The 61,118-nt window shown below is 40.0% G+C and overlaps 1 protein-coding gene and 1 long non-coding RNA gene across 4 annotated transcripts; one reads left to right on the top strand and one right to left on the bottom strand.

The window, feature by feature from the left end:
- Window positions 1-3,901: 3,901 nt before the first annotated feature.
- epb41l2 (erythrocyte membrane protein band 4.1 like 2) lies at window positions 3,902-55,333 on the top strand. Of its 3 annotated transcripts, XM_062437605.1 has the most exons (24): window positions 3,902-4,031; window positions 22,041-22,270; window positions 22,392-22,599; window positions 23,861-24,105; window positions 27,115-27,219; window positions 27,362-27,404; window positions 31,316-31,391; window positions 32,573-32,669; window positions 32,780-32,904; window positions 33,083-33,170; window positions 35,110-35,262; window positions 35,572-35,669; window positions 36,182-36,354; window positions 37,519-37,604; window positions 41,357-41,402; window positions 41,561-41,604; window positions 44,489-44,656; window positions 46,554-46,622; window positions 47,023-47,697; window positions 48,973-49,101; window positions 49,404-49,502; window positions 49,760-49,840; window positions 51,495-51,609; window positions 51,894-55,333. In XM_062437605.1, exons 2-23 carry the CDS (start codon window positions 22,055-22,057, stop codon window positions 51,597-51,599), a joined length of 3,129 nt encoding a protein of 1,042 aa, XP_062293589.1. In that variant the 5' UTR covers window positions 3,902-4,031; window positions 22,041-22,054; the 3' UTR covers window positions 51,600-51,609; window positions 51,894-55,333. The 3 variants fall into 3 exon arrangements, with proteins under 3 accessions (XP_062293589.1, XP_062293587.1, XP_062293588.1); XM_062437603.1 differs by lacking the exons at window positions 3,902-4,031; window positions 22,041-22,270; window positions 22,392-22,599; window positions 41,357-41,402; window positions 41,561-41,604 and having other exon boundaries at window positions 23,906-24,105; XM_062437604.1 differs by lacking the exons at window positions 3,902-4,031; window positions 22,041-22,270; window positions 22,392-22,599; ... (1 more) ...; window positions 41,561-41,604; window positions 46,554-46,622 and adding an exon at window positions 42,321-42,380 and having other exon boundaries at window positions 23,906-24,105.
- LOC133997884 (uncharacterized) lies at window positions 53,996-60,046 on the bottom strand. Its single transcript, XR_009927316.1, has 3 exons — window positions 59,630-60,046; window positions 58,468-58,655; window positions 53,996-55,997 (listed from the first exon to the last, which is right to left on the bottom strand). It is a non-coding gene; the product is annotated as an uncharacterized LOC133997884 (long non-coding RNA).
- Between the last annotated feature and the right edge of the window lie 1,072 nt (window positions 60,047-61,118).

Raw genomic sequence — 61,118 nt, 5'->3', positions numbered from 1 at the left:
AGACAGAGAGTCGAACAAGGAAATACTCAGTCCAGTCAAGCCGCTTATTCCAGCTGATTATCAACTGGTTCACTGCTTGTCAGGTAAAAAATACACTTTGATGTGTGTGCGCATGTGCTTAATTAATGTGTATTATACTGTTTTATCATGCTTTTAGCACAAGGGTTAAAAGCTTGTGCATGTCTTCTGGCTGGGTGTGTACATTTGGGTACAAGTGTTTTAAGAGTACCACAAGCAACCGTTAAATATTATATAATACACTATTATATTATTTCTGAAGATATGTCAGATTATGATTCAAACATTGGCCGCTTGTGCCATATTTTAAGGTTCACTGGCATAAAACCGAGTGATGCGTATACCCACAAATAGTGGTTTGCATTATGAGCTCTGAGGTATGTGGTGAGATTTGTATTTCTGCTGAACACCAGATTAACCATACACTTGTTTCCTCCAGCATACCAGGTGTATCTCTGCACTAACAGACTGCACACTATCTAGCTGAATTTCATTGGTAGTGTATTGCATGTCTGGCTTCTGCATATTAATGTGTATTTTCACCAAACTCAAAGTTATAATTGAATAGGTTGTTACAACTTATTTTTTAAATCCATCACCTTCATTATATCATGTTTGTGCATTACTGAACAGGATGTTCTCAAACAGATGTTGGTAGCGTGCAATTAAAAAAAGGACACAGGGTTTTGGAAGACGCAGTTGTTTGCAGAAGATCCACACAGTAGGAGACACACCTACCACACCCTCACAATGTTGCCTCTTGAATCTTTAAAACTTTTAGGACTTTGACTCATTTGATGATAATGATATTGACCTCTCGACACTAAATTTGGTGAACCTCTGACCTTTCCTCTTGTACCACCAGCAGCTCAAACCTTTGTGTAACTGGTTTATGACTTGATACTTGCAAAACTAATGACATTAGTCTCAGCTGTACTTTGTGCTAATAAGCACATTTGAGCTTGCTAGAGATCATTTGTGAAGATGGTAAACATGGTAAACATTATACCTGCTATACATCAGCAAGTTAGTGTTGCCACTGTGAGCATGTTAGCAGATAACGCAAAGCACCACTGTGCCTAAATACAGTCTCATAGAGCTGCTAGTGTAGCTGTACACTCTTGGAGTGTTTGTTTGATGTTTTGGTGAGATGAGGTGTCTTTTAAACCTACTACAAGGTTGCCTGAGTACAGGTTGAATGATTGTTCTCAGGTTAGGGTAGAGGAGTGTTTACTTCAGATCAGGATATAGAGTTATCTGGGCTGTAGTTTGGCTAGTGGGCAATATTTTTTCTGTCCAGATGGCTGTGTCAGGATAATTCCCCTCAGAAGGGCTCGCTACTAATCCTCCAGAGAATCTGCACTGCCTTGATCTCATGCCTTCATGGGAAACCGAAAAGCTAACCTACTACTGTTCCCTGGCTCTAGGACACTGTGTTTCTCACAGTCAAGCCTGTTAGATTATCAACACTGGCGCAATCTGTTGGTTGACAGTGAGGACACTGCTAGCGCGGTGGATCAGCTCCACACTGCGAGCCTCGCCAGTCAGCATAATGGAAAAGGGCCTTTTGCAACAAGTGTACTGAGAGGTTTCTGTCGGGCAACATAGGAGACGAGAAAGGTGGAGAGGCAGATAGAGGAGAGAGAGACAGGAAAGACAGAGATAGAGACACCGTAGATCAGATCAAACTGATTACGCGTAGAGTCAAGAGTTGCGATTGTGTTAATCTCGGTGTGGGAACTGTTTTTGCAATATGGAACCTTTGGAAATCAGGTATAATTTTCTGACTTCATTTATTTGTTTCATGTGTTATTAGTGATCTAGAAAAGCACTGCATATAAGTTTGATTTAGTGCTGTTTTTATTGTGATCTTATTGGTGTCCTGAATGTAAAATCTGAGGAATGTATGCTATAATACAGCCTGTGTACCAAGATAAACTTTCATTGTACAGTTGCTACCTCAGAGATCATAATAACACTGAAAATGAAATGGCACATCCCTTAAACAACCTTTATTAGTTGTATTAAAATCTTAATTCAAACTGAGAAAGATGATGTTTTGTGTACATCCTCCTCAGTACGTTGCAATCAGGTTTTAATTTAAGGCCTGGAAAGAAAAGGGTCTAGGACTCCAGGGACAGAGGGAGATGACTCTAATTCAATAGCTCTGTATTATTTGTGACATGAATGTTCCTGTGTGGGTGTGTTTCCTCTCACTCTGCTAACCTGTGGACATTATGTCAATAAAATGAAATTAATACAAGACTGTTTGCTGTCACACCAGGGAAGAGATCTGCTGTGTGTTGACTTTTTTTCCCTCATGGCGCTCAGAGTGTCAACAGGAATTAGTGTCAGTGTCATTTCTACAGATGAGCAGATGAGGTGAAAACAGTCACTGGTTAAATTCTCTTTGTGTGTTGTTCAATAAGTATCTCAGATTTGAAGGACCTGTTTGTTGGTGGTTTTTAATGTTTTTTCTTCATAATGTAAGCATCATGAACTATAAACGTGACCAAGGGCTTTTCAAAAAACACTTGGCAAAATGATTAGTCACGAAAATTAATCGAATGTATGCAACATAATTGGATGAAATTATATTATAATCCCTCATTTCTTGACCTGGATTTTCTAAGTATGCTGAATACTGAAGTATGCAGCTGTCGCAGATGCAGCTCATAAAATATTAACGTCATGTGAAATACCTTACAGTGTTCAAAGCAATGTCTGATTATTTATTACTCTGCTCTCCATCCCTATGTGTGTGTGTGTGTGCATACTATACTGGCTTGCTGGGTTTTCTCTGCTGGATCCATGCTGCTCCTGCCAATGGTGAGTCCACTGAAAAACACCCTAAATACACCTTTATGTTACTTAAATATAGTTTTGGACCCACACGAAGCTGTAAAATGTGATGACTGACTGCCATGTCCCCTCTGCTTACTAACAAACTGTTTATGTCGCTTTCTATTCTCTATAATTTTCCTACATTAGTCGTTCTTATGTGGTTGTTTACTCCTCCTCTTTTGTAGATGTCGAATCTCCACGCTGCCTTACTCTATAAGCCAATTACTTGAGCTTCTGTAATCTGGGTGTGGGTGTGTACATATAAGAAGTGTGTGTGTGTGTGTGTGTGTGTGTATGTGTGTGTGTGTGTGTGAGTGTGTGAGCGAACAGAAGAGATAGAGACAGTGTACACTGGCAGTAGCCGTGCTTTTTGTTATGCAATGACCAGTGTGTCCTTTGTGTGTTTGTGTGTGCAAACTAATGGCTCACTAATGAGCCATTAGTGAAGAAAAAATGATGAATCAAAACACTCAAATATTTACAGTCCATGGCATGCACAGTACAGATTTATGGGAGTATCTTGTTTCTTCAAGTATTCAAATATGTTTTCTTATGGTTTATTAAGGTGCCACAACCCAAGATGATTGCACTGCAGTGTTTCTCTAAGCTTGGGTTCGGTTTACAATGTAAATAATACAAATAAAATTAGAGTAGTTTCAAAGTCACTGACGCTGCTAAGAAAAAGCCAGTACACACAGCAAGGCAATGCATTCAACAATAACAAAATAACATAGGAGAGATGTGTGAAATAAAATACAAACACTAAAGTGAAAAATGTGGGGAGGGGAATAAACATAAAGTCAACATATTGCAGTGACTAATTTGATCCTCTAGAGGGTGCTGCTTTGCCACACTAGCACTGCCACATCTGCATCGACCGTCCCACTAACGCGGATAGACAACGCGTGCGACCAATCACAGCTTAGAATCTAATACAGTAACTCCTCTCAGCCAATGGCAGAGCGCTAAAAGATGTTTTTCACTGTATGGGGCGGGTCTCGGGGATGATGGACACGTCTACTCTGAGCCATAGCCAGATTTTTCAGTGTGGACTGTAGTGAAGATTTTTGGAGGCTGATATCGTGGGACGTACGTTATTTTTTGGAGGAGAACAGACGGAGAGGCCACGTTTGGAAGTTCCCCTAACGCATCGTCGGATTTTACTACAGGTAACGCTTCATTTTAGCCCATTTTTGAATCACGTGATTTATGCATCATCGACTGCGACTGGTACAATGCTGTTTGAACGCATTTCATTGCATATATAGCACATTTTGTTGGGGTATATATATAGGCGCTACAACTGCACTAAATCCACATTAACTCACATTTTTAAAATGGTCAAGCAAACAGCAGCTTCACACGAAATCCATTATATTGCGCCTTGGTCGTTAAGGGGCTTCATGGCGCCTATCTTCATTATCCCAGTTATCATCACCTAAACTACTTTCATGTCCCGCCGTATCTCCCTCGGATGTGTTGCTCGCCGTGAGCGTCGAGGATATACGCTCGGTTTAAGGCAAAAGCAGCCAATACTAACTCACATGTTTAAAAGTCATTTTTCTGAACGAATAAACCTCGTTGTGGTTGCATTTCCTGGTGTAGGTGAAGTGTACCGCTACGTTAACGGCGTGATATTACCGTAGGAGGTTGGCTCTTCTCATCACCGTAAACGTAAAAGTCTGTTTAAAAGCACGTCTCTCTCAGCATCCATCCACTAAGTTAGTAAATAGTCAGTAGAGTTGTTTTAAATCGACCACTAATCGTTTGAAGGCGTTTTATCTGTGTAGTTGTGTAACGATGTTGTCCTCCTGTTGTGTCTGCATGGTCACTGCCTGCTGCAGGAGTGAACTGAGCAGCACTAGCACATGTTTTAGTGCTTTTTAAATGAGTGATGTTTGTTTCATTTGGTTTCATGCTCGGGACGTGGTTTTTACAAAAGTGTCTGGGAAATGAAGGCCTGTTGTAGGTTGTTAAACTAACTGTTGGATCCAAAGGTTTCGACTGGTGATGAAATACTTTTTTTTTTTTTAAAGATGATGAAAAAAAAGATGGGGAGATAGTATTTCATATTAGCAATTAGTTTATGTGTCAAGATTAGAACAAGAAAAACAAGTTAGCAGTGCCCAAAGTAATGTGGTTAGATTGCTTATTTAATTAGTTTGACAAGAGTTTCAGTTTATTTATAAAGATATAAAACAGAGAAAAGGAAGAGACTATTTCAATATTGAATCTGCTATCAGTCATTTTTGCTTCATAAATGGCTCAGATGATCATTTGAGCTGTGATTTGACCACATTAATGTATGCAATTAGAGGTTTCTTTGAGCTGTGTCTTAATGGCTTATTAAAAAAGGGTCACAAACTCAGATTTGGTTCCAGTTTAAATGGTTTTACTCTTAACTGCATCCCACTTCTTATCTAAATGTGCCTACTCTTTCCATAATACTCATTCTCTTTCCAGCAAAGCACATACTGTTCTTTCCATGTGTTTCGCAGACATACCCATAGTCATATTTGTTTGACAGATGGTAAAGGCTCAGCTAGTTCACAGACAGATAGACAGGCCGGCCTGTCAAATTGAGGGACAGACTGCATTGATCTGAGATTATGCTGACATGTAAAACGTAACTAGCGAACATATCCATTTCATTAATGTTATCAAATTCCAATGCACTAAATCAGTGTAGGAATACACATTCACAATTAACAAAGTTTGCCATTTTTCAAGTAACTTCTGTTATATTTGTTCTATTTCTATGCTTATCTGGCTTTATCAGTAACCTTTTGTCAGGGGTCTTTTGCAATTCAGTCTCTGATGTGTGCCGCAACATGACTGGGAACTACACAGGCAGACTCATAGAGTAATATGAGGGCAGTTGATAACACAGTTGCTATTAACAATCATCCTTAAATCTAGCTCTAACTAATTATGTGTGTGTGTGTTTGTGTGTGTGTGGCCATCTATTCATCACTTTAATCAGCACAGCTCAGCTTTTGGTCAGTACTCTCTGGAGATCATGTTTGACTTCCCATTTTGATTTATTTTAATGTGATGGGCATCAAATCATCAGACATCAGGTATTTCTCAATGCCTAAGCAGCAGATCATAACAGTTGTTATATCACTTGGCTTTGCACAGCAGAAATTGAACATCACACGCTTCACAAAGGTGTTACTTTCTGCAGGGCTATTGTGTTGTAGTAGGTTACATGTAGAGCTAAAATGATTGGGTTAGGGTTAGGCTTGACCCATTGAGTTTAGTATCTTAAATGTAAATGTTCTGGTTTTTATTTGTCTTCTATGCTAGTAAATCGAACATAATTTGTGTTTTACACTGTTGGTTGCCATGGAAGCGAGCTTTGAGTTTTAAAAATCACTCAAAACTATGAATCGATGATCAAAATAGTTGGTGATTAACTTTCTGTCGATCAACTACTCAGTTAATCAAGTTGCATGTTTTTTGTTTCCAATTCTTACTGTTAAATGTTTGTTTTATGTAAAGCACATTGAGTTGCCATTGTGTATGAAATGCACTATATAAATAAAGCTGTCTTGCCTTGCCTTGCCTTAATCGACTGATCGTTGGAGCTTTCCAGTATTTCATGTCATTTTATAGCTTAAATGATGAATTGTGAAAAATATGATGAATTGATAATGAAGATAATCATTAGCTGCAGGTGTGCAGGTTATTTTGTGCAGCAGGTGTCGGTCCGCTGTAGGAAAACGGTGTTGCTGACACAATAACTTTCTTATAGCTACAACACGGTAAAGAATTTGTCTTCTTTTGACCAAATTTGTCCTCGAAATATGTGTAAACAGACAGGAAGGCTTTCTGTAAGCAGTGAGCACGTCGGTCTTCTTGCTCTGGTGTGTTTTTCCTGCGTACCCCCACCCCCCCTCTCTCTGTGTATAGTTTATCTATAATCATCGGTGTCATGTTGGTTCTCAGACTCTCAGGATGTGTAGAACAGTGGCAGCTCTGTCAAACCCACTAATGAGAAGGCCTTAATTGGTTGTTCTGGTGGGAGAATCTGCTCATTAAAGGTAGCTGGAACTAACTCTGGGACATGCCAGAACAAGTGCATGATTTTCTTTTTTTGTTCTTCTCAATATTGCTGTTGTCAAGGACAAACCTTACGTTTCCATTCATTTGAGCTCTGTGTCTTTTATGAAATAATATCTCTGTGGTTTGGTTCTTCCTAATGCCAAAACCCTGTGTATACATTAAAATTAAAAGGAATTAGCCTAATGAATCAGATGCAAAACATAATTGGACACTTAATTTCTTTAACAGTACCCCCTCCCTTAGAGGGTCAGTTTTTATTTTCATCTTTCGCATTTTATGGCTTCTTAATATTTTGATTTAATTGAGCGAAGAAAACAGTACACGTGAACTTCATTTGTATGTTTTTCTCACCCTCCCCTTGTGACAGACAGCAGGGAAAGTCGAGAGACACAGGGAGACAAAGATAGGAAGTAGAGATGGAGCGGCAGAAGTAGAAAGGGAGGGAGTAGAAAGGAGAAAAAAAAAAGCTGAGCAGAGAGGAAGTGGGTAAGAGTCAGACAGAAAGAGGAAAAAGAGAGACTGAGCGGGAGCGACAGAGAGAGTGAGAGATATTGCTTAACCATTCGGAAAGGCTATGGGAACATCCCCGTGTGTGCGTGTGTTGGTGTGAGTATGTGTGTTTTCACCCTGACCTTGTCGGTTCAACAGGAGCAAAGCACGTCACATCAACTCAGACACACACAGATTGCCCCGCTGTCACACACACCGCTTTGCATGACTAACGATGGCTGTGTTTTTTTATGTGCATGCAGGTACCAAAAAAAATACTGACTTCTCATCTTCTTTCTGATTTTTTTTTTTACAAACTGAAAATCTAAATGTCAAGGTTTTGATTCGGCTTCAATGTCCAGTCTGTGAAAGTGATCCAAATTCAAGACTTTAATCTCGACAATTTCAGTGACTCCAGGACAAAATTCAATAAAAACAATTAGTCAAAATTAGTAGAAAGGTGGACATTCAACAGTTTTGGCAGCCAGCAGTGAGCGAGCGGTCGAGTATTAGCCTCTAGCTTTTAGGCCTGCTTGGCCAGCGGTCACCACAGTACACGGATTCACACAGAGAAGATCAGAGAGCCATGAATGAATGGAAACTGTAATGCAATGTTCAGCTTATTAGCGCTACAGAGAGACAGTGAGAGGAGAGGAGAGGGGAGGAGGGCGGGTGAGAGAGTGAGATTGGGGAGGGGGGAAAAAGAGTGATAGAGATGTGGAGGACGTGCATGATGGAGTGTAGTTACTCTGGAGAAGAGGGTCAGCTAAATGCCAAAAAATGGAAACAAGAATATATATATTTTTTTTTATTTAGCTAGTGTAATAGCCATGGGTTAGAGTACAGTAGCAGTCAAAAGTTTGGACACATTTGACTGCCATTCACTTCAATGAGAGAGCGTGTCCAAACTTTTGACTGGTGCTGGAGATCCATTAGGAGGAGAATAGAAACCCCTTGTGTTGAAGAGTAATGTTTTATGTCAGGGAGAGAAAGAAAGAGAAGGAAAGAGAGGGCAAACTGCCTTCCCCAGCAAGTGTTCAGCTCTGAAAGAAACGATAGAATAAAATCCAGAGAGAGAAAGAGAGAGCGTTGGCCTGTGGCTTTGGCAGGGGGCCAAACATAGTTAAAAACAGATTAATCAGCATAGGGTCACATTCTCACAGAGAGAGGCTGAGCAGGGCGGGGCAGAGCCTTCATCTTTTTCAAAGGCCAATTCTTGGGCAGCAATGCAAGGAAATCTTGGCGCAGATTTTTATATCGGCAGAAAATTTGATAATATTACACTTTAATATTAAGCTTGTAGTGTTGTGACCTGTCTTTGACACTAGTAGGACCGCAGCTAGCAATTATTTTCATTATCTGTTAATCTGCATGTGACAAAATAATAAAAACACCCTTTATAATCTGCTACAGCTGGAGCTGCCGTGCTAGTGATTTTACTTAACCGCACAAATTAGCGAAGCCATTCAAACTGTCACGGTGATCACCATTAAAACAAAAATAAAAAGTCAGATGTTAAATGATTGATCCCTAAATACTGGTAAAATTTTTAGAGTCTATTCTTTATAAAACCTGAGAGAATAACTAACGTCCCATCACTTTAGCTGCAGCAGTGAAGCGGTGATCAGCTTAACTCTGTATTATTTTGTCCAACTAGCAGTCCAGAGCTAAAAGACATTCAGTTTATCACATTTTATCACTAAATCTTAACGTTTGTGAAGCTGGAACCACCAAAATTGGGTAACCCTAACCCGAATCCTAGCGTTCATTTTTGTCATTAGCCATTTATTCTTTCGTTTAGGGATTAATTCATCCATCATTTACTATATTCATCATATCATGTGTAGGCTGTTCATTCATTCATATGTTCATTCAACGGGATGTCAAAAAAAAAAAGCCAGGAAGAGGGTTTGTGTAGGGCAGAGGAGAGGAGGAGAGGTAGCACCAGGGGAGGTGGGATATCAGGGCAGAGCAATTTTTTTTCTTTTTTTTTTCTTAAAGAGGAAGGGATGAGGGGTGGAAAAGGAAGCGAGAGGAGAGGAGTATCTGGAGCAAGAAGGTCGAGAGGGAGCACAGACTAGAAAACTTGTTCTCATTAGTTGCCTTTGAGGAAACTCAGAAGTTTGCAAAGCATTTTGGAAAAGAGCGTAAAGAACTCAGTGAACTGTGTGTTTGTGTCGGGGGGGGATTCAGTCGTTCCCACAGGTCAAAAATACACATTGGCGGGGGCTTAGGGGCGCTTGGGGGAGCAGGGGCTGTGGGGGTGATTTAGACATCTGTGTAGATATTTTTACCGACATTATAGATGGATTTAATAGATATGTTGTTCAGACTTTTGTTAGGAAATGTAATTCTTCGGAGAAATGAGGAATAATGTGACTGTACGGATGTTTTGTTCTCAGTCATTTCCTGTTTTTATGTTGACAGATTCCTAATGACAGACAAACGCAGATACTGACACACACAGTTTGTGCTATAAAAAAAAAGAGAATTGAAGATAAAGATGGTGGATGAGAGCTTGACTGAGGAGTGAAAACAGGAGGAGGGTCCCGAGTTGCCTTATTGCCACACTTCCTGTTTCCTGATTAGGGGTCGGAGGTCGCTGGTCTGGGATTAACTGATACTAGGCGGCTAAACAGCCTGTCTGGTCATGTCGTTGACCTCACCACTGCTGCCTGAGAAGAGCCGCTCGCCGCAACATATTGTAATGATGTGCGAGCTTGCGTCCGGACTTTAAAGGCAACTTGTCCTCGCAGTAATTGAGAAAACAGGAGGATGTTCTAAAAATGAGGACATCTCGTAGTGTTCACAAGGGGAATGTCTAATTTTAGAGTTAAGGGTTAAGGTTAGTAGTTAGGAAATTAAAGGCAGGCAGCTATGAGTTGAATGCTTTACATTCTCACTGTTACATATTGTCACACACATAATTGGAGATCCAGAGCTACTAACCAATCTTGATTACAGCTGAAACTAATCATTATTGATTCATCTTGAAGTTTTTTTCTCAATAAATTGACTAATTGTTTCAGGAAACAGTGACTAATGCCGGTCACTCTGTCCTAATGCTCGAAGTCATAAAAGTTTGTTGTTTTTTTTCCACACCTAAAGTCCAAAAAATCAAGGACATTCAGTTTACTGTCACAGAAGCAGCAAAATTGCACAATTCAGAAGCTGGAGCTGGGAAATATTTGGCTTCTTTTAAAGTATTTCAGGAGAGATAGACACTGGGAAAGACATGCAGTAACAGTCACTGACAAGACTCAAACTGGGGTTATTGTGGTTCATGGTCAGCACCTTGAACCCCAAGACCACCGGGTGAAACAGTACTTGCCATTTCTTGAGAATAAACTTAAACAATTAACCAGATATTAAAAAAGTTGCCAATGAATAGTCTCTGTATCAATGGACTGACGAATGACACATTGGTTCTACTTTAAACTATTAGTGAATATTTTATGTAGAATATTATGTTGTAGCTGCATCAAGCCTTTGCATCAAATAGCTCATATAAAGAATAACACACCTATGCTTTCTTGTTGACATCATGTAAAAACAAGAATTAGTTATCCAACATTGGACTTTAAGGTGTACATTGTGTGGGCCAGTAAATGGTGATGACTGTAGGGGTGTTGAACACATTGTCACTGTGAAATCAGTAGGTTTTTAGTAGTGCTGTGATATAGTATTTACTAGCATAGCACTAGCGTATTAAAAGACCATTATACATCATAATCTGGCTACTGAGCTCTTGACCTTATGTGCAGCGTTTAGTTTTGCACTGAAGGGAATGTGGCAGCTTGGACTAGCAACAGACTATTATCCAAATATTTGTATTGGCTTTTTATATGCAAAAACATACAGTACGTACAAACGACTTCCACAAGATAAAGAGACATTAAAAACAATAAATAAACAAACAAAAAAATATTAAAAAATTCCAGTTAATACATATATTTCAGAGATTGTTAATTGGGCAAGTCGTAGTTAAATATTTCAGCATCTCTATCAGGAAATTCCAAGACAAATAGTCCAAAAAACGCTGCCAGACCCTATAAAATCCCCGGGTTGATGCCCCGGTCGAGTGTTTGAACTCACCAGACTTTGATTGCATTATCACATCCCCAACACGGTGCCTGTGTGTAGGAGGGGTAGCTGACTCCCTGTTAAATAAAATAAGGCGTTGGGCCAATAGAAATGAAAAGGCTCAGGCGTCTTACGGACCAGAAACAGACTAAACATGCTACTGACCTGAAGAATCAGGGTCAACTTCAGGCTGCATGAATGTGATGAGTTCAGTTACTGATGTACAACTAAAAGTGCATTTTAACCTATAAAATCGTCCGTTGAAAAAAGTGACTACAAAGCTTTAAACTGAGAGCGGCCACTTTGGATGGAAAGGTATCATATTACATTTTTCTTACAATGGAGAACTGCCATGTTTACACAGTTCAAAGCTTTCACATCTCTGCTTTCAGCTACTTTCATCTGCATCTCGTTGCCACGCTATCCAGCTGTACTAATGAGTCCAGTTGATACCCATGAAGTCATTTGTTTTGCATAGGCACCTGTTGTTACCCACCCTCTATGGGATGTGCGTTACCGTAGCAACGCCACACCCACTGCTTGTCAGTGAGAGGCTCGTGTTAGCATGTGCGGTGGGTTCTTTATCTTTCACATTAATTTCATTCTCTCCTCCCAGCCTAACAGCCTAATGCGTTCTTCTTCTTTCTCTCTTCGTTTTTCCCTCTATTTCACCACTGTCACTCTCACACGCACAATAAACTGTATCTGTATATGTCCTGTGCACCCATGTGACCCACCCACACTCCCACTATGTCTTACACACACACACACACACACACACACACACACACACACACACACACACACACACACACACACACACACACACACACACACACACACAGAGGCAGAGCACTCGCGCCTGACTGCTCTAATCGTTGAATAGGGGAGTTTTAGCAGTTAACAATAGTAGTTATGAGCTGACCCATTATCAGTCCCTCCAGGATTTCACAGAGTTTCTTTTGTGATAATTGTAGCTATAAAAAAAATCCGATTTTTGCAGCAGTTTTCTCAAAAATTGCAATTTGATTTTGCAATGTGTTATGTGCTCTTCTTATGGTAAAATAGCAGGAATTCAGGGAAGAAATGCAAACAAAGGAAAATAATGCATTTTTTAAAAACCTCTACCAACGAAGAATCATATGTAATAAATAATTTATTACCATGTGAACGATGAGTTCAAATTTGGAAAAGAAAATAGTGGACTTGAGTTCCATTTATAAGACTTTATTGAATAAACTTTCACCTCAACATTAGCACCCAATAAAATCAGTCAATAATGCCATTAAAATATAACTATTACATAAAAATATAGTTTCATTTCCATGTTTGCTGTCTGGAAAACACATCAGCTTGTATTCTTCTGACTAACTGAATGTAAACCTCATTTGCAGGTGAGTCTTGTCCAGATTTGTCTGTTGATTTGGCCAATTTATACGGAAAATATGCAGTAATGTTGCAAAATTTCAAGCTCTCACAAATATTGCACGGTTTCTTGAACGTGCTTTAATTATTGCGATTTCAAAATTGCAATTTCCTGGAGGGACTGAATTATTCTCAGACACACAAAAAAGAGAGTGATTTAATGACATTAAAAGACAGGGCACAAAAAGGACATTTTCTTGTCTTGCATCAACAGATTGTATTGTAATCACCATTATTTTTTCAGTCATCTACAGTTTTCCTGGCATCAGACGTGTATTTAAGACCATGTGCCAAAGACTGGCCAAAATGGAAATTAAAGAAACTATTTGAGAAAGTGAGAGAAGAATGAATGGAATACTGTCAACACTGTGTGTGAAAAGTGTTAACTAAATGCCAAAAATGCTAAATAAGTATGGTCCATTGCCACCAATATTTTAGTCAGTATTTGACCTGATATCTGATAGCGATATCTCTAATGAGTATGCGTAACCAGGGTAACCAGGCTAAGCTGGTGAGCCCATGAACATGTATTTTAAGGTTACTATAAGAATAGAATAAGCATGCTTTTATTTGTTATTGCACAGCTGTACAATGAAATTTAGTGCAAATCCTCAGTGGTACAAATAAGATTACTAGTTAAAATAGACACACATTTGCAGCACAATCAACATATAAGTTGACCTAAATTTAAAAACAGGTGTAATATACAATGTGAGTAATTAATAGTCTGTCATTGTATTGCACTAACCGTAGTCAGCGATATATTATGTAATTTTGCCTGAAATTGTCCAGCTGTTGAAGCATGATACAGCTAAATGCTACACTGCCAAAGCATTGAGGGTGGAACCCGAGCTCTAAAATGACTGCTCTGCACGTCGGAGTATGTGGATTATTAAACTATTTTGACAGTAATTGTTTGGGTCGGAGTCAGAGAGCAAACTGAACCAAGGATATTCACATACTGAACTGAACATCCTGTACCAAACAGTTCAAGATGAATACACAAACCATTACACTCTTATTATTATCAATTATAATCTGTGGATTATTTCTTGATGAATCGGTTTGTCATTTGGTGTGTAAAACGTCAGAAAACAGTGAAGAACATGCAAATGCAGTCACATTATTAGTTTTGTAAAGTTCTGAATATTATTAGTATATAGCGTCCTTGTGGGGTTGGAAAAGTGAAACAGTGTTACTGCCATCCTGTAGAATTGTGCAGCAGACAATAGCTGTTATGAGCCAACAGTAATAACACACTAGGGAGAAGTAATGACACACTTTTGGTCGTTTTAAGCATCACTTATAAACTGATCTGGTCACAAAAAGACACCGGGGGGGGAGCGCCTTTTGTGTCGATGCACCTGCTATGTCAGGACGGGGAAGTAGTGATGAAATCAGGTGATCAGGTGACCAGGTGTAGCTGGGAGCAGAAGAGGAGACGGAGCAGTGACGGAGAGTAAAATGAAGGGATGAATGGACAGACAGACAGGCAGGCAGGCAGGCAGACACACAAACATACACAGGGATTATCCTTTGTGTAATCCTCAGTGTGAGGATCAGAGTGCAGCGTAAAGGGAAGGACATGTTCAGAGTTTTCACACCACCACTGCAGTCTGTGTGTGTGTGTGTGTGTGACTGAGTGTGTGTGTGATTAAGAGTACAAATCCATAGCTGGTGTGTTTATCAGTCATTCTGTGAGTTTGCATTCACACGTTTTAGAATCTGTTTAAATGTGTGTGTCCATGTTTCTGTGTTGCATTGCGTGACAGATGGACATTTCATACAAGAGAACAGCACAGATTAGGACTCTGCACCCTGTGTGTGTGTGTGTGTGTGTGTGTGTGTGTGTGTGTGTGTGTGTGTGTGTGTGTGTGTGTGTGTGTGTGTGTGTGTGTGTGTGTGTGTGTGTGTGTGTGTGTGTTATGGTCATTTCCAAACCAAAGCAGGGCTCAGTGACGGTCAGCTGCTGGACTCCGGTGGGACAGTTTGAGAAGCTGGTAGCTTGTTGCATCAGCATTTGGGACGTCCCAGTGCGATATGCAGATTGGATTTTTAATTCGTTAGTCTCAGCTGCTCGAAGGCCCGATCGACGTCTGATGCTTTGTTGTATCGGGACCGTTGCGCTCGGTGTACAGCAGCTGTCAGAAACGACCTCTGTAGCACAATTGAAACATTGTCGCTGTTTCATGAGGAAGTGAAGCGGGGAGCGACACAAACAGCAATTAAGATGAGACATCTACACAGGCGGCAAGCAAAGCAGCGTCAGGGTTAAAATGGATGTTTTGTGTCTATTTCCGGAACATTTTACAGGTCAAACACACCCGAGTGTATACAAGTACTGCTGTTGTTTGAAGTTTCGTACAGTTTGCAGTAAATGGGCTCCTCTTGTGGCTAGCGCGCCTCAAAATATGAGTAAGAGACCATAAGATGAATAAAACCCTATGATGCAGGTTATGAATGCAGAACTATTAAGATGTCTTTAAAACCAGATCTTAATTTTCTTGTGTCTAAATTGTAAGTGTTCTGAATTTGCAATTTATAGCTTAATCCTGAAAAAAACCCAAAACAATCACAACTCAATTTTGGGAGCGGACGTATATTAACCTGATCAGAACATTTATCAGTACTTGAATTGAAAACTGAGTATGTTTAGTTTAGTTAGGTTATCTTTATTTGTTCAAGATTGTAAGTAATTGATTCATCTGTAGATCATTTTTTAATTAATCTCACTTATTGTGTGTGTGTGTATGTGTGTGTAGGTGAGGTAGAAACCAGCTGGTTCTGACAGCTAATAGACACACACACACACACCCACACACACACACACACACACACACACACACACACACACACACACACACACACACACACACACACACACACACACACACAGACATGTAAGATTTATAATGTTATGACATAATAACACCTGTTAGTACTTTCCAAAGGCTGGTTTCTGATTCGCTGCCCACATCTAATTTTTTGACTCTCATTGTTCAGAAAAGCAGCCAAACCAATCAAAGCTTTTCTAGGTGGGGCTAGTTTGGAAATGACACTTAACTGGAATAGAGCCTAAAAAAACAAAAAACAAAAATATTTTTTTTCAAAAGACGACCATCATTTTTTCCCTTTCCTGAGTATTTATGTGTTTTGGGAAAAGTTTAGTTAATCATCTGGACTGGTCTGGTATTTCAGGAGTTTTTTTTTAAGGGGGATGCATGTTATTTAATTTACTTTTTCGAAGATAACAGCTTCCACTTAATGATAGAAAATAACATTGAGAGGGAAGATATTGGAAAAATTGTGATCTGCTGTGAGTTGAGTAGCCTTTCGTGTGGGTGTGGCACATGAGTGGGATGTTAGCAGAGGATGAGAGGAGGGAGGGAAGAGTAGTGCTTCCTGTAGGTCTGCATAATATCAGCTGTAAATTTAACGTGGTTTGAAACGGGTTTAGGCACGGTCATAATCTCTATTGTCACTTCTATGCTAGCTCACTAATCTGTATTTTTTTGCCGTGGTAATCTCTTGTTTCCATGGGGATTTATTGTTGTAGTCCATGAATGTCATTGCCATGGAAACCTGTTCCTCCCTGCTCTGCCCCATACAATTGGGTGGGTGGGTATGTTTTTTTTCTTCCTTTTTTATCACTTTTATCAGATAATTAAAAAAAAAAACAACACAAATGTGAAACCTTTTAAGACACAAGTTACATCTGTCTTTTCTTTCTTTCTTTCTTTCTTTCTTTCTTTCATTCTTTCTTTCTGCACTCACCCCCGTGAGTCTCTCTCGTAAAATTTTATCTCCCGGCCACAGGCCAGATCAGGAAGTTTTTGTTGCTATGACGACGACCCCTAAAACCCAGACAGGCAGCAATAAAGTTGTAAGTAGGGGAGCTGCAGTGTTTGCATTTCTGTGACCTGTGTGGCTGCAATATGGTGTTTGTGAAGATGTGAGAGGCAAAAACGGCAACACTCTTTAATGTACTCTAAAAACAGCGCGTATAAAAGTTAAAAGTATTCTTTTCCAACAGGATTTTTAGCCAGAATTAAAAAAAAAAAGAAGATGAAAAAAAGGTGGGTGTAACATCTGCCCTGGTGTTATTGTCTGAGCAATAGTGTGCTTATTTAATTCATTTTCTTTCCTGTACAATGTGAAATGCTGTTTCAAAGCTTTGCAAGCCAAAGACATGAAGTAATGGCTCAGTGTTCTCTGAGGGATCATGAATGAGAAAACAAGAATGATGTGTTTCAAAGAGAGGTGGGAGAAAAGGAGGTGCTTTCATTACTGACTGTTTCTGATGTTTTTAATACACAAAATTGTGCACATACAGGAATGGTGTAAAAGATTATGCGCTGAAAGATTGAAGATGAGAGGATGAAAAAGGAGTGATTCCCATGCGAGCTCTCCTTGGATGAAATGAAGAAGGACTTGGCATTAAGAGGAAGTGTAATTCGCCGTGTCCATTAGTAATCTGGCACAGTCAGCTTGCGCAGTAGGTGGGGTCTCGCTCCTTCTCTTTCATCCATCCATCTTTCACCTCCCTCCATCTCTCTGTCCTCCCTCGCTCTGCTCCTACTCTCTCTAACACACTCCTTCTCCACCTCCTCTCGCTCTCTCTCTCATTTTCTGCCCTCGTTTCTCAGAGCAATAGTCCCGGGGGAAGCAAGCGCAGAGCTCTGAGGGAGAGAGAGAGGAGAGGATGGAGGAGTGAAAATGACAATGACAGTTTGTAGGGCAGGCGTTTGCTAAGAGGTGGGAAGCGAAAGTGAAGGAAGAAAGAAGAGCAGGGAGCAGAGAGAACTAAAGCTAAAGGGCAAAATAAAAGTGAAAACAAAGAATAAGGAAACAGGAGGTGAGAAGAAGTGAAGGGAAGGAGTTACAAGAGGAAAAGAAAGCAACAGAACCAACAGTAGGTAAGGGTACAAGTTCCATCCATTCATTTCCCCATTCATTTAATCCTTCATTGTGAAAACTTAACAGGAGCAACACGTGATTGTTTGAGAAAAGATGTAAGGAGGTATTTACTGTCTCGCGCCGCACAACAGTAAAGCCCGAGGGTAGCTGTTTACAGAGGTTAAAGTGTCAAGTCGGTGTCGTTAAAATAATTGTTCATGTTGCCGATGTGACGGTCATGTGCAGCAACCATTCGTTGAACATGCTGTACGGAATGTGTTTGCGGTAGAGTCAAGCATGTAAGATTAAAAAGCTAAAATCAAGATAAATCCAGATAAAGCGAGTAGTAAATATTTACTGATGAGAGATGAGGAAATGAGCTCAGATATAGAGCCTCTTTAAGTGTGCATTAGAGAGAGATATGGAGTCAAGTTGAATCAGAAAATCACATGCATGTGTACAAACATAGAAATGCCTCACCAACTATAATTGGCAGGACTAGCTGCATGTGTGTTCGTGTGTATTGTAAATCTGCAGGCTTTTAAACTTGCCTATTTTGGACAAGTGGGTTAGTTGATCACTACTAATTGACTGTGAAATACTCTGATAAGATGAGCCACAGCCAGTAATACAGTACTCGCCTCTGGACAGATTCTAAGAATAAAGAGATACTTAATGCTTAAATGGAAACAAACAAACAAAGCACATAACATCCATAGATACTTTTGGATTTTATATGTTAGGTGATGACGCAGGTCTACTTAATGCACACTCAACCCATGTTTGACCCCATTCATGTCATAGCTCAGCCATGGACAAGATTACTGTACTGTGATGGCTGCCAGCTTCCTAAAACTGACGCAAGTTAAATGCTACATAGGTTGGTATTATGGTTTTACTGCTATAAACCAGTCAGTGAGTGTATATATGTGTGTATATATGAAAAGAGGCCATAATAATGTCACGCTATTGTTTATATGGACTGTGGGAAGAAGAGAGAAAGAGGAGGGGTTTCAGGGGGGAGATAATGCGAACGGGCGATTGGAGGGGATTGAAAGGGGGCCCGGAAGAAAGGGATTGAGAGAAGAGAGATGAATGCAAAGATTTAATGAAAACGAGAAAGAGGCGCCCAGGGGCTGGAGAGTGGAAGAGAAAGATGGAAAGAGATGGAGGGTGGTAGAAGAAGAAAGAAGTAAAGAGTTGAAGGTGGAGTTAGAAAGCTATGAGAGCAGTAGGACAAGGTTCTCGGTGTTGGGCCAGCGTAGAGCAGGACTAAGTGTCCGTGACGAAGCTGCAGGTCTGATGCCAGCTCACATACATGCTGTGAGCTTGTTCATTGAGAAGCACAGTGTCAGAGCACAGGGAGCTGCAGCAAGTAGGTAGGAACTCTATGGTAGAGTTGGGTGAATGGACCAAATCTAGTACATTATACATGTAAAAAAATAAATAAATTCAAAGCTCAGGTAGCAGTCTTAACACACCAACTTATTCAGTCTTAACGCACCAACTTATTCACAAACTGTTGCACATTTAAAGCCTGTGTAACTACAGAATTATGATAGATTATTGGTCAGAGTATCTGGATCACCTGTTCAGGTACATTCAAGTTGCTTAGACCCACGTCAGTCTCTACACACTTTGCTCATAGAGACTGAGGACAGTCTCCCAGGTTTCATTGCTAAAACTGAGTGGATATAATAAGTATGGCTGGAGGACAATGAGGCTAGAGCATCATTTCCAGTAAGATCTTAACAAAATGTAAAGGGCGTAGTTTGTTGGCGTCTGTTCTTGCGGCTGTTCATGCAACTAGCGTGCATTTAGAACTTCCCAGACCTCGGTAAGTGGAGATCTCTGATTGTCTTGTATTGAGAATACAAGTTGCCAAACAGGACATCCCAAATGACATCCCATTAGATGTTTTGATAAAATGTTACTGCTATATTTAACCACCCGCAGTATCTTGAGATGCAGTGTTTTGTTTTTTTTCCTAAGTAGCTGCCACAGCTTGAGGCTGAACTAACGGCTGCTTGGATGCTGACTGTAAAAAAGTCCCTGATCCCAATTTACTCCCAAAAAGCGTCATCTTCTCTCCAGAGAGTCTTTTATTTCAGTTATAAGCTGCAGCTCTGAGCCTTAAACCTGCTCCAATGCAAACAAAATGGGTCGCATCACACCTGGCTCTCTCCATCTTTGTACAGTCTACAGTTGGTCTTCTGGTTTTATGTTTGTCGAGCTACATCACTGGGATTCCCTCTTTATTTGTCTTTCTCCTTATCTGTAAAAGAGCAAACAGTCTATTGCCCCTCTGACATTTGCAAATACCTGCATACACACCTCTTTCTGCCCAACCCCCCCCCCCCCCCCCCCCCCCCCCCCCACACACACACACACACACACACACACCTCATTAGTCGATCATGCGTAAGGAGTCCTGTTCTATTTTTATTCCCAGCCCCTCCCTACACACCACTGCTGCAACTGTGGCTGTGTGCATGTTATGTGTGTGTCCGCTCTTATTGAAGGTGGCAGGGCAGAAAAGAGAAAGTAGGAGAGTCAGAGATGGTCAGAAAGGAAAATGCAGACGACGTGATGAATAATAGAACCAGAGTGAGAAGGCTTGGGAGACATAGTGTGGGTGATGGAGGAAAAGGAGGAAGGGGGAAAGATTCAGAGCAAGTGAGAGGACAGGAGTTGAAGATGACGATGACGAATAGTGAATAAATCACGCCGAACCTTCTGCCTAAAGCTTCTTGTATACACACAGTCGCACACATACACACACCACACCGAAGCAGGCTGTGTATGCAGGTAGACACCCGTCATGTGCGACTTCTGACCTCATCTTCCCCTCAAGACCAATGTCACAGCCATCCAGCGTTACCAACAAATTAGTGTCACGCTGAATGAATGTATTTGTTTCCGTGATAAGGCGTGTGTGGACAGCGCTGCCAAAGATATTTGGGTTGAGGAGTGTGTGTGTGTGTGTTGGGCACAGCTGCAGGGTAAAAGCAACGACTCAGATTATAAGTAATTCTCCTCCTTTCAGTGTTCTCTACGTGCGTGACGGCTGGTAACCAGCTCTTAAGCTGCTGACCCAGATGAAACCCATAGTGTGACATAATGACATCCTAAACTCTTGTGTTTTTGTGTAATTGTGTAAAACAGACATGCGTCCAAGTCGAGAGCTAATGTTTCAAACAGCTATGAGCTCATGTGTTCACAGCTGTGAGCCAACATTTATATATTGAATTTTTTCTACTAAACTAATTTTGCAGCTTGTACACCTTTAACTCCTTAAATGACATGACTAAACTACATCACACTATATATTGATTAGCGTTTATATTTTCAGACATATTTTCTTAAGTTGCCAGTTTGTTTTGCTCAATGGAAAGGAAACATTCATCTCTAGAAGATGTGAAGAAGATAGAAACCATGTGGCTCATTTATAAAAGATACTGCAGACTAAAATCCAAGTTTATATTGGTGCCAAAAATTTGTGGGACAGCCTTATTTCTCTCCACCTGTCCGTGATATCCCAACAGCCATAACAAACTGTTATTTAAAGTATGTTTTGGCATATCCTCTTAAAATTATAATCTAATGGAATGAACAATAGTAAATCAGTAAATGTAACCCTAAATGACATTTAGTCATAATTAGGGTTCGTCCATCGGCGATGGCTGTCAGGCATCGCCGATGCAGTTGAGCTGGTTGAGTTGATATACAATGTGCTTGTAACTTGTGTTAAATATCATAAATATGTCCGTGCCATTAAAGTAGTTATGTTTATATGTTATGTTTTTCAGTTGATTACCTGTTTAAGTACTAAAAGAAAAGCATGTGTGGAGTTGCTAATGAAGAGAAATAAACACGTGAAAAAGACAGAGATTGAGTGTCGGAGCTGAGTGTGACACTGTTTCGCCGGTCAAACACACCCCGTGCGGTGGGATTTGTTAGTTTAACACAGTTAGGTTAATAAAAACCGTACAGTGACTATAAATGCAGCGCGTGCGAGAGCAAAGCTCTGTGTTGCCGCTTATTAGATCGACCCCCCCCCCGCCGATGCCATCGGCCATCACGATGTTTTGCTTTGAAGATCGTCCAAATCCTGGACATCGCCCAACCCTAGTCATAATATACTTATATATAAAAACGTGTCAATATGTGATACTTGTTAAAAATCAAATCTGTTGCTCTCCTTTCTCACTCTGCAGGTTGACGGGTCACAATGACAACAGAAGTAGGCTCTGAGACCGAGGTGAAGGAGAAAGCGGAAGAGTCAGCTGCTCAGTCGGACCAGTCGGAGAAGACCACAGAAGAGAACCAGGAAGTTGCCAACGCTGAGGGAGAGGAGAAAGATAAAGAGAAGGAAAAGGAGAAAGACGGCAAAGGAATCTCTCGATATCTGCCAACATGGCTTAAGAAGCAGAAGTCTCAAAGCCAGGTTTGTGTGTGTGCAGGAATAATGTTTCATCAAATTCACATGAATAATAAGAAGTAGTAAATATTGACTTTAAACTGTTCCGATCATATCAAAACACTTTTTTCCCCCCTGACCCATGAAGACCTCGCCGACCAAGGAGGTCCCATCCACAGAGGAGGCATTAAGCAAGGTGACAAAGGACGAGGAGGTGCCTGCCCCAGAAGTGAACGGTCACGCAGAGGAAGTGGAAGAGAAGGAGGAGGTCAAGTCGGAGCAAGTGAAGGAAAAAGAAGTAGAATCTCATTCCAACGCTAGTGCTGACACTGAGGTACTGTCCTTATTATCTCCTCGTCTCGCTGTTAGTTGGTCTGCTGTTCATCAGTTCAGTCAACACAAGGAGAAAACCTGGCAGCCCAATAAATTAGTGTGCAGGCCTTCTAAAGGAACCCAGTACTCTCTGGTATTGTGTATGATGTACAAGGAATGATAGGACCAGTCAGGTTCTGTGGAGAATAGCACTGTACTTTGTAACATTATACATGGGTCTAATGGTTTTCTTGTGTTTAAAGGAATGGTTTGACATTTTGGGAAATAAATCAATTTGCCCACTTGTTGAGAGTTACAGGAAAAGAGCTTCATATGTAAAACATTAGAGTGGTATCACAATGTTTTTACATATGAAACTCTTTTCCTGTAACTCTCAATAAAAGGGGGGAGTTAGTTAGCTTAGCGTAGCATGAAAACTGGAAGCAAGTGAAAAAAGCCAGCACTGGCTCTGTTCAAAGGTAAACATCTGAAGCACAAACTGACACATGTTATCTTGGTTTAATAAATACAAAAAAGTGTAAAAATTACAAGCTGTGGCTCTACAGGAGGCTATGTGCTGGAACCATTTCTTGGCCGGGTGCAGTGACCTGCTGGAGTCTTTGAAATGTACAGAAAAATCCAGTTACATCTACTGTTGACATTGCAGAGTCTGAAGTTGCTATGCAGAGGTTTTCATTTCATGTGAATGTTACGCAGTGCAGCTAGTCATTTACAGTAGTACACACAGCGGTTAAACCACTGCCAAACCCAACAGTGAACATATGAAAAGTAGTTTGCCAAAACAGCTTTCTACCTTTGTTAGTCAGCCACACACAGTATTGTTCTGTACCCACACTTGATTAAGCTTTTCTTTTTTCTTTTTTTTTACAAAAACAAGAAACAGAGATGATGAGATGTTGTTACATAATTTAAGTCTTTTTCACAATACTCAAACAATGTAAAATGCTCAGCCAAGAAAGAAACACACACACACATGCGCGCGCGCACACACGCACACACACAAACTGTTCCTCCCAGTGATCACATTAAGCTACCCAGGCCCACCCAGTGACATCAACATTTCAGTAATCAGGCCAAAAGAAACGCCTGCACTGTATAAGAACAAATTCAGACTAGAAGGGGAAACACTAAGAGTGATAGAGAGAAAAGTGTTTTCCACGCTCTTTTCATGACTTTGATCGTGACTTTTGTTTGACAAGCACTGAAGTTTTTACTTGTGAGCCACAATAGGGAAATTTGCTTTGACTTTTTTGTTTTATGGGTTTTTCTTCTTTCCTCCCTCAGCCTGCAAGGAAGAGAAGGTGGAAGAGAGCACTGAGAAAAGTCTCGAAGGGACCAAGTCAACAGCTGTGGGTGAAGGAGCAGAGGAGGAGAAGGAGCAGGGAGGAGAGGCTGCGGAGGAAGCAGAGGGAGAAGGCCAAACCTCCATTTTCCAGTCTCCCCTCCGTTTGGTGAGGAAGACCAAGATGAAGCTGGTGGTGTGTCACGTGACCCTCCTGGACGGGACAGATTTCACCTGTGAGGTGGAGGTGAGACTTAAGCCATGCACAATGCAGGTTCTGCAGATTCTGATGGTTTTTAATATGTAACATAAAGGTCTTACAAGGATTTCGATGACACTCCAACACCAATGAAGGACGGGCGTGTTCTGACACTTTAGAAGTAACCATCCTACAATTTCTTCACATGTTTTTAGATAAGAAATAAATACTCTTAAGAGGACAGAGGTTAGTTCTGTTCTGATCACATGAAATCAAACCAATGTGTTATGGATAATGTGTACAAAATTGCAGAAATGCGATAGAACATGGAGAATGTATTCATGGTGCAAGATAAAATAGCCTCTATAACCATCTGCATTTCTGTATTTGACATGACAGCTTTCATTTCCCGAAAAAGAGTTTGCTAAGTGTACAAAATTCATGCATGTTAATGGGAAAATCGGCAAGTTCATGTCTGTTGAATTTTCAACTGACACACAGTCCGTTTTATGTTCCTTTGCTATTCATGTAGGCCACACGTGAGTGCCAGGTTGTCAATGATGTAATCGCTAATATGATCAGATCTGGTGCGTGTCCGTGTGCATGAATGTGGGGCTATTTAACTTTCTGACTCAAAGTGCAGTTATGGCAGAAGCACCCGCTCACATTGTTTTGGGCGTGGCTTAGGGGATCAATGTAGAGCAAAGCAGAGCACGCTGCAGGGGCTTGTCTGGTGACCATGACACACACACACACACACAGAAACATGGCAGATTATGGGGGTCGCACCAGATTAGTTTTCAGCATCTGCTACTTCCTAAACAAGCACGTGCCCAAGACACCCCCCCCCCCCCCCCCCCCCCTCACCTACACACAATAAAACATATAGATACTTACAACATCACATGTCCTCCACATGTACTACACAGGCTCTACTGTAACAATTAATTATGAATGTCATTGCAAAAATCGGTTGTAATGGAAACTATTCTAATAAAAAAACAAGTATTTTGTTTTTTGATTAGAAGAATTAATAATTGAATGAAAATGGTCTCTTGACTGCTATTTTATTTATTAGTTTAATCTTATAGTTTATTTCCATGTGTGTTTTTCTCATTATCAACATGGTTCGTGCTTAAAAAAAGCGTTTTCCCAAGTAGCATGCACATTTTAGCAATACCCTTCTTCACATTCCCATACTCGCTTGCATTCAATGGAAAGCTGCCCAGAATAACCACTGTGCCTGGATCAAGAGCTCCTCGACAGAATAGCGAGCATTTTCTAGAGATTTGAACCGGCAACTTCACCGCCACAGACCTGAATCCCCCTAATCTAAAGTGTGCCAACGCCCCACAGCATGCCTATGCGTGTCTCCCGTGGTTTGAACACAGTGGCAGCTTTGTCTCGCAAAAGATAACGCTGATACTGCAGCAAACTGCTATTGTCCTGAACTCACACACACACTCACATCCATCCATCCATCCCTCCCTCCACACACTGGCATAGTTAGGTCGGGAGAGGGAGAGATGCACAATGCATTCCAGAGATTACATTTTTTGTTTTGCCCAACAGGCCTCCAACACACGCAATACCCCACACACACACACACACACACACACACACACACACACACACACACACACACACACACACACACACACAGCTTATTCTTCAATCATCCATCTATCCTGTTTATTAATTAATTATTAATTCCAATGTAATACACATTTTTAGTACATATTTTATTAGTATTTAGAGCCTTGGCCAGACATTTTCTGGCTCTCTTTAATGGTAGTTTCAAAGGAGAGTCTTAGTGTCACATGGTCTTAATGCTGTTTCTAAGAATTTCATTAGTATCGGTTTCAGCAGGATTTGAGTGTCACACGGTTTAAGCGCGGTTTCATAGAATTTCCTTCGGTTTCAATCAGACATGAGTTAAGTAGTATTTGCAAATATTAGGCTCAACTTCGACACACAGAGCTGCATATCCCGCCTATTTATACACAGAAGAGCAAGATTCAGATAAACATTTTATCTGTAGAGCTCCTGTGTGGGGTTTTATTTCTCTTCAGTGTGCAGTTTGGATTTGAGGCTCATTCAGCTTTATAAGTAATTTATGTCCAGAAATTTGTGGATGAAAGTTTTCCTTTTGTCAGTTGATCATCCAGAAATCTGGAACTGTCTGCAGACAATTGTCTTTAGGGTAATGCCTTGCTTGGAGGCACTCTGGCACAGGCACAAACACACTGAAAGGTCACATTCTTACATTCTTTGGGCGTTCAGAAAGCAACTAAACTGTGAGTGCGTGTATGCGGCGCATGCGTTTTGACCAAGTATAGGAAAATACCGCAAATGTTTTCAGCTGTCTCAGGACAAGAAGAAAAATGCGGTCTTTCATCCTCTTTGCTTCCACTTTGACCACGCTCCCTGTCCCTGTCTGCAAGTCTGTCTGCGTAACACACTCTCAGTTGCTGTGGGTGTATGTGTGTGTGCGTGTCTATGTCTGCAAGCCACTTAGACTGAGACAGTGCTGACTAACTGAAAAGAAATGAATATTATTTCATTATTTCTCATCTTTTTTCCCCCCTTATTTTCCATCCTCTCACGTCTGACCTTCTGCCCGTTTAAAGGCCGCCGTTGTATGTGCGTGTGTACATGCGCTCTCTCGTGCACGCATCCATGGATGTGTGCTAAATGTCATTGTCATAGTTCACTGTGGAGGATTTTATGACCATTGCTCCCATTGGACTTATGGAGGAATGTGTCGCCCAGAGACTGATGGAGAGAGGGAAAGAAAGAAAGCAAGATAATTATTAAGCAAATGTGGAAGAAACAGAGATGTGTTGATAAAGTCGATCAGATAGGAAGTGAAGCCCACCTTTATATGTCTCACTAGACCTTTAAAAAAACAGGAAGCCATATTCATCATATTTATGTTTCTGTACATTGCATCGTAGCTTTTGATATTGTTTTTCCAGTAAATGAATGAATTGAACATATTAATTTTAAAGTTTGTGACTGAATCTTTCTTCTTTTTCTTACTGTGTCTCCCAATAGAAACGTGCAAAGGGCCAGTACTTATTCTTTAAGATATGTGAGCATCTTAATCTAATGGAAAAAGACTACTTTGGTCTATCATACATTGACAACCATGAACAGAAGGTATGTACAGTATACACACATACACACGATGTCAAACAAATCACTAATGTACACATTTAGAAACTGCAGATGTGGACATCTGCATCGTGTCTCACACTGTTAACTGACTTTTTGCTATGTGCCTCTCTTCCTCTTGCTCCAGTGTTGGTTGGATCCCACTAAGGAAATCAAAAGACAGATACGCAGTAAGTTTTACTCTTCAGATCACAATCTTGCTTTCTCTGGAATCTGACTCAAAGATATGCACAATCCATCCATCTTTCTCCTTTAGTCTGCCTCCACAGTTAAACATAAGGTGTTTCACATGATACAGGGACGAAAGGCAATGAATAAAATATAGATATTGAATTAATAACAGGGTGCAAGTGTTCCCTAGGTTAAATGAAAACAGACCGCATCACAATTAAGTCAAACAAAGCCAGAGACATTTGAAACCAAACAACAGCAGTCAGACAGAGAGGAAGAGGTTACCAAGGTGTAATCACTCTCCTTCATTATTTATCAATCTCTTTTACTAACTATTCTTCATCTATAAATTACCCTTTCTTTCTTTAATTTATTGAGGATTCAGTTAGAATTCTGTTTGTGTTTTGTTATTAGGATGTCTTGCATCATCATCTTTTGAGGATTTTCTTTAGGATTTCTGAGCAATATACTTTTTACTGGCTTACTGTTGTGATGTTAAAATCTGTTACTGTACATAAACATCTCTTCTCTTGCTGTTTATTTCCCGCCTCTCACTTTTTTTTTTCTCTTTTTTTTCAAACATGTTCTTTAAAAGGCAGCCTAAAAGTTGCAATTTTAAGAGGCGGGCTTAGTAAAAACATATCATTTTGGCTCGTGAAGTGTTATTTTAGAATTAGTGTATGTAAGGTTGGGTGTGTGTGGATGTGTGGCGAGCGTGCATGCCTGTGTTTTAGTGGCTGTGTCTTTGTGTGTGCCTGTGGTTCACGGCTGAGGGGTGTGCATCTGTCACTGTGTACATGCTTGTGTGTGTGTAAATGTTTATAGTGAGAGAGACGGACTGTGTTACCATGTAGGTCTCCGTTCGTGTGAGCTGGATACCTCTGTGTGTGTTTATGTGTACAGACATAGTACCCCACAAATGACAGGTTGGACACCATCTAAGCCACCATCAGTCTACACGCGGCCATCACGACTCTACATCACTACATGCTAGGTGGGAGCACAACATGAACCTTTTATGGGTCTTTGAATCATTTTGGAAAGAGCTGCTACATTTATTTTTAAAGTCTTACTGGAGCGGCCTGTAATATAAAGTAGACATCAAAAATAGAGTTGTCGTAAAGGTCAGCTGTAAGAAATAATGTAATTGACTCAATCAACATCTGAAAAGGTTACTGTGAACAAAGCTGTGTGGGGAAAGCTGTGTCCGTGGCATCGTGGTTTGAGAGTAGAACACGCAAGTAAACTACATTTAAGGTAGCAAAATGAGGCAAATCTGCTCAGAAAAGAAGTTAATACAAAAAACTGATCGAGTATTCATCCCAGACGATGCTAATGAGCTGCAGAACTTATAGTTCAGTTGCTAGAAAGTCAGGAAAATGTATCAGCCCAAGAGGAGATATCAGAAGAATAAAGTGGAAAAAGCTGGGACAGAAAATTTACTTCAAGTAGCTGCAGTATGTGATATCAGAATTGGACCGAGAGCCAATGACAATGAAACTTAATCCCCCAAAAAAGCAGTTTTCTGGACTCAAATCCACAGTAAAAATTAAGCATGAATAAAAATTCAGCCTTGCAATGAAACTGCCAGTCTTCGAGACCAAAGTAAGCACCGCTTAAAGTAAAACCTTTATCTAAGCAAGTGAGCATCTTCTTAGATTTCACTTTGGCAGATAACAAGAACAAGATTTCGTCTCGCTCTCAAAGCCAGACTAAATGTCAGCGGAGGCCAAACAGATAAGCCGAGTCTGGTTTTTAGTAGAATCAGTCAAGCCTGCATACTGCCTTTTATTTAATGTTAAACAGCGGCACTTATGTGTTTACATAATCAAACTAACCTGTATAGTGTCACTGTCTAACAGTGCTGATACCGTTAATGCTCTATCATTGTACATTTGCAGCCAATTCAATCTCTATGATGAAAAGTAACAGCATCTGCCTTTGCTAAACAATAGGATTACAAGGTTGAGTTTTATGATTTATGGCCAAACCAAACAAATCACTACTTCATGTAAATGTACCCCCGCCCCCCAATACTTTTAAAGGAATAAGTCACTTATTAAATTCAATTTAACTTTATTTATACCTTTTTTAAGGGTTGCCACTCAGATCAACAGATACACACACATTTGATAAGAAAAAAGAAAAAACGTTAATCACAAAGCTTAAAAAATAAAAGCGTAACTAAAAAGATATGTATAAATGTGGATTTGTTAATAAACACAAGGAAAGGCTACAAGCTTTAGGTACCATAGGTGGAAAAATACAGGGAAGTTAAGAGAAAGTGATAATATGGAGGTGGAGGGAGGGGAAGAGTTGGGTGAAGCTGGGGAAGTGAGGGGATAGAGTGTGTGTGTGTGTGTGTGTGTGTGTGTGTGTGTGTGTGTGTGTGTGTGTGTGTGTGTGTGTGTGTGTGTGTGTGTGTGTGTGTGTGTGTGTGTGTGTGTGTGTGTGTGTGTGTGTGTGTGTGTGTGTGTGTGTGTGTGTGTGTGTGTGTGTGTGTGTGTGTGTACATTCTATGCGTTGGAGAGAGGATTGATGGGCGGCACGTGGTTGTGCAGAAATATCGAGCGGTCACAAGAGACTCCTAAAGCACTTAGAGTTCCCACATGCAAACACAATCTCACTCTCAGACACTCATATATGTATACCCACTCATACAATTCTCACACTTGCGCGCACACACACACTCGTTTGTCTATATGTCCTAGTGAGGACACTTTTTGACATAATGCATTCCCTAGCCCCTTACCCTGACTTTAACCATCACAACTAAATGCTTAAATCCCAAAGCCTCACCCTAAACGGAACCCAATTCTAATCTTAACCTTAAAACCAAGTCCCTCAAAAATGTCGTCACAACACAAAAATGTCCTCACAACGCTGGTTTTCAATTGAAATTGGTTCTCTCAAAGATAGAAAGACATGCAGACACACACACACACACACACACACACACACACACACACACACACACACACACACACACACACACACACACACACACACACACAGAGGCATGCACTGAAGAAGTGACAAAAATGGAATCAGTGAAGAGATATGTCAGCATGAAATGATGAATTAATGCTTGACTTGTTTTTCACTTCATGTGTTGCATCTTTTCCATCATGTTTCTTTTTTTCTTTTTTTTCAGTTAGTTGCAGTGAGAGAGTGTCATTGTTGAGTTACAGCACAGGATTTCACAGCGTCCGCCAAGGCTCTGTGTCAGTGTGTGCATGTATGTGGGGATTTATCGTTGTGTGTGTGTGTGTGTTTGTGTGTGCATACGTGGATGTCTGTATGACCTTAGCGTAGGAAATGGTCTCGATGTGATGTCAGCTTTTCCCGGATGGAATTTTCCAGATGAAATGATCTCTCCATCTTATATTGAGCATGTGAGTGTGTTGTCGGGTGGAGCCACGGCAACACAGAATATAGAGAAGATGGCAGGCATGGCAAAATGGCCTGCATGGGGAATGAGAAAAGGAAATTGGAGCCAAATTGTGATTGATATTAAATTAATGGCCAGCAGTGATACAATGATGAGGTTAGTTGATATTGCTGGTGGTGACTGTGACTTTGTTTCTGACCACGATAAAGATTATAGTTTGGTATTTGGTGAAGCTAGAATGAGATTACGCAATACCAGATATGCGGTGTATTTGTGTGTGTATGCCTGCGTGCAAAATGTATCAGGCTTAGTGCCGTCTAAAAGCCTGTTCTGCCTTAGTTGCCCCCTCTCATACCCGCTTTTCTTGCTCTCTGTCTCTCAAAAACACACCCAGATGAAGGAGATGGGCAGAGGGATGGATGGAATTGGACAATCAGATAGATAGATGGATAAAAATGCAAACGTTAAACTGCTGATACACGTTTGATTTTGCTGTATTGTAAATCTTTCTTTCTGTAGGTAACAACTGGCAGTTTGCATTCAACGTGAAGTTCTACCCTCCTGACCCCTCACTGCTCACTGAAGACATAACTAGGTACAAAAAACACACACACACATGTGCACACGTGCACACACACACGTATCATGCTAAAAATGTATCAATGTTTACTTAAAATAAAAAGTTGCATGTTGATTTGCATCTTTTCTGTCTAAATAAGATACCAGTACTTCCCGGTGAGTCCTACAATACACAGCGAAAGTTACAAACATTTATGCATTTGTATTTATACATATGCACACACACACACACACACACACACACACACACACACACACACACACACACACACACACACACACACACACACACACACACACACACACACATAATGGGCATGCTCCAAGAACAGGCATTTAAGGTGAAGTGTATGTCTAATGGAGCGGACAGCTTCTGTGATTGTTGCGGCTAAAGGCTAATCTAGGACATACAAGCGCACTCATTAACAAGCATACACTCACTCAGACATGTACCAACTGACCTGCATTGACAGGCTGCATTACTGCTATTTCTAGTCCAACTGCAGGTGTGCACTTGTTAAGTTTCAATAGACAGGTTAAATGCTTCAATAGACAGGTTAAATGCTTCAATAGTAAATTTTTGTTTTCCAAAAGCTTGTATATTTATATAAATGTATAACTAATCATATTGAAAGATACATTACAATATTATTCTGGTGCCCACTGATGAGATGTCTCGAACAGGATGAGTGAGGCTTAAGCCTCCATGTCTACGTGACTTAGACAATTTATAGTAGCCAGGATGATACAATGCATGTAGCAGCACCCTGAGGCTACACTCTGAGGTGAACTCGCCATTCACACAGGAGCCCCATTCAGATAATGAATTCATCCGCAAAGGTGTACTGAAGAGGGAAGCTTACTTCACTAACTGCTTGTGTTGTTATGCAGCTCGGTACATCATGTTGAGGATTAGATATAAGGTTGTCCCAACTAACAAACAGTGTACCAGCATACTAAGCAAATTCTATGACAAACACAGCATCAACAAAGACATTTAATCCCCACCAGCTCACCCTGTGCTCGGGCCTCCTAGGTGGAGAGGCAAAGTGACTCTACGGATCGCTTTATTATTATCATGAACAATGAAACCGGTTCCAGTTAAAAGAAAGGCTGAGAGTGAGTGTTTTTCTTGTTGTGGTTAGATTTGAACTTTAACACAGTCCTCTTTTTTCTGTTTCACTCTCTTTTCTATAGGTATCTGTTGTGTCTTCAGCTCCGCGAAGATGTGGCATCCGGCCGTCTGCCTTGCTCATTTGTCACTCACGCTCTGCTGGGGTCATACACATTGCAGGTACAGTGTGTGTGGATACGAGCTGTCATGTCTGTGTGACTGTGTCTCTTTCTCCGCTCATGTGTCATGTGTATATATGTATGAATTGGCTGTCTCCTGTTGGTCCACAGGCAGAATTTGGTGACTATGAACCTGACCAGCCCCGGCCTCTGGACTACATCAGTCAGGTGACCTTTGCGCCCAATCAGAACAAAGAGATGGAAGAGAAGATTCTCGAACTCCACAAGTCTCACAGGTTAGTGAGTGCAGGGTCATGTAGTCAAAAGTAGTCAGAGAGTTCTCAGTGCACCATTTGAGAGGTATTTTTTTAGTTATATTTGTATCACCCTGAACATTATTGTAATGTGATTTACTCCTATTCGTTGTTTTTATCTGAAGGTTTTTGCATTCATTTTGGCTTTCTTTGGTTTTAGGGGATTGACACCAGCACAGGCTGATACCCAGTTTCTAGAAAATGCCAAGAAATTGTCCATGTATGGGGTTGACCTGCACCATGCTAAGGTATGAATGAAATCTCATATCCTCTCTTCTCCATTGTTGTTTACATCTGGGGAATTAGCACAGTTTCTTTGATGTGGGAAGAGCATGCCTGCATGTTGTGTCATTGTATATGTGTGTATGTGTGTGTGTGTGTCAGCTGTACAAACACTAAGGGAGGCCGTTACCATGGGAACAGCCAGCCTCTCTCACTGGGATAACAGGTCATCTGCAGAATGCAGTGCATGTTTCCATGTTCGTCTGACTATGTTTGTGTGTCTTCGTGCAAAACAGGCAGAAAAAATGGAGTAAATATGCATGAGAGAAAGGGATAGAGGCAGTCTTTAAATAGAAAGAGGACATAAAGAAGACAAAGAAACGCGGTATAGACGTTAGGTAAGAGTGAGATGGGGACATATCTTTCAAAGAGAGAACGAAGCAAGTCCCCTTTAAGGGCACGCTCCACTTGCTTGCAACAGAGAGAACCAGGGGAAAAGATGAGGGCAACAGAGAGAGCGTTTTCAAACATTGAAAGTCTTTTTATAGAATACCAAACTTGTGGGAATTCAAGGAGCAGAGTTATTTCAGTCCCTGCACAGATCATTTGTTGTACAAGTTTCATAACCCCTTTGACCACAAAGAAACCCAAATACTCATATTCAAATACTTTATGTCAAATTTTAAGATCTCACATCATTTATCATTTACCCTGTGAGGCAGCTGGTTTCGCAAGATCACTCAAGAATCCATCTTGTCAGGCTTTAAGTTAAATCCTATGAGGAACTAGTGGCAGCTACACGCGTGGTTTTAAGAGCTGAGTTGAGAATTGACTGCTGGTTCGATAACAACAATGGCGACTGCTAAAGAGGTTATTGTAGATGCTGCAGTTATATAGTACATTGCATCAGTTATATCAGAAATGGAGTGTATTTAACTACATAGTTTGTGACACTCTATTGCTTGCTAGCTTTCAAAGGTCCTCACATGGTGGTTTGGTGTTATGTTTCTTCTTTGGCGCTCTCATCATTTATCTTTTTTTTAATGAAAGTTTTGCATCATTTTCATCATTTTTGCCAAATGTAAAGAACATTTTGTGTTGGTAATTAATGCCATTTTTTGATGTCAATGACTCAGAATTCAAAAAATCAACATCTTATTTCTGGATTCACCTTGTGGCAATACATTCAACAATACTACATGGAGAAATGTGTTTTCCAGTGGCATGATAGCAAGAAAGCAGACAGATCGTGTAAAAAAAAAAAAGAGAAAAAAAAGATGAACCATTCCTGCAATCTTTGTATAATAATATTCAGTATATGAAGAGCCTGGAACAGACTTATTAAAATCATTAGCATTACTTTCACAACTAAGACACACATTTCCAGAGCGACTGACTCTGTGATAGTGATTGCAAATAATCTCAACATCAAACACCAAATGCTTCTTGCTGGAGTCACTGAAGAGTCTTTGTTCACTCACTGAAACCACAGAAAGGAAATGGGAATACGTTTTCCCGCTCCATCCATTCAGTCAGTGTGCACACAGCCAAAGTGCTAAAAATGTATCTGTAGCAGCAGCACAGAGATCGATGGCCGGTTAATAGCACAGCAAGGCCATGTGACGCATGTCCCATTATCAACATATTGCATCGTCCATTAGTCCAACAGATTTTCCTGTGTTGATTCACCACTGTAATCAATATCCCCCCCTCTCTCACCATTACCAGATGGCCTTGGACTTAAAAGCTTTGTTAGTGAGTTAGTCTGTCAACTAACTATGTTACAGTTGTATTGAATGAGAGTGTTTGTTTGTTTGTGTGTGTGGTAATTGAGTTTCTGTCAACCATAAGCAGACTTCTTTAGAGATCAATCATTGATTTAGACAAACAGTCGTCACATACAAATGTTTTAAATAGGTTAAAGAACTATTTCATAATGAAACCGATTTTATTTGACTGTCATAGGATTCTGAAGGTGTGGACATCATGCTCGGTGTGTGTGCCAACGGCCTCTTGGTCTACAAAGACAGACTTCGGATAAACCGTTTTGCTTGGCCTAAAATACTCAAGATTTCGTACAAGAGGAACAACTTCTACATTAAGATCAGACCAGGAGAGGTATGTTTCCACGCATAGACACACACACACAAAAGTTGTCCCATGTCACTTCTGGGACGTCCTGGAGACTTACTGTAACCCTAAGCATCAACACTAATTGCCTAACCCTAACCCTTCCCTAAACCACTGACCCAAAAAACAGCATTTTACCAATTGGGGACACAGCTTTTGTCCCCAATTGGCCTATTGGTTTTGAGTCTGAAACTTGTCTCTGAATGTAGCCTTTCACAGTCCCACATACAGGCTAACACTACACTTCACACTTTGTTTTTGCCGATTAAAATGTTCTCATGTGTTTCGCCTTCACAGACGGAGCAGTTTGAGAGCTCTGTGGGATTCAAACTCCAGAATCATCGATCTGCCAAAAGGCTGTGGAAAGTCTGTGTGGAGAATCACAGTTTCTTCAGGTAGAAACACACTGTATACTGTACATGGACACAGATTTGAGAGATTTTTCAATCTGGTGTGAAGGGTATCAAAGCAGATTTCGTTCAGTGAAGTAATGCGTGGTTTATCAGGCTTAATGGGGGGCGAGGTCTCTTGCCAGAAAACAAATTGAGATAATGTATCTTGTTGTTGTTAAACAAGATTGATGCCTGGGGCAACATACACACACACACACACACACACACACACACACACACACACACACAAGGATAAACCATGTCCCCAGCATTGCTGTGTTTGAAGTTGCTGCAAGTTTGTGCTTTGTCTGTCTTTGTGTGTGTGTAAGAAAGAGAAAGGAATAAGCTTTAATATCCTGTTGAAGGAGGAGATCCCTGGAAATGTTTTTGCCTGTGTTGCACATGCTGTATACTGTAAATGTTGCATTTTATTGCATATGTTATTGCATATGTTGCCGAACTCTCCATCTTCCTGATTTCTCTCCATCTCTCTCCCTTCTTCTTTCTCTCTGTAGGTTAAATGCACCAGAACCTCCTACCAAGGCCCGCTTTTTGACTTTGGGCTCTAAGTTCCGTTATAGCGGACGAACCCAGGCCCAGACCCGCCTGGCCAGCACCCTCATAGACCGACCTGCACCCGCTTTTGAACGCACCTCATCAAAACGCATCAGCCGCAGTCTAGATGGAGGTAACACACACACACACACACACAAAAGAATGGATTGCACAGGGTTGTGTGTGTTTGGATGTAAAATGCTCAGTGTCTGACCAGATACAGGAAATAGCTGCAGCATATGTTTCCTGTCACACAGAGAAGGAGAAAGAAAGAGATGAAAAACAAGAATGTGATGTGTATCTAATAGAAAGAAATTGAGAGTGCAGCTGCAGTAGCTATAATTTATTCTTCTGGTGTCATTAGCACATGACAGACAACAAAATGGAAAACTGAAGCATGGATTACAATGTGTTTTGGCATCCTTTAATAGCTTGGATTAATATCTTCTTAATGTCTACAAAATATGCTCTATGATTTTTACAGATGAGCCATTTTCAAAAAAAATATTTATTTTATTGTGTTTGGAAAACTGAACACATGGTTTTTTGTGGTTTTGCAGCTCACAGCTGTGTCACGTTTTCTCTTTATATTACATCGCCCCCTTCTGGACGCATTATTTCACTGCAATCCAACATCCCTGTTAAGTCACTGCTGTTATCACTTAAATACTTTATACTTTATATCTCTAATTCTGTCTATTTTACTATACTTCTACTTCACTGTGTGTGAGAAGGGAAGTTAAACTTGAGTTTTTACGTCATGTGACAGTGACGTTAAATTATTTAATAGAATACAGGAGTCAGTTGCACTGAATTGATTTACAGCTGCAACAAGTGATCAATTGATTAATCAATTGTCAGAAAATAAATCTGCACCTCTTTAAAATAAAATCATACCATTTTCAAGGAAAAATGCTCACCATTTTCAGGTTCCAGGGATGATTTGCTGTTTTTCTTTGTCATTTCTTAAGGTTTTGCACTGTTGGTCATCACTGTGGCCTTTAAAAAACTGTACATTTTGTTGTATTTTTTAAAAAACATTTCATAGACCAATCCATTAATCAAGAAAATAATCTGCACATAAATAGATAATAAAAATAATTATTAGTTGCAGTACTAGATTGATTTGACAGTTGGCTCCATGTGTAGCAAATTACTGATTAATATAACTTGAATGGGTAAAATGGGTACCTGCTGTATATGTCAGTGAATGACTTCAGCAGTTTTTACTGTGTGTTCATTTGTTGACAACTTAGGTTTGATTAATTTATTCTGTGTGTTCGTTTGTTTTCCTCAGCACCGATGATCAGCATAACAGAGGCCGGCAGGGACACAGCTGAGAACGGACGTGATCCCCACCTGGAGCTCCACTCTGACTCTAAGGTGTGTGTGTGTGTATCATGTGTGGATAGTGGATACATATATATATGTGTGTGTGTACAGGAAAAAAGAGGGTATATAAGTGTTAGAGCTTTTTGTCTGTTTATTGTCATAATGTATGAAGTCCATATTGTCCCATGGGAACTGTTTATGTCTTTTGTGTCAAAGAGAGACAGACAGCATAAAAATCAACATGTTTCTAGCTGAGACATTAACTTTGGGTCATCATCATGTCTGTTATATTTTAGGCTGTCACTGTTACATGTAGACGATGAGATTGCTATCCTTTCATTTCTGTTTTCACAGGACTCTTTAGATACTAAACTTTGCCTCCAGTAGGTGGACCACAACAAGAAACCTTTGTCCCGTTAATCTGTGTATATGTGTGTGACTGAGAGGGGGATACAAACAAGACTCAGAACGTCTTGATTTAATTCTTACTTGAAAAATGTGATTGTGTTAAGTTAAGCAGTTTTCCGTGGATTTTATCATAAGCAACTACAGCTAGTGTTTACTGTAGCCTGTCAGGTTTACGCAGTCTGATGTGACGTTGACTCTACATCTTCTGGCGTGACTCTGCTGTCCTATATAAAAGATTTGCGTCCAATCCTCGGAGTGTTCCCACTTCTAAGTCAAAACAGTCTTTAATTAGCACTGTAGTATATATATATATAGGCTATTACTGTATGTGATGCATGCCTCCTCTTTCACCTCCCTTTCCTCACTGTCTCCTCCTTACCCGCGCTTATACCCCAGCACTGTGGAACTGACACCCTGTTGACACTGTTTCTGCACACTACTGTACTCTGCACTAAGCTCTACCCTGCTATGTTCACTTTTTAACCTAATGTGCTGTGTTGTTGTGGTTCGCTGACTAATGTTATGTCTCTTTCCCTCCCTCTTTTTTCCTTCACACGCTTCCCCTATTGTTTTTGTCACTCCCCTCTCGCTTGCTGTTATTTTTGACATCATTTCACCAAAAAATGAAATGATTTCTTCTTCTTTTTTTACGCACATTGCGTCGTCTCTTGGGTTTTTGTAAATGTATTTTACTTCTTTCACGCTTGCTCCTACGCTGTGTGGTTCTCTCCTTTTTCGCACCTTCCTGCTGTTTTTTTCCTTTTATGTTGTTATCTTCTACTTCTTTTCCTATATATTTTTCTCTCCTTCAATCCTCCTCCATCAGTCAATCTTCATGTTTCCTCTCTCTTTCTCCTCGTCATCCTCACTCTCCTCCATCCCCCCTTCCCTCGACTCCATCTCCGAGTTCGACCACGGCCTGTCAGACATCTCCGAAGACGACGACCTTAACGACGAAACGGCCGCCTCGCACTCTCCATGGGCCCTTTCCTCAAACAGCTCCCCCCCTCTCTCGAATCAGCAGTCGGCTGATCTCGAACACCTCCCACAAAACCATCCATCCTCTTCCCCAATCACAAGCTGCTCCCACACATACAGCTCAGAGCTTTTGGGTGTGGAGGAGGCTGAAACCAGAGCAAAGACTCCACTAGCAAAGTTGTGGGGCTGGTTTTCTCACAGTGGTGTGGTCAAATATATTTCTTTCATCCTGTGTTTTTTCTCCATGTTTGGAAGGAATGGGCAAAGGTGGCAACCCACAAAGCTACTTTTGGCATTTACAAAGAAACTTAGCATTTTTACCTCCACTGTGTTCAAGCTCATTTCCAAATCAGCTGGAAAATTAAAGTCTTTTACTGTCAAAGCCCCCATATTTATGATTTCCAACATGGCTGTGTCAAGAATATGTCAAATTGTTAACAGTTTGACATTAAAATTGAGCAATTTTTTTGCATTCTTCACCCACTATCTGCCTACTAAATTCACTAGCTTGGTGCTAACACGACCACACTTGCCCTCAGTCTACTCTCTTGCCTATCTTCCAGTTGTCTCTTCCTTTACCTCTCTCTCTTCTCCACCCTTTCCTGTCCAAACTCTCTCCTCCTGCTCTCGAGCTAACCTAAGTGCATCAGTACACCGCTACCTCTTGAATCCTTCTCCTTTGTTCCTTCCATGCCTGTTAGTCATCTTCCTATTTGTTGTGATGCTGACAGCAAGCCAGTCTTTGGTCTTGGCTCTGATTTTAGCCACACCCCTTGGCCTGACCCTGTATTATCTGGAGAACACCGTCTCCAGCCAGCGAAAAGCAGTTCTGCCAATGTTTGTCAGTGAAAGGCTGAACGAGGATCAGTCCGGCTCTGGTATTAACAAACATTCCCGTCTCACTCCGACACATACACCTCCACGCATCAGGCACCACACTCACTCAAACGCTACCTGGACTCAAGAGATGTGTGATCCTGCTGCATAAACGCACACGTTGACATAACTTGGATCCCCACCCAGCCCAACCCTCTTCCGCTCCTTTCTTCTTTAGACCTATGTATATCCTGTATGTCTGTAAGTGTCGCCTCCCTCTATTCAACCCCCTGCCGACACCACCACTTCCTTTACCCGGTATTTTCTTTCCTCTTACAGTCCCTTCACCTGCCCAACCCCACTGTATTGTTTATAATGAGTAACAGAGAGTAGAATAGGTAGAATTTAACAAAGTTGTAAAATTCAGAGATTTTAATTAAAATATATTTTAAAAATGTAGAGAATGGAAAGGTATAGTAACAGATTTAAATACTGTATTAGAGACTATATGGAAAGATGAACAGGGTTTAATACACAAAGGCAAGAGAGTCGGTTTAACCAATTAGTTTAAATTGTAAAAGTTGACCGTTTTCATGCTTAAAAGGTATCACTTTGTGCATTTGCTCAACATGAAGGTTCATGTCATATCATAATAAAATAAAGTTGTATAATTAATTGGCACAATTCAAAATACATAAGTTGTCTTGCCAACACATTATTTTTGTAAATGCAGTTTTGCCTTCGTAGTGCACACAAAGCACAGTACTGAAAGGTTAGTTGTAGAGTAGATACTAGGACTGTATATACAGGATAGATAGCACCTAAAGCTTAATGGATATTTATTTATTATCACTAATGAATGTTAAGAATAAACAGTGTTACACCCCCCCCCCCCCCCCCCGATGTTCCCTGATGGACTCTGCTCTTCAGCCCCCTGACTGTTGTACGCTTTCGGCCAGGTTTTTAAATTAACTATGATGTTGTTTTTGGTGTTCACGTGGTGAATGAAGCTGATTTGTAAGCAAAGTCGAGCCTGAGCTACTGTTTTCTTAAGGGAGAGTATTGAACTAGAAAAAACTGTAGTCAAACCAAAAACATCTTAGTGCCCAGAACTTCCTGTTTGACTAAAAAGTAGCATTAGTACTCAAACTGTAGACACAGACACAGTAACTACAGTAGCTGTAGTATTTTGCTTGTTATATCCATGTTGTAGATACAGTGAACTGCACTTGGTTTTGTGATGTGGACTTTTCAGCGGTAGTGTGGTTCATATGACGGCCTCTTTCCCAGAACAGGATCGTGTACATATAAAGTTGCATTTATAAAAAAGATATATTACACAGACGGTGTAATATGTTGTAGTTGTACAAGTATCGCCTGCTGTCTCCCTTCTTTGACCCTCTCAGACTGTCATGTCTCACTCTTGCTGGGTTTGGTGCAGAGGTCACATGACCAGCAGCAGTGCTCCTAAACACCAAGGTTGCTGGGGAAGAAAATAGCTTTTCCCATCATCCATTTCACATTTTTCTTTCTTCGTCGCCCCCTCCCCTCCTTCCCTTCATTTTGTCACGACTACCATGGCCATGACTACAACATTGAAGGTTAAGGAGGTGGACTTAAGCCCTGGCGATGCGGAAACCACGGCCACCCAGGTCTGTAGGGCCCAGCATGCTTTGCAAGAATATTACAGGAATAATAAGATGAAGTGTAAAGTGGTTGTGAATATTGAGTGGAAATGGTTTTGTGGTGAGGTGGAGCAGACATGAAGTAAACCTAACCTTTCCTTACTTTCTCCCTGACTTTACCTCAACAACAGTCCCTTGGAGCCAGTGAGGCTACCCTCTCTCAGGTTCACACATTGTTATTAATTATTTGATTGTGTATTGGTCTGTCAATCATTTGCTTTGCCAGAGTTGGTTGGTTTGGTTTGGTTCACTCTTTTGTGTTGAAGTTGCCCTCATATGATGAAATGGAGTCAGTTTTTGAACTTCTTAGCTAATAAAGGCCCAATCTGGAAAACTAAATGTTGAAATAATCTAAATTTCTTTTTATAAATACAGCACAAACTTTACCCTTTATTTTACGTTTAAATTGCAGATTGGACCTGAGTGCAAAAACTGATCCAAAATGGGCACTTTCACCCAAAACCTTCACTTTCGATTGCTCTGCTGCGGCTGATGGTTTCACAGTTTGGTTTCTGGTTCACATCTGTGATGTCTGGGTTTTGCTGAAAGCATATTGGGGTTTGTTTGGTTTGTGTGACTGCCTGTTGGTGTTTTGAATGCTTTGAATTTTGTATGTTGACACAGGTATGAGTGGGGAGCATCATGTTCAACAATGATTTTAATTTGTACTTGTACCCATCCTTATTTATAATTTTCAGTACAATTTTTTTGTCCTCATTTATATTTCTCATTTATTTCCATTGGATTGTTATTATTTTCCAGATTTATTTATTTATTTATTTTGTAGTGTTTAAACACATTATTTATTTAATGATTATTGTTAACTTTCTTTTAAGTAATTTTCTCCATTTCATTTTTGTGCCGTATGTCTGCCTTCCAGAGTCCATTGAGAGTGCATGGAGACAATATTTATGTGAGGCACAGTAATTTAATGTTGGAGGTTGGTACTGGCGTCGACTGATGGCTGAATATAAGAACTACATGTTTCCGTGTACTCTGACGCCATCAGAACTACAACTTCCTCTGTACTTTACTGTACAAGACTGCTGCCCTCTCGCACTCTCAGGCTCTGTGTGCATGCTTGTGTGTGTGAGTGTGTGTGTGTGAGTGTGTGTGTGTATATTAAGACTACTCTCAATGCCAGCTCTTTCCATTTTTTTCTCTGTTATTCATGTACTATTGGAAATGTGATGGTATGAAAAGGGTTTTAACTCTAATTGTCCTAATTCACATGGCAGCTATTTAGAACTGCTAGGCTAGGAAACTTGACTGTTATGTATTATATATATATATATATATATATAGCAAATGTTTTTTATATTATTTTTTATATTGTTTTTATATTATATATGAATATTGTAAACAAGCCCACACAGAATTGTCACTTGTCTCTTCACTCAGGTTTTAGCATTTTTCAGCTAAAAGTAAACAGGAAGTAGTTGGCTAATATGTCAACTATTTAAATTTCATGGCCATTAATTTCTTATCTGTGTTTTTTAACCATGAGGTTTGGCTGTGCTAAACAGCAACAACACCCACAGCAGCTGCTTTAATCTTAAATTAGGACAGTTAATCTGCATGTTTTAAATGCAATCTGGACAATGCTAAATATTTTTTTGATGTGTATCTTGGTACACAACAGTACAGTACAGTTGGGAATGGTTTCCCAGGCTGAGTATTCACAATGGCTGCTTTGTGAAATAAGGTCAGCGGTGTGTGTGTGTGTGCGCGTGTGCGTGAACGTACCCGTCGACAGATCTTTTATGCATGCTCTGTGCATGTTGAATGCCATTTTGTTTTTGTTACATCTCGTTATGTCTCCAATATTTGATTGGTTAAAGAGTTTGATTATTGCCAGGCAGCTGCGTCTAACCTGACTAACCCTGCCTCCCTAACACACACCAGGAGCTTTCTCCCTGTTTTCCGGTGATTGGCTGCCAGCGTCGAGTGATGTGTGGTTTGATAACATAAAACAACTAAAACAACAGCAATATATCTTTTTCTGCAACATGGGACCGATAGTGATGCTTTAACAGTCAATGCAGTAGTCTACAGAGCATGTAGTATTTTCAGATAAGGGATTAGAGGACTGAAAATGAGGGATATCAAGAGGAAAGAAGAACATTCAAACATTCAGTTTCATTAATGTTCTTCCTCAATGTATTGTCTAATTTATCTTAATGCTGTAGATTTGATTCTATTATCTTTTTGTAGGACTCAGAAGTATTTATGAGCAAACAGGAACAGAATAGACTGAGATGACATGGAAAAGACACATTAGCTTAACAAGTGGCATAAAGGAAAATAAAAATCACATTCAGGTCAAATGAAAAAGTTACAAACAACTGAAACAGACAAAAAATGAGCAAACAGAGATCACCATTATCAGCTCCATGTTCTGCAGTCTTCCCTGCTGTTCCTGGTCCAATGAAGGAAAAACCCCTCAACAAAATGGACAAGCCTAGTTTCACTGCAGCCTGATTATATGCTACACACACCCACACACACACACACACACACACACACACACACACACACACACACAAAGAAAATACAGGTGACAGTACGTTCACCTCCAGCCAAATTTAAAATCTAGGCTCCAGTGAGACACGGCGTCCATCTTGAAATCCTCCTGATTGACAGACTAATGTTCCTGTGACCTGTTGAACCAAATTTTTTTTCCCCTCCTTCCCCCATCCCTCTCTCCTGTTACCCTTCCCTCCTTCCCTCTGTCTCCATCCCTTCCTCTATTCCTCTTCCTATTATCTTTATTTCATCCTGCCATCCCTCTTTTCAACCCACTTTTAATTATGGCCTTTTTTTTTCTTTCTTTGTTTCCACTTCCTTCTCTCTGTTTCCTTTCCATCGCTCTTCCACTCATCTGTCCCTCATTCCTACCTTCTTGCACTTGCTACCTTCATCCCTGCTAAACCCACCACCATCCTCCCTCATTCATCCATACTCATCTCATTTACCCTCTACCCCTCCCTCATCTCCCTCCCCTTTCCCCTCCCCCCCTCCTTCCCCTGCCCTCCACCCCACCATTAGGACCATGATAAGACCCAAGAAGACGTTCTGAAACACCAAGCTAGCATTAGCGAGCTAAAACGCTCCTTTATGGAGGCGCCACCTCCCTCTCCTCCTCAGCCCAACCAGTGGGAGAAACGTCTCACCTCCTCTCCCGCTACAACGATACGTGTTCAACAGCAACAAGTGGTACGTCTTGTCTGGATGTTTCTGTCTCGGTGACCTGCGGGGTATTTTACCTGCAAAACATTGAAACCATTGTACAGGTGACATGCTCTCATGCAAAGGGATGTGGTGTTTCAGAAGTGTATTTTCATGATTTACTGCAAAGAAACATCACTCTTTAAAACTCCTCAATTGTCTCCCTATGATCTTATCCTAAGGAGACTATTATAATTCGATTTTTTACCATTATTTGATTTCCATTACTTGTCATTTAACGCTCGCACATTATTCGATGGACTTAATGTGATTTTCTTCATCTGTAGGAAACTTTCTATCACTGGTTACTCGTAACTGTCACTGGTGCACTGCTCCTCCTTTTTCAGCTGGACTCACATTTTAGTACCTACTGCATATTGGTTTCATTCTCTTCTCTCTATGCTGTTCAGTTCTGTGTTACTTTTTTTTTGTTGCTCTGGTTTTTTTGTAAAAAATTGTTTCATTCTGCTCTGGTGCTCAGTACATAATCATTACAAGTTGCACAGGTGCAAAAAGCATGGCTGAGCTCTATGTTATTTGTACTTCAACTTTTCTCTAAGTGTGTGAGATATTGAGGTTTCATGTCTGGTGTGTTAATACGTTCATTGTGATTTTTTTTTTTTTGTCTTTCTGTCTGCTCTTAAATGATTCTTTGTCTACTTCTCTGCTGCATGTGTGTGTCGCTGTAGAGCCTTGAAGAGGAGATAGCTTCCATTCTTTTCAGTAGACACTCTGGCCTCTGTTCGGCTGCTGCGGCCGCCTGCAGTATTCCTGAACCAACACTAGATGCTGTTATAACCACATGTTCTTCCGCTACTTCTACTGCTGTCTGCAGTACCGCTGCACTTCAAGGGCCTCTTATTTCCTCAACTACTACTGAGGTGCTGTTGTTACTACTGAACATTTAGGAGTCAGTTTACTTTCATTCCAATCAATAAACACACAACTCAAAATTTGCATCTGGCAATTTAATGATCAGCCAGTCTTTTCATGGTTGTTTAACTGCTTTGTATGTGTTTAGTTGGTCACCTTGAAAGTAAACTGACATCCTGTAATGCTTCAGTTAACTAAGGATGCTTGCCAAATGTGTTAACACACTATAAGAGATGCGAGCTGTCAGTAATGCCTGTTGTGGATGCTGGATGAATGGTGATAATCCTTATTTTGTGTCGGACACCATTCATTCTTAATGAATCATGGATGCACAAAGGGCATGATAAATCTCATCTAAAACAACAGCTGATAAGAGCATGGATGTCATCTCTTTGTTATGTGATGGCAAATATGAATGTAGGTTTAATGCAAATGTAACAATCTGCTCAAATTTTGAATATGATTTTCACTAGCACCTTTAGCAAGAAAATAACTCTTTAAAAAGGAAAGTATTGAAGCAGCAGTTTGCATCGTTGTCTTCAAAAGACGAGGAAATTGCCATAATGTGCAGATTTTTCACATAGGCAAAAAAAAAGTCTAAATTCATTATGCTATGCCATATTTTGTGGTTATCGACATCGCAAAGACGTCCTTTTTCCCCCCCAGTTCTGTGTTCATGGGATATTCTCTTCATCTCTTCATTTTTAATTCTCCTTTCAACTCTTTTATTCCATCTCTTTTAATGCCTGCTGTGATGTACTTATATATACTTATATACTGTATGGAAATCAACTCAATTATGCATGAAAAGCAGGAAGAGAGAGGCAAAGAAAGAGAAATGGAGATAAGGAGAAAGGGAAAGAAAATTAACTCATTTTCCACCCCCCCCCTCCCTGTGCTTTGTTAACGAGCATCACCAAAAAAACAGTGAGATGACATTTAGTGCTGACAATGATCATGTAACTTCTGGTGTGTGATTGATAATTGTGGCGGTAACTTCTCTGTCACGCAGGCGAGTGCGCCCGAAACGGAAGCAGCTGCTGCCGATAACACGAACACTGACACCAAAGAACCTGGAAAGGTGGTCCTAACTTTACTCTCGTTACTCCCTCAAGCCTTCCATTCATGATGCTTCTTATCCATCGTTTCCTTCATTCATCTCATTCATTTTCCACTAGAAGTTTGAAATGTCCTGTTTTTACTACAGCTGACTATTCATTTGTTTGTCTTTCTACTTGTTCTTCTCACTTTTTCCGCATCTTTTTGTCATTTGGTCCACAGTTTGAACATCTTCATCTCCTTTTTATTCCTGAGTTTGTTAGCTGTTAATTTCTTTTCAGTTGAGATTTATGTTCAATGATCATGTTATGCTTTTGTTTTTGTCCCCATGCGTTTGTTGTGTATGTGTGTGCACCTCATTGTGTGTGCGTGTGTCTGTGCACAACGTGTACATGCGTGCCTGGGTATGTGCGTGTGTACAGACAACCGAAGTCGAAATCGAAGAAACCGTTGTCGTCCAAGAGGTTTCCAAAGCAACCAAACCCAGACTTGTCACAGTCACTCCCAGCTCCCCTGCTGAGCCGTCTGCGGAGCAGGAAACAAGAAAGCAGGAAGTGAAAGTCGTAGAGGAAGCAGTTGTGGAGGAAGAAGCAAAGGCGAGGAAGCAGGAGAGTGTTTCCTCTGAAAGTGAAAGCGAGGAAGAAGCAGAGTATCACCCAAATGTCTCTGTATCCATCTCTCACACACAAATACCAGAGGAGAAGGAAGAGGAAGAGGAACAAGAGAAGAGAGAGGAGAATAAGACGGCCGAGCAGGACATGCCGGCTCCAGTTTCTTCTTCTTCTTCTTCTGTTCCCGCTGAAGTCAGCCAGCCTGCAGAAGTTGCCTGTCAAGAGGGAGAGGAGTCCAGGACAGAGGAAGCTGAACCAGAGAAGACGAAGAACATTCCAGTGGAGGTGAAGGAAGGTGATGTGACCGAGGAGAGCACAGACGATCCAATGGTGACACCCGATGAAGCTCCCAACGGACTCACCGTGCCTGAGGAGGGCGTGGACGTGCCGGATGCACCTGCAGAGGAAGAGGAGGAGCCTAAAGTGAATGGAGAAGCCTCACTGGTTGAAGCAGAACCGCGTCCACAGGTTATTTGTTGCTCTGAGGTAAAGTCTTCACTGGGCCGACTGCGGAGCTTCCCTGGGGTTTGATCCCTCCTACCAACTGTAGAAACCCACTGTTTTTCCTTCCTGCTTACCACAGTGCCGGTTTCCTTCCTGCTTGCGTGAATTTCTAAGCCACATGTACATCCTCACACTCCTGTCCTAAAAAGAAACCTTGTCAGGTGTACAGTTAAAACTCCCTCAGAGCAGACAGAATAATTTTATTCACCATCATTGTTTTGATGTGTTGGTGTTGATGTCAAGTTATCACTCCCTATATAATTAATTTCAGATTTTCCTCATATTCATACATCATAATTTCTCTGTTAAACATACTTCATTACATCATCAACACTCCTAATCCACTCCCGCCCCACATAGTGTAGTGTTGTGTGGTGCTGTTATTGCTTCCTACTCGTTGACTGCATTTTATTTTAGTGTTGTGAAGTAAATGGGGCCTCAGTGGGAATTGCATGATGCTTTATTTTAGGCCAATATTTGCTCTTCGCTCTGCATGCCGTATTTCGTCTATGTGTGTGCGTTTGTGTGTCCTTTTATGTGTTTGGCAGTGATGCTTCTCTCTCCATTGGTGTTTAATTGGCTTGTCATGGTTTCACCATGGCAACAGCATTGTGGAAATCATCATTGCCAACCACTTCGTAAATGCCACCTGCTCATCTGAATGTCATCTTTGCATGTGGTTTACATCTCAATTGCCATTTTGTTTGCCAGTCATGTCAGTATGGCTTTTGTGTTACCGGCTCATGTTTTATGCATGTTTGTGCTGTGCTGTACTTTGAGTTGCATGTTGACACCAAAGATATTTCTGCAGTAGTGCTGCTGGTTTAGCTGTTGCTCTTTTATTGCATTAAATAAGTAGACATTGTCACGTTATGTTATTGCGCTGCATAAGTTTGTTTTCACGCATGTATTTCGCTGCATTTACTTGCATATTCTGTGTTTATACATCTACATTTATTGCTGTGTGTACCAGTGTGTATGGAACAGCTGAATCACTTCCCCTTCAATACAATACATTTAAATCAAATATGCAGTGGTTGTTTTTTTTTTGTAGTTTTAGTTAAATAAATAGTTTTAGTTAAATAGATAGTTTTAGTTAAACAAAATAACATTTTTATTGAACTGGAAGTGACTTTTTTTGCCCTAAGGCAAGTGCATAGATACCAAAATATTTCTTTATGATTCCCTAACTGTCTCACGTTTAATATATTAACCATCTTTCCTCCCCCCTCATCTCTCTCTCTCCTCCCCTCCCAGCCACCTGTGGTAAAGACAGAAATGGTGACTATATCAGACACGTTTGCAGCCCAGAAAACTGAGATAGCTACAAAAGAAGTGCCCATCGTACATACGGAAACCAAGACCATCACATACGAAGCTGCACAGGTGCACATTTAAGGGCAGCTTTGCTGCAAAACACAAAGCGCTTTATTTATTTATTTCAGCATTTCATTTTATTTTTATCTTAAGGGGCCTGTTAATGTTAAAGTTGTGTTTGAAAGCATGTTCCAAAAAGCTTCTTTTCTAGCAACAGTGCATGGCGCCAAGATTCATTCCTTCTCCCACAGGGAAAGGTTGCTTTTTTTTAAAGAAGAATTAGATGAATTGCACTTCAGGACAAAAGATGTTGTTTTAAACATCTAACGGGGATCTTTCTAAATTAGTCTCTCTTCTTCCTGTGTTATCAGTTGGATGGGAATGGCGATGGTGAACCTGGAGTGTTGATGACTGCTCAGACAATCACCTCTGAATCCCTGTGTACTACAACAACCACACACATTACCAAGGTACAGGCTGATGCTCCTATACAAACACACATGTCCATTTCTTGTGGATGAGTGTTCATGTGTTACATCAAATGATTTGGCTCAGACAGTCACCCCTCCATCTTTTGTGGGATAATCCACCAGACAGCTGCACAAACACAAACACGAACACGTTTGCTCACATTGAAGTCAGGTCTCTACAGGTGACCATGGCAACCATACATACCGTGTCATGGTATGACAGGCATCAAGTAATTGCTGTTGTATATTTGTTCCAGACATTAAAGGGTGGCCTATCAGAGACGAGGATTGAGAAACGCATCGTCATTACAGGTGACTGTGACATCGACCACGACCAGGTCAGTTTTCAGTCTCACAGCTGATCCCTCCGCTTTATCTGAGGTTTCAGCGGTGTGGGTTGCTCAATTCCCATCGAATGTGGGTGGTGTGAAAGGCTTTTCTCAAGCATCATTTTGTTGATATATAATTCTAAAACCTTAAAAATCAAAGATGTAGAAAAGTAGGAGACTTTTTGCATGTGGGTGTTTTGCTCTTACATTTTGACACTGTGGTAGGGAAACGAGGAGCTTATTTCATTCAGCTGACAAGCTCGCACAGGAGGTTTAATGAAGGCTTAAACTTTAGGGGAAATAAACTGACTTCTGGTGACGTGTTGATCAGGTTGCTCGCAGTCTGAACGCACAGTCTATTTACTAATCACTCATTAGAAATGCCAGCAAGCCATTAGTCACACCCAGATCCCACCCATCCATTGGCTGTGATCTGCCAAGTCTGTGTCTACACTTACTCACCCATATGTCTAGAAAATGTCTTAACCTTTTTTTTTAAATTTCTTTATCATTCTGTGTCAGAATTCATTGCTTGTCTTGATTTACTGTCCTTGTCAGATTTGTCAAATATTTGCAGTGTACACCAGTGAATTTGTTTTAAAATGAGATTAAAGATAATAATAATAATTATATAACATATTTATATCCCATACATAATTTGAGACTATGTGTATATTTGGCCACATATTCTTCACCCTAAATTTAGGAACTATCTCCTAGTCCACTGAACCACTAAGCATGAACTTTTCTCGTCATAATATAAAGTATTTGGTTGCAAATCCTTCACAGTCTTTGACACGCAGTCATCAGCATGTACTTAGTATTCCCTGCTGATAGTCTGCTGAGTCTGTTCTACAGCCGTAATGACTTGTCATAAAATGAGCTGAGATTTTTACACTGTTCACCCAGTGTGGATATGATCACCCTTAAAACAACAAGTTATGGCTCACTGTCAATTTACTTACAGATTGAGCTGTAATAATGGAATCAAAAACACTTTCCTAATTTGTAAATTTGATAAAACATCATAAAGATATTTGATGTTTATTTCTCATGTGAGACTCTCATTCGTTCTGACACTCGCTAGTGGGCGGCTGTTATTTGTGTGATAAACTCTGAAAAGAGGACTGTGGTGTCAGAATGCTTGTAGCGCCCTCAAAATATCTCAAATGTATAAGTAAAAGTGTATTTTGTTCAGGTCTGGATCTGCATGGATCCCTCCATCACTGGTTTGTTTAAGTTGCCTGTCTGTGCCGATATGCTGGATTTACACAAGAACAAATGTAAGATAACTGATGTGACTTACATTTGATGGCTTCTCTCATTTACAAGAAGTAAAGTGAACAGATTTGGGTCACACCGAGATGGAAATGTGATTTATGTGTTTTAATATAATTTCACAGCTCTATCTGAAGCCATTTTACCTCATCCAATTTACATCCTTGCTATTAAACATTCACTTAACCCGCAAAATGTAAAATGGAGCTCTAAATCCAGCATTCTTGTTGTTTTCGTTTATGCTTCTTCTTTTATTTTTCATTTAACTCCACCATTCCCCCCCCCCCCCCCCCCCCCCCCCCCCCCCCTCCTCTCCTTCCACGTCCACCTCCACTGCCCACTGTGCTCGGTGCTGCCACTGTATGGTTGCCCCTCGGTACTGCAGGCACTGGCCCAGGCCATAAAGGAAGCCAAAGAGCAACATCCTGACATGTCTGTTACCAGAGTGGTGGTTCATAAAGAAACTGAACTGGCTGAGGAGGAGGATTGACAGAACTCAGGTAATAATAATAATAGTAACTCATTATTATTATTATTATTATTATTATTATTCACGGTGAAAGTAATATCAGAGATCTGTATTAACCGCTAGTTTAGATTGTTGAGGATAAAGTCTAAGAAAATCAGAGAAATGAAATGAAAAATTTCATCCAGGAAGGTGAACATCATCAGCATTTAGGGGAGTATTTTGATAAAAGGGGATGTTAAAATTAGAAAGGTAGGCAGTGACGGATGAAGAAATGTTTACATCACACCACCTCTATGTTTCACCCCCAATATCCAGAGTTGAAAGGGCCACCGTGACTGTTTTCTCCGTTGATGTTAAACGACCTTCATCACCCCACAACAACCAACCTTGACTGACTGAAGAAGAAGAGGAGGAGCTAGAGAACAGGAGGATGAGAGGGGGGGAGGGGGGAGGAGGTTAGACAAACGGAGAGAAGCTGCCAATCTCTTCCAAGTCGGTCTTTCTTACATGTCTGTGGTGCATCTAAATCCCTCACTCCAAAACTAAGTAAAAAAAAAAGAAAAATAATAACCTCACTCTTTCTGAGGGAATGAAAGAACCACTTTGTTAGCTAAACATTTGTAGCGTGTTTTTATTTTTTAATAGTTCTTTTTTTTCTTTAACTGTTTGTTTTATAAAGAGAGAAAAGATAATGTGTCTGTCATGTTTTGCAAAGATAAAACCTGTAGGGATGCACTGCTAACCAATCCTGATAAGAAATTAGGTTTTTGCCTTTTTTTCAGACATTAAAGAAGCTTTCAATTTCTTCAAATTTCTCAAAAACAAATTAAATTCACTAGGATGTTTTTTGGAATCTGTATCAGCGGAAAAGTGGCATTAGTGCATTCCTAAATTTAAAAAAACAACACAAAAAAAACCAAGTTATTTGTTAAATTACAGCTCCCTCTTACTTCATTTATTTCATGTCTACAGTAACAAAAAGAACTACAGTTCACATTGTTTTTTGGCTTTGAACATAGACTCATTTTAAGTATTTGTTTTTCAAAGTGTAACAGAATCCAACAGTCTCACTTATTAAAACACACTCATAGTCAGACTAACAGTAAAACCAGTTAAAACACATTGTCACACCATTTTTTTTACTAATTACAGAAGACGGTGTAATTACAGAAAATAGGGAGCTGTAACTTAAATATTGCAGTAAAAACCAACCAACCACGTTTTTTTTATTTTTATGATTCTGTCTTTTATTTTTCTGTAAGTATAGTTATTATTCATCCACATTCCTCGTGTGTTGACTCATCTTTGAGTCAGTTTGTTTTCAGTTCAATTCACTTTTAACTTCACTCTAAGAAAAGAAGTTGTTTTACCATTGAAGGCGGGAATGAGAGGAATCTTAATTTGGTCTGAGAGTTTAACGTATTATGCATGAGAAGTAGAATTCATTGTGAGATGGCGAGGTTTTAAATTTTATTTTTACTGAATGGAAATGAATTTAAACTGAAAATGAACTGACTTTAAAGCTGGCATATACAACTTTCTGTGCAGTTAAAAAAAACAAAACGAAAGTTATTAGATGGGAGCAGCTTTTCGTTAGCTATGCGCTGTCCCTCGGCCCACCCACTGCATGACACTAGCCATTCCTATTGGGCCGCAGGGAAGCCATTTTTGATTGGGAGAGAGGACCAGTAAACTGAATGATTATTGGGAGATAGAGGTTGCGCTGTGCAACACCAAGTTAAGTTTTAGATGAGAGTGGGAAAAGGATTTGAACGTTGATGCAGGTCAGGCTTTTTTATGGCAAGGGCAAGCTTCAGTCATGTGACTTGGCATCCTGCAGTTAATTGAAGCAGTTTTAATATTCTTTGACAATGTTTAAACATAATCTGAGAGTGTTGTGCTACCAGCTCCACAGGTACCAAAACCACTAGAAAAACAAAATAGTCTCACATTCAGACTTGATTTCTGGTTGGCTGTCACTGTCTACCAGTGCCATAGTTCAGCACTTAATTTAGCTCCTAACTTAATTTCATGTGAGACCAGATAATAACAACCAAACTCTAAGAAGGAGGAGATCTGGCATTACATTCAGCATATTTTCACACACGTTTTTACCGTGCAAGAGTATCTTGAGCAAGTCTGAATAGAAGGCTACTGTGTTAATTGGTTTGAGGGTGTGTAGATAAAAGATGATTTGGACTCGTACAGCATGTCTTGATAAGATTATCTTCAACCTGATGCTGGCTGTGTTTTAACTGTTTCACCACAACCAAATATTCTGCAGTATCAATGTTTTGTTGTATCCTTCATCATTGCACCACAAAAAAAACCTCCACTCTAAATCTTTCAGTATGCTGTTAAGAGTACACACAGAAACAGTTACAACATAACCGTAAACATGCAGACCCAAAGGGAAGTGCTCTTGAAATCCCTAAATGGAATCTCATGATGTTTTATTCATTTGTGTAAATAATCGTGGCATGAAATGCGTTTCAAACAAGGTCCGCTTGGTCTAAACGCATTTAGTTGACAGATTTTCAGTGTGAGCAGTGAAAAACAAACAAACAAACAAAAACACAGTTTCAATCCAACTGATAATCAAAAAGCAAAGTGCCACAGATAAATGTAAAAAAAAAAAAAACCACATTCCACTTTGACGTGCCTAGATTCATCCACATCCTGTCTGACTGGACATGATTTGAATTGGAGTCAACAGAATAATTAATGTTTTTACACACTTTTTTCACATTTGAAATTCCATAAAAGCAAATCAATTGAAGAGTTTTAGCCAGATATGTGATTTTATTTGTAACAGCAGGTGAACATTATTATGTACCTCTTAATTTGACTCTTTTTTAAAAGTTGTTGTCAATGTTGACAATGGAGTGGTAATGACGGTCTAGGCCGTCTTTTGGGAAACACTGGTCTGACCTCTACTATGCAGTTAAATGACATTCCAGATGAGGGTGGAGTATTAACCTCTAACCCTCTTTCAAAGAGACAGTAGCAGAAAACAATAATAAAAAAAAAAAAACACTAGGCAGCTTTGGAGGCTTTCGCTGTCCCAAAAAAAAAAAAAAAGAGTCTTTTAAAAAGCATCGGCTCTATCACAACTGTATTTGTAGCTTGCATTTCTCATCATTTGTCGTATTTTCTCTGTGAAACTGATCTAGTTGTTGAAAGACAGGATTTATTGTGCTCCTTCTTGGAAATTTTCTAATATTGTCAGTGTTTTTTGACGTTAAATGAACACCACTACAAATCAAATTTTCTGCCACTATTTTCCTTTTTGTACTTCTGTGCTCGAGGCGTAACCTGTTTAAGGTTGGCCTGGGCTCTGTTTTAACCAATCACAGGAGCTGTGGGGCTGCGAGGTAAGGTTTTCCAAAAATGGTATTACAAATGAATGTGTGGCCACAGCAACTTTTATTAAGATGAAAAAACAGCACAGACAGAGTTGGGCTGTTGAAAATGTTCATTTTTTTTTAAAGGCAGCTCCATGAAGTCACTACATGGATACTGATGATGAATCTACGCCAGCTGATTTTAAATGTCAGGGATTTCAACATGGTACCCAACAGCATGCTGCCCTCAGATATACAACTAATTCACAGTGTACTACGTTCTTTACAGTTATATCTCAGGCGGCTTTGTACTGCAGTTTGGCCAAATGGTACAGTTTAAAGTGAATTAAAACCAGCACCATTTTCTATTTTAACAAAGTAAAAACTCACTGGCAAAAAAAAAAAAAAAAACTTTATTAAAAAAATTATAATTTTGGAAAACCAACCAACTGCCTCATTGCTCCCTCTTAGCATACCAATGATCACTGGTAGGGTTTTTTTTTTTCTATCTACAGTAGCAGCTTAATTGTCTTGTGTCTCCCCATACACAGCCACTCCTCCCCTGTGTAACACTGTTTAAATAAAGGATTGTTATACTCTGAAATGTCCTCATCTCTTCTTTCATTCATTAGTTACTTTTTTGATAAAACAAGACCTGTATGTTAATGTACATGAGTCGTAATTGTATGACACTTTAGTACTTTATGTCCAGGTAGTATAATAATGCAATTGCAGTAAAAAATGAATATAAACACAGCTCTAAAAGATACTTTTAGCTTGTGATGATGAATCCCAGATTTCCCTGAGCATTTGAAGAAAAGTTGCTTGATGAAAACAGGTCTCTGTTGATGAAATTAGTCACATTGCTCTGTTCAGGTAGTTTGAAGTCATGCAGATTGACTGAACTGCTTAATGTGTCTTCAGGCCTGTTTTTATATGTCCATAGACATTGGTGTGTCCTGTCAGGTGTGTTAGTGCTATCCGATGCTCCTCCTCCTCCTCATGTGTGCACTTTGGTTCATCGGTCTGTAGATGGCGCTTCTGTCCTGCGGAAACCCTGACAGGCCAGACTCCACTGTGGATGAAAGGAATATCCAGAGGAAGACTTAATACATTTTCCAGAATATAATATATGCCCATTGGGAACACAATAGACAGCATTAACATGTTTCATCTTTTTTTCTTTGGTTAAGGTGAACTTTCCAAAGCTTCGTTTTAACCCTTACATACTGTTAAGGGTCAAATCCGACATTTTTTTTTTTTTTTACCTTTGAGAGCTGCAAAAACATCCTTTACACATTTTTTTAGGTGCACTTTTCCTAATGTGACCCCAAATATACAAAAAAGAAATGCATCATTTTTTGGTGATACACATTTTGTATATGCAAATGTAAATTTGACTCAAACATCAGCATTCAAACATGTTGGTGTATTCTTCATATTCTATAAAATGGTCTTCTAAAATAAAATAGTGATTAATGTCTTTTTTCCCATAGATAAACACTGTTTGCTCTCTTACAGTTTTATTAAGAATGAATTAAACATTTATAAATAACTGATGGGGAATTTATGAATGTGAATAGGTGTAAAGACTAATTACTATGCAGAATATGAACAGTATAGGGCTAAGACAGACCCCACGGTCAATAGGAATCATTCTGGTGGTCGGTGTCACCATATAGCCTAACAAGCAACATATAGTTTGGCAAAGCTGTTTATAATAATGTAGTTTTGTTTACTCAAGGAGGGCTTCACTAAAACATATTAAGGAGAATGTATGGTTTGCACATGTGCAGAGACCTGCAGTTCCTCCAGCTTCAGTGATATTGAACAGGTGAGAGCAGGTAACCAAATATCATTAACTCTTGTGTACACTACTTTTATGTGATCTTATGTTAATTGAATTAAACAGGAATGGCTCCTCTTTGAAAGCCACTACAGAAGCTCGAGCTAGTTGACTTACTTTAATTGTATTATTTATATTGCAATGTTGGCATACATTCACTTTGCTAACATTTAACAGTATAATTAAGCTTTTTTACTGTTATAGTGTACTGCCATTTGCAATATGGGGCTTCTCATTTTTTAAGCACTGTTAAATGAGCGACTATGTTTTTCAAGCTGTAGAGTCTCTGCTGTGGTTTGGCCATGATGCAGGTTAGATGTCTCCAACTCTCCCAGGAAACAGTAGCGAGTCCCACCACTTTACAGAGTGAGTCTTTATTCAATGTACTTTTAAGGTGGAAGTTTACCTCTCAGTTACCTAACTAAAGTGCAACTCAATCATCTGCCTTCTGGTGATGTGATCAGTTTTGAGCCTTGATAACTGAGAACTCAGTAACATGATTGCCACTGATGCACAGTAAATGACTAAGATGACCCTTACTCAATTATACTTCCTGCCATATACTGCCATTGTGACACTAACAGTAATGTAGGTAGTATGTTCTGAAATGTATTATAGTGACGTCCTGAAAACTAGTTATAATGACCTATTTTGCAGCTGTTTGATAGGAAAAGTTGAACACAATTTTTACTGAAGGGACATCACAGAGTGGATGGCTTTTTCAAACTTATTACAACATCGCTGAATCACCATCCATGTCCAATATGATAAAAGTCTGGATTTATATCCCCATCTTGTTTTGATGGTGATCTCATCCCAAAAAACCCAAGTTAATGGCCAAACTATGCAGTGAACTTTACCGGGGTTGTGATTGTTTTACTCACCACAGATTGGAACTTGTCTAACAAACGTCTACACAACTAATATCCTCACTTTCATATATCCAGATATATCCAAAAGAAAAACAGATGGTGAAAGACCTACGATCTTTACAGAATGTGTGTATGACTGAGTGAGTGTCTGTGTGTATTTTATGTCAAAGCTAAAGCATAAAAGTCAGGTCAGGTTTACACTATCAAAATAACACTTGTTACTGGAGCACAAAACAAAACACACACAAATGTTAAAAACCTGCAGCAGCCCACCCTTAGACACAGTTTCTCTCTCGCACATATTTTACATGTTAACATATGTACACAAACCAGGACAAACTTAGTCTCATCCTAAAAATTTCACTTTTCCCTTTTTCTTTTTTTTTTGTGACCTATTTTGGATATTTTTAATTATTTAGAGTTCCCTGGTTTCAGGGTCCAGAGACCTGGGAGTGACACGAGCTGTCAAGTATTGTTAAAAAAGACAATGTGAATGTGACACGTTTGACATTATTTGTTTTTAGACATGATGACGCTCTTATTGTGCTGTGGAAGTTGGTATTAAATGAGAATATTTAGGTAAAATGATGTGTAAAGGTGGTAGCTGCAGTATAGTGATTGATAGCATGTCTTAAAACCTCCCATTTGGACTCCATTTTCATGTCGGAATCCTTACAATGTTGAGAGTGTACATATTTATAGTACTGTATGTATGGTCCTGCCTGTCTCCCTACAGTATCCATTTAACTCCACGGCAACATGTTAAATATAACATAGCAAGGGGGTCTGGACATGGGATACACATGAAAACTTAATAACATGCCTACCCTGTCTGAGTTTCCAGCTGAGATAGATAATGAGTTGCAGCAGTAGCAGACAGACGGACAAGAACAACACCAGGCCCAACAGCCAGAGAGGAAGAAAGCTGTCTGACTCTCCGTCTGTCTGTGCGACTGTCTGTCGGAAGAGCAGAGCCAGATCAGCCCAGGGCCCACTCAGCACCTGCATACTGCTCCTGCATGGGAGAACGTCAAGAAAAAGAGAGGAATTCAGGGTTGATGTGATAATGTATACAAATTTGTGATTTAGGCTATATAAATAGACCTTACTCGACTTGAGTACAACCAAAAGCATTGAGATTTTTGAGTGTGAGTTTAATCGACTGGGATCATTTAAGCAGAATAACAATGACTGAATGTGAAAAATTGTCTGGAAGTGGCACAAAAGGTCATTATCCCTTTGAAAACCAGCATGCGATAATGATTTCCATGCTGATAAACGGTGATATTCTATTCAAAGCATTCAAGGCGGTTGGGGGGAAATTATGTAGTTGTATTTCTCATTATTCTCTAAGTGATTGCAGCCTTTTTTAAGCCTGACATATAATGAATAACTTTAATTTCCAAGTAGGAATAATTTGACTGTTATTGTCTTTGAGTGCAGTCATATTTTAATCATATTGTTGCACACATGATATTTAAAAAACAGGAAAATGTGTTTGTATCTAGCGTCAGCATGCAGGTCAGTATAATGAATTGATGTTACTGTGTCGTTTTACTGTCATGAAACATGTAATGACATTGATTTTGAGTAGAAATATTTGTCTTGATATTGATTTGAAATGGATCATACAAGCTTTGAGTAAAGTGTTAGGAAGACACACCGCTGTAATAACACTTGTTTTATTGATACTGTATGTTTAAGCCATAGCACACGTTGCCTTCAAAAAAAGAACAAATCTGGCACATGTGAACACTTTGCCCTCTGCAGTAATTTGTAAGACAAAATCAACAACACTACAATGTATTTAACCAGCCAGAAAAAGCAGCCATTTTTCAGACATCCACAGTCTGTTGACTTTCATAATCTTTTTACGCAAACCACCAAAGCTTAAGACGGACAAAGAAGTATAGAGGAATTAATCAAAGAGCAATAGATGTCAAAGATACATCAGTTAACAGACACAGATATCCCAAAATATCTACTTACAGTTTTCAGGTTCCTTTAAAATGCAGATTTGAATGATGGTCGTTGGAGAAGACTTGCAGATGACAACCAAACACTGAGCGAGTGAGTTAGTTGTACTGAAAGTCGTCTTTACTCATATTCAGTTTTCTCCGGTAGTTAGATTTTGAGTGGAGGCCCAGTGTCCTCCCAGTTTCTTCTTGTATGTGTCTTTTTTTTATCTGTCTATTTTTCTGTGATTGTTTTTTTCTCTCTCTGTCTCGCTCTCATTGGCTGATGATGTGAACTTTGGTCTTTCCCAACAGTCAAACCTTGTGATTGCTAAGAAGATTAGCTGAACCAGCCTGGCTGGCCTGTGTACGTGTGTCTGAATGTGTATATGTGAGCTACAGGTTGGATTTGTAAGTTCACTGTCCGCAAAACAGTGAAAACTGAACACTTGTGCTTTTTTTAATGCTGTTGGTTCTCTGTGTGTGCATGCGTTGGTGCCTCGAGTAATGTTTTGATCATTGAACTTTGGCCCTTAACCTTAGTGTGTGCTCACTGTGTCATAAAACAAACTCACTCACTCATACATAGACACAGCTGCTTTTTTCAGCTTCTCCCTGTCCATTTGGAAATATTTTTCTAATGTCTCCTACTTGTCCTACTTTTATGCTCTTTGACTACTCCTTCTTTTTTTTGTTTTCAGACTCAGATACCTGTCTCATCTGTGGCAGTATTTGATTAATTAATGAACTCACATCAAATACATTTAAAACACAATAAATTTACTAATACAGTTGACTGCACTATTTGTGTCTCGTCATGTTTTTACATATATATTCTGATTTTGGGGGGCGTATTAATAGTTGTGTCAATCACGCTCTATTTATGGTGTGAGATAAAAGTTAACTGAATTTTAGTGTGCAGGTTGTTGTGTTCTTTCACATCCAGAGTTTCTCATCTCACTGTTTGATTGTTAAAAATGCCTCTCCTTTGTGGCTCATCGGAATAAAATTTCTGTGTTCAGAAATCCATCACAGTTCAACGATAATAGAAACTGTTGTTGGTATTGTTACCAACAGGATCTTTTACAGTACTGCAGTATATGTCTACAGCTGTTGACTCAAAACTATTGAGAGGGATCTGAAATCATTTAGCTGTGGGTGTATGTAGTTCTAAATAAAAATGGACGGTCTCAGATGAGATTTGTCTCCAAATGTGGTTTTGCTGTTTTTCCACTCCTAACCAGCTTACAGGCTAACAGACAAACCTCATGAAATACCAAAATGCAGCGACTAGTCCAAGCTTTACATTGACACACTAACCACTGGTCAAAGTAGATATTTACTGAAGCCATTAGGCCAAAAGTCACTGTTGGGCAACTTACCACAGAAACATGAGGACAGCATTGTAACCTATTTGCAGCCAACACATTCCCTGTTCTTATTTGGTGAAGCAGGAAGTGTCTCTGCCCTTGGTGCAATTTAAGACTCATTTAAACACAAACCAGTACTCTTTTCCTCATGGG

The sequence above is a fragment of the Scomber scombrus genome, chromosome 17 (assembly GCF_963691925.1).
Source record: "Scomber scombrus chromosome 17, fScoSco1.1, whole genome shotgun sequence".
In the NCBI taxonomy this organism is placed as follows: Eukaryota; Metazoa; Chordata; class Actinopteri; order Scombriformes; family Scombridae; genus Scomber; species Scomber scombrus.
The sequence above is the reverse complement of the archived record's forward strand: the minus strand, read 5'-3'. Positions and strand labels throughout refer to the sequence as shown.

Bases quoted from the DNA above. Each gene is read 5' to 3' on its own strand.
- epb41l2 (XM_062437605.1), top strand. From the start codon at position 22,055: ATGACAACAGAAGTAGGCTCTGAGACCGAGGTGAAGGAGAAAGCGGAA. The intron at 44,657-46,553 runs GTACGTCTTGTC...TCTGTCACGCAG, and splicing joins GTGTTCAACAGCAACAAGTG to GCGAGTGCGCCCGAAACGGA. The intron at 49,503-49,759 runs GTACAGGCTGAT...TATTTGTTCCAG, and splicing joins CAACCACACACATTACCAAG to ACATTAAAGGGTGGCCTATC.